Raw genomic sequence first — 72,089 nt, forward strand, 5'->3', positions numbered from 1 at the left:
AAATAAACATTTATAGCTTTAACCCCTTTTATATTGTCTCTATGTTGCAAACTAAAAATAAAATATTTATATTACAATCAATAATGTAATGGTAACACATCAACATCTGTGTTAAAACTGTCCAAAATGTCAATCTTTTAAAAGAAACAGAAAAGTAAACATCTTACTTAAATAACTGTAAAAAATGATGAATGCCATTTACTTCATTTCGGAGTACAAGAACACTGTCCTGGCTACTAAATTAATTGGCCAACAATAGTCTACAAGTTTTATTTCTCTAAAGAGAGAATATTGTCACCATCTCATATCAAAAATTTTTATGTGATACAATAGCGATGGTTGAATGGTGCTAGTCCTGGGTTAAAATCAGTTGTCCTCAGACTGGATTCAGCTGCCAAATGCAATATTTTTCAATTAATATTGTTTGTAAGACTCGTGAGGGATAGATAGTTTTAGTAAGGCTTTTTCTTTTTTTTTTCTAATTTAGCACAATTAAGATAGAAGCATATTTGGCCATGAATCTCTGAAGCTTTTTTTAAGAAAAAAAAAAAAAAATTGTCATCTGTAATAAAAAAGTACAAATAAAGTGTACTTATTTGGGAATAGTCTTGGTTTTAAGTTCTTTTTTTAAATAAAAGTGTTTGACTTTATTCAGAAAATATTCTTTATAAGGTGAAAAAAGAAATGGAAAAATGCACAAAATAAAAGGCCTGTTTTAATTTTTTTTTTTTTTTTTTTTTTTTTTTTTTTTTTGGTAGGATTGAATATCTGAAAGCTCTCAGAAGGTTTTGTAGTTTTTCAGGTCTCTGAACTTGTTTTGGGCTGACCACTCTCTCAAAACAATGTAAACAAAACTTGAGTCTATGTAGTGTTTTTTTTCTCTAAGTTTTATGTAACTCTTTTTATTTGCAAAGAAGTGTCCCTGATAAGAACAGCAATTACAGCAGAGACTAATTTGAAATGGTTTTTATAGTCCTTTAACTAAGGTTTGCTTCATGAACCAAAATAACTGATGAGGATTGAAAAAGAATTGGGATAGGGCATTTGGGAGATTGGTGGCTTTTTGCCCAGCCTAGTGGTTTATGACTTGTTCTTTTTCATTACATATGCTGTAGTTATGACTCAGTCACTGAGCAGAATTCACAGTAGAGAGGATAATAGAAATCAATACCATGGAAAAGAATAAACAATGAAAGCTGTTTATTAATGACAGCTTTCTTCTACACAGATGAAAATTGAGCCCTTTAGTCAGATCACAAGAACTTCTACTTCTTGCCCAATTTTAAACTTAGCACAGTGACAAACCAGAAAATTCAAACAAACAACCATAACTCCAACCTGCTCAAAAAACAAGCCATTCCATTAAGTTAGAAAGTCCTATAAGTTATGATAGTAATGTCTTAAACTTTAAACCTGACTGCTCTGCACAAGACTTCATGATATCACAGAATCACATAATAAGTTGAACTGGAAGGAACCCACAAGGATCCCTGAGTCCAGCTCCTGGCTCTGCACAGCACCATCCCCAAGAGTCACACCATGTGCTGGGGGCAGTGTCCAAATGCTTCTTGAACTCTGTCGGTCTTGGTGCTGTGACCACTTCCCTGGAGAGCCTGTTCCAGTGCCCAAACACCCTCTGGGTGAAGAACTTTTATCTATTATCCAACGCAAACCTCTCTGACACAACTTCAGGCCATTTTCTTGGGCCCAGTTACTGGACACCACAGAGAAGAGATTAGCATCTGCCCCTCCTGTTTCCCAACGAGGAAGTTGTAACTGTGACAAGGTCTCCCCTATGTTTTGTCTTCTCTAGGCTGAACAAACCAAATGACCTCAGCCCCTCCTCATAAGGCTTCCCATCTGGGCCCTTCACCATCTTTGTTGCCCTTCTTTGGATGGTCTACAATAGTTTAATGTCTTTCTTACATTGTGGTGCCCAAAACTGCCCCCAGAACTGGAGGTGAGGCTGCCCCAGTGCAGAGCAGAGTGGGACAATCCCCTCCCTTGCCTGGCTGGTGATGCTGTGCCTGACTCCCTCCAGGGCAGGGTTGGCCCTTCTGGCTGCCAGGGCACTGCTGACTCATGTTCAACTCGCCAAGACCCTCAGGTCCCTTTCCACGGTTTTCCTTTCCAGTTTGTCATTCCCCAGTCTGTCCATACGTCCTGCCCCAACCCAGGTGCAGAAACCGGCACTTTCCCTTGTTGAACATCATATGGTTGGTGATTGCCCAGCCCTCTGATTTGTTGAGGTCTCTGCAGGGACTCCCTGCCTTCAAGGGAGTCAACAGCTCCTCCCCTGTGACATACAGCAGACATGACAATTCTTCTGAAAGCAGGAGAATAGGCCTTAAACTGTTGACACAAACTGTTATGCAGACAGTGGATTAGCCTACACTTCAGTAAAAGACTGATTTCAGATATGTGCCTGCATCACACTTGTTTGGGTCTTCACCAGAAAGCTTGCAAGCTACCTGAAAAAGACTTCTGGACGTGATTTCTAGGTATGGCTTTTAGCCACAGAACAAAAGGTGAAATTCAGTTTGAGAGTAAATGTTGCATTCCATTTTCTAAACATATGTGCCTAATGCTATTTTGTTGCTCTTTATTGGGCTAGGAAATATAACAAGGGCTATACAGATTATCTGCATCTCTTGGGATCTGCAGCTAGACTAGAATATCACCACACATCTAAAATGGCAGTAGGTAATTATTCTTAGGTTGCTGAAATTAGCCAAGACACCAGTTTGTTTCCAGAAAGTTTTCTGGGTTTGGATTGTTTGGTTGTTTGTTTTTATGGTAGCTAAAAGTGAAAGCTCTCTTTACAGTTGTTGAACAGTAAGTGAAGGCTTTCATTGGAGCTTAGAGTGAGTAGGCTGACAACTATGATGGATGGGATATTTTGCCTATATGTGGACATTTGAGATATGCATGATACCTTACTCCGGGTCCAAAGGCTGCTTCAGAAAACCATGGGAACTGTGTTGAACCTGTGCTGTATCTCTGCTGAAGATGATGTCTTAGACACGTGAAGAAATCTCAAATAGTTTTTTAGGTATAAATACTGATATAAGTAATAAGGATTATTTGATGGGTATTTTTTATCATCTGAAATGCTGTCTATGCTCCTGAGCCTTTTTTGGATGGTCTACAATAGTTTATTGTCTTTCTTATATTGTGGTGCCCAAAACTGTCCCCAGAACTGGAGGTGAGGCTGCCCCAGTGCAGAGCAGAGCGGGACAATCCCCTCTGTTGCCCAGCTGGTGATGTTGTGCCGGACTCCCTCCAGGACAGGGTTGGCCCTCCTGGCTGCCAGGGCACTGCTGACTCATGTTCAACTCGCCAAGACCCCCAAGTCCCTTTCCAAGGAAAGGCTGAGATGCTATCAGATACCATAGAGCAGGCACTTAAAATTGTAGTTGATGCCTGTGTTTAGACATCTGAATTCCACCCTTTCCTCGCATACTGGCATTTAGATTAGAGTATCATGATCACTAATGGAAATCAAGTTTTATAGTGGCCTTTGGGAGCATTCGTCCCTGAATAGTAGAGGCATATCCTGTCAGAGTTTTTTTTGGTTAGTAGAACTATGGGGATACTCCTTAGATTTTTGTAGCATTATTTTTATAAATCTCTTCATTTATAGGATAAACACCTAATTTCCCCAGTATCATAATATTACTTTCATATTTCTCATGTTGCTTATTATTTATTTTTTCTACTGACGGAGCACTAAGTTACCTGAAAAAGGATAGAAATCCTATGCCAGCCACTTGAGTCAGCGTTTAGACACCATAGAATCTGCACAACAGCCAATGTTACATGGCAAGTTTAGGATATCTTGCTAATAACTTAAAGCACCTAAACTGAATCATCATTAAAGCTCTTGTTTGTTCTATTATCAACACAATATTAAAGAAAAATCGTCTAGTATTGAGCAGTCTCGCTACCTCTAATATGCCTTCCTCCACATACACATTTTCTACACACAGAACTGCACCAGTAGTTAGGACATTGTAATTAGGGCTAGCTACAGTAGTGTTATGTGCACTGAAGCTCATATACAAGCAGAAGACATTGCTTACATCCTTAGAGCAATACCTGTTTTTGGGTTGTCTGCTCCTCTAATTTATAAATTATATATATAACAACATATATAATATATATAATATAATACATATAATATATATTATATATAATAAATGGGGTGATATTCAAGTCTAGAAACAGACATGTAACTTCATGTAACTACAATATAGAAATTCGCACATCTGTCAAGCGTTTCATGTAACAGGGCATCTAATGAAAATAAGAGGGGTGATTCAGTGGTTGCCTGCAAACATTAAATGCAGTGTGAAACCTCTGGGTTATTTCTCCCAGCCTCCAGCTGACCCTCCAGAAGGTGACAAATATTCTTTGCCATGTGTATAACCTATCAGATGCCTCCAGATACCTTAGAAACTCTCCAGGTTGCAGCATGTACATGGAAAACTTTTCCAGGTTACAACATTGGTCTCCAGAATATCAGGATAAGCTGATGAGAGACAAAAACTATTACATTCAGTCTTACAGGCTTCACCTTCAGGTTCTGATGGTATAGATCCAAGACTGTAGGAATCTGCTCTTTGCCAATTTTTATATAAGCACACGGAACTTCACAAAGTTTGTGGTTTATGAGATATGCCTCTTCTGTTATACTTCTGCCACGCAATGAAAGGCAGAAAGAAGAACTTCCTTCAGAATGCATTTTTTCCCTTTCCAACCTGTTCTGACAAGATGTTTTATTTTTCCTTGGATTTAGAAGGACTGTTTTCTTTCAGAAGGCCATAAGTTTGGGGATTTTTTTGTTCCAATAGTTATCTTGCTGTCCTTGCCTGAATGTCCAGATGCTCAATCTGACCAAGTTCTCTGGAAAAGAACAAGGGCTGCTCCTGTTTCTCTATTTCTATAGAGACACAAACCTTCCATTCAGTCAGAACCTTCCAATCAATGAGAACCCAGGATTTTTCTTGATTTGATTCTTTCCTTTTGTGACTCTATGTAGTGCTGCTCAAATGAGAGCATGTTAAAAGGAGAAATGATTGTTCATATTTTCAGGGGACAATGTAGAATAGAGCTTTTTTGCTACCCAACTTACTTTAAAAGAAGTTTTCTCGGACCACTGTATATAGTGCTCAGTTCTCTTTTCAATTAATTCTCCCTCCCAACACCTCATATATCTCAACCCCTCATGTGGCCTTCCAGCTATCCTTGAAGATACACCTCACAAGACACTCTCACTCTGTATAAAAAGGTTCAAGAAGAGATGGGGACATGGAGCTCTAAAACTAACATTTTCATTCATTTCAGCAGTTCTTAAAGCTCCCATGGCGACACTAAGTTTTAATTTTACACCATTTTCTAGTGCACTGTTTCCAAATTTGTTTTTATGCAAGCCCTAATGAACACAATCAAACTTGTAATGCAAAGTGACTTTGTGGGACAAGATCCAATCAGTTTATGAGTTCAGAGGACTTTTTTGCAGTCTATTTGCCAGATTTCATCAGCATAGAGAAAAGTTAGCAGCTGTTTTTATCCTGGGATGTGGATTTGTTCTCTTTTGTAGAGGCTTATTTCCATCACTTACACTGAAGCTGTTGTTGCATGTGAGGGTTTATCGGTTTAAAGCCAATACTGCTTTAGTTGATGAAAACAAAAAAAAAAAAAGGAAAGGAATGTATATTCACTTGCAGCTATGCATATCTATTCCTAATGAGGTCCTGCGTATTACACCTCTAGTATAATAATTTACTCCTGTATAAGTAATGAGAACATTGTTTTTAACTCAGAAATATTATGTTTAAAAACAGAATTAAATTTAGAATTCTGAGTCTCTTGCATAATCAATGTGGAGAGGGAGAGTTCATAGGAAAGCTGGTTATTCTGGACTTGTTCTCTAGACATAGTATTCCTCTTAGTGTTCAAACCTGACATGTTCTTAAATAAGGGTTGGAAACTGTACAATGTGTTCTTTGATACTTCTCCTCTCTCTCCTCCATATGGAAGTGCAGACACAATGCTGCAGTCAGCTAATGATCAACTTATTCTCAGCCAGTTTTGCATATAAGTGATATCAAATTATTTTGTCCAAAACCTGATATGGCCAGTGCCAGCACACTTATAAATTGGGGAAAATACAGAGATTTTACTCCTAATACTTACTGGTGCAGACATACATAATATTTTTCTTCTTATTTAAATGTAGTTGCCAGTCAAGTATTTAGTTATGAAGCTAAATCATAAGTTTATTGAACTTCTTTCTTTTTTTTTTCTTTCTTTCTTTGTTGTTTCATTCTTTCACTCTTTCTCTCTTTCTTATGTTTGTATGCATGGATTTATTTTTCCCAGATACCAACTTGTGATAATAATAATTCTGATGAAATAAGCAATATGAAATAAAGTTATGTTTTTTATGATTAGGGCAATCTGCAGGTGGAGAAGAGTACAACCTCATAAAGCTGATTGAATACAGTCCATTATTGATCAGTGTACTGTAAAACAGTGAAGAATAAAAGTTAGCAGACTGTGATGGTTATTTATTATGATAAATTTGGAGGTGGATACTACAAAGAAGATAATTTTTTTTCTTCACTACCATAAAAATCATAATGTCATTAACTAGTTTTAAATGAAATGTGATTCTGTACTGGTGAAATGAAAAACCAAACCAAACAAGCACACTAAAATATGCTCTGGTTATAAGTTCTAATTTTATTTCATTTTCTCCATGCTGGTCTCAGTTAAAGAGAGCATTCACACAATAAATAAATGCCATTAAGTAAGAAGACAAAGAAATTTCGTATCAGTTTGATATCATATCTTGTGCAAAGAATTCTGCATACTACAGGGTTTCATTCACTGTTTCTCACAGTACATCCAGAAATAGATTCGTATACAGTGAAGACAGCTGAGCAAACCCAGTTCAGAGTCAATCTGTAACTAAATTCAGTGATAAAAGTGATGAAAGTCTCTGGGGCCTAGAAAGAGGGAGTAGACAGAGACTATTTTTGCAAATGAATGCACATCATCTATACCCATGAGAAGTGGGGTATGTCAGTAACACGAAGAAATAAGTCTGTAAAGTGTAGAACAGTACAAAAACAGATCTAAGATCAGATTATGTAAAAAAGCTTAATAAGACTAATCAGTTTTTAATTTAAACCTATTAAAAAAATATGTAAAATTTGCCTTTGCTTCTCCTTAAAAGACACAAGACATGTGAGGCCAAAAATTAGGCAAGTATTCATTTAGCAACTGATTTCTGCAACAGGACTTTCATATACTGGTCTAAGCCACTCTGCAGCATAGTCTCCTAATACACCATATTTTCTTGTCCTACATTTTTTTTCTGTTGTTAGCACTTGCACATGGCAAATGAGTTCTTGACCATATGAGTTTCCTTATAATTAGGTAGATGTCTATGTTGAATTAAAGGCTGATTTTTTCTATGAGGTGATGTTGCTAGTGATACAATCACTTTTTTCACATCGAAATTTGTTCTTTGCATCTCCATAAACTCCAAATGCGTTACCTTACATAAAGATTTTTTTCCCTTTTGACTTTAATTAAGCTCCATCATCACGTACTAGTAGAATACTTACCACTTTATTTTTCTGCTTTAAAAAGCCTTGCTGCCATGCCAGTTTTTCCAAACTTTCACAGCTCTTCAGCTCTTTGTCTTAAATTTTATTGCTTCCAAAATTGCTCACAGGAAATAAAATGTCTTTCGGCATAAGACTATCAATTAGGTCTTGGTGTGATGTCTTTTTCAATGAAAAATATTTCCCTGCATGAAATCCAGAACAGCAACAACAAAATAACTTATATGCTCTGTACAGAGGGCTGTGTAAGAAAATCTTTTGTGTGCACAGGGAATATCAAGCCCAATGTCAAAACACAAACTGGTACACTGAATAAAAGACATGCCTCGACTATAGGAGATCTTCAGGGACATAGAAACCCTGTGTTTTCATTAATAAATAAGACGATCTGTGAAAGAGGATGTCTGTACAATCCTTCTGGGACTAACAGCAACAAGCCAAATCAGTTTTTAAAATAGAAAGATCACACAACAATAGATTTGCTCATAAAGGCTGCAGAGCTGCCAGGCATTTGGGAGATCATTTCCAAATGCTCCTCTAATCACAGCTGGAAAAAAAGCATTTTGTGTGTTCATAGAATAGAAAATAAAATTAGCTCCAAACCTTGCCTAAGGACTGACTACAACACAGAAACTTCTGTGATGTGGCTATGAAATATGCACTGAATGGATCTTCCAGGTGACCCCCTGCGCAGTTTGGCACACAGATCCACTCATGGCAAATCCACGGTACCTGCACAAGCAGGCTGTGTGGCACAGCTGCCTCCCCATCTCTGCAGATCTCTGGGTCTCTCTGTTCTGTCTCCTGAGGCAGAGCAGCCAGAGAAACTGTGTCAGGCCTACGGCATGTAACAGAGCTCAGACAGGAAACTCCAGTGGGAGAGGGAGAGATAGTGAGGCAATATTTCTTCTAGCCTATGCTTCAATAATTAATAACAGATAATAGGATTCTGGTCCCTTGCTGTATTCTGATGATGACACTTTCTAGTATGAGCGGAGAAGCCAGAGAGGAAGAAAGGGATTTTGCTTTTAGACCAAGTCTAATGAGTGCACCCTGGCTTGTACTGGGAAATTATTTTATCTGTGTGAAACAGAAAGCTGATGTTTCCTGCTACAGAGACCTGTTGTGGGATGTCAGAGAGATCTGGCATGCAGTGAACTGAATAATACAGTACCAAAACCTCACAAAAACCTGTGAAAACAGGTGATGGAGGTAGAGACTCTGAGTTTCAAACAGGCAGACGCAAGAGTAAGAGATGCTTCCAGGATATGTGTGTAAGAGCTATATCCAATGTAGAATATATGGCTTGCACACTTACCTTTTCACCTAACTCATTCCTGCCTATGCATGGTTTAAGTGCATGAGCCTTGCTCATAAAACTGTTGTTTAAATATGGTTTTAGGAAGGCAGACCTACAGAAGAAGGTTAGTCTTTCCCACACAGAAGCACAGCACTTCACCAGACCTACTAATCTCTACATCCAGCAGCAGCATACTGTGAAGACTGAAACCATCTCTCAACTCCTGAGCTGTCCTGGGGATGAGAAGTAGCACATCAGGGGTAATCGTTTGTTCCATGCTGATGAAGGAAAGGAATTATGTATTTGTAAAACAGAAGGAAAGGCCTTAAATACTTTAGATCTGCAGTGGCAGAAATTTTCTAGAATTGATCATACTGCAGGGATGGGGAATCTGTGGCAGGGATCATGATTGCTAATGGCATGCAAGTAGGGCTTGAGAAACCTGCTATTTTCTGGCTGCTATGGAACTTTTGCTACTCACACTGTCTGGCAAGCAGTGACTGGTTACAGGAAGCATTCAAAACATCAGCTAAAAGATAAGGATATTACTTAGAAGTTGTAGGGAGCAGAAGGAGATAAAAGATTAAAGAGCAAATGGGGGGAGAAATAATGGCACAAAGTGTGAAAAAGGTTCATGAACACATCTTAGTCTCTCTAGCACTTTCCACACAAATGTATAGAATTTAAATGTAATATCTAATGATGACAGATGTAGCCAAAACAGTATCATTATGGTCCAAATGATTTATTATCTTAAAGGATGTCAGCTTTTCTCCATTTCTTTTAGTCCTCTTAGACATCAAATTTCCAGATATGACAAAAATTCAGAAATTATTTATAATAAAACTCTAATATCAGAATAATTAAATAGTGTATTACATTAATTTATAATAGTTTATTTAACATGTCAGCAACTGCACTGATTTATAGCTACATCTATGCATTTTACATATATATAATGCCAGTGCTTTATATAGAATGGTTAAAATGTGACGTCTTTCAAAATCACATTAAAATTACTATTGGCAGCTATCCAACCTGCACATGATGAGATAAATATACCTTCAACGAGTTGTGAAATTTAAGTGAAGTGCAGTGATCAGTTCCTTACTGGTAAAAGAAGGAACATTTCTCGTGAACTGAAAGGTCTTCTCCCTGAACTGTTAAGCCTTGAGACCTGTGGAGCATTTTTTTCTCCCCATGGGTCTTTTGTCTGTGAAGTTAGTGGTAATGTAGAATGACAGAATAATTACCGTTAAAATATCTTTTTCCAAATGGAATGTGATTATGTAATGAATCATCTGTACAGAGAATAAAATATATTAAAGCACCTCACTTCAGTCATTTGGAATCCAATTGAGAGTTTAAAGCACCACAAAGTTTACTGTTTTCTCTTTCTTTCTTTCTTCCTTTTTTTTTCCATTTTTTTCCTCATCTTTCTGGGGAAATAGTAACCCTGATTTTTTTTCCTTTTTAGCTCTAAAGGAGCTTATGTGTCAAATAATCTCATTGCGGAGATAAAAGCAGAAGCTCTCCAAAAGCCTGCATTAGAAGGAAGAAAAGTTTCTTCAGTTGCTGAGACCCTACAAGGTAGGTTCATTTCCTCTGATCGTCAGCTATTCTAATTTCTGTTTCATAGCTGTGACCTGGGTTCATGACTTCTGGGTTTTCTGTCAGCTTCACATCATCACCTGCAATTTGCATAATGTAAGACCATAGGAAAACATGGAGTAGGACAAGCTTAAATTAACCTTGTATAGACTGAGTTTTACGCTGGTTCATTAATTTCAAAGCACATGTTGTTCTGATACCAAATGAATAGAGAATGTTTTCAGCTGTACAAATTAACTGTAATAAAAATATGAAAGATTGGAACTTCAGTACTAAATCTGATAATAATGAGAATGAGATTTGGTTTTTTGTGTTTAGTTCCTGTTTCTTATATGAGAAACTTAAATGCTGTAATGTAATCAGTTTTCTATGTTAAGGCATTATACAAGCAGTGAAAAACTCTTTGGATCTTAAAGCTAAGCTGAGGAGACAATATGTCTTTGTTTTCTAAAATCCTGTCTCTACTATCCAACTTTGATAGTGTGCTTGGTGTTATGTTTTTAATGAAATCACATTAACCACTTTATTTTATCAGATAAGAATTCTTCTGTGTTCTTTAAGCTTGCTGTGCTCTAGTAATTAATATAAATATATTTCACTGCTTCTGAGATATAGCATATGTACATAATCCATGGAAAATTATCCTGGAACAGTGCCTTGGTAAATTAACAGCATAATTCACTATTGCTTTCACCTTTACTGAATTTAAATATTGTCAGGGCTGCTTCAGAGATGTTTTAAGGAACAGTAAATTCCAGCATGCTAGCACTTACTGTGGTAATGTTAACACAGTAACATACAACATGTTTAGCTACATCAATCTGCCATATAAACCAGCTTCAGGTCACTGCCTATGACAATCATTGGCATTTCATGTTCGGCTGTTCTGGGTTAAGGATTTTTATTGATTTAGGTAGAAAAAATATTAACTTTTTTCTCACTCGTGTGTCCTGCTGACAAAGCAAAATATTTTAATTACTTAAAATAACCAATCTATTCTCTCAAACAATTTCATACTCCTGTAATTACCTGTCTTAATACATTTTCAGAAAACTCATTAAAAAGGAAACAATCAAACAAAAAGAACAAATACAGCAAGAAAGCAAGCAAACAAGCCCTAAGACATTATATACATGGAAAAACATACTTAAAAAAATCAGAAACTCCCAAGTATCCCAGAAATGCTAACCCAATACTGATGTAGCTGTCCCATCTACTCCTTCTGAGCTGTTTTTCCTCCTCTGCTCTTCTTTACTTTAGTTTCTGGGCTGAGGGCTTCTCAATGAAATGGTGAGAAGAGATTTTTGAAACAGTATGTTTCCCCCTCTTTCTCTGGTTCCTCCTGGTATAAATGCTTCAAAATAATATTCCAGCCTAAGGCAAATACATGGCATGGAAAATTTCAGTACAAAGAAGAAAGATTAGCAAAATTAAAAATAACTGAAAATGGATGTGTTGGATAACTTTAATAATGATGAAAAGTACTGCCTTATCCATGTATTTATAATTACAATGGTTAGAAAAAAAAAATCTCCCATTTAAAAAGACAAGTCCTCTGAAGTAGAAGCATTCACTATGAATAGTAAAATGTTATCTTTTAAACTGAAATATAAACCAAGAAAACACAAACATATCTTGTAATAATGAAATGTCTGCTTTAAAAATAGTGAAAAAATAGGATAAAATATTCAAAATGCCCTCATACTGTAATGAACAAAGTTTACTAGATTCAACCTAAGGGCACTGTCGTGGATACAACTTCCACAGAATCACAGAATGGGTCAGATTGGAAGAGACCACAGCAGTTCATCTGGTCGAACCTCCCTGCTCAGGCAGGGTCATCATAGAGCACGTCGCATAGGATTGTGTCCAGACAGTTCTTGAATTCTCTAGTGAGGGAGAGTCCACAGCCTCTCTGGACAACCTGTTCCAGTGCTCAGTCAGCCAGAGAGTGAAGAAATTCTTCCTCATATTCAGGTGGAACTTCCTGTGCATCAGTTTCTGCCCATTGCCTCTTGTCCTATTGCTTGACACCATTGAGCACAGCCTGGCTTCATCCTCTGGACACCCTCCAACCCTACCTATAGACACTGGTGAGGTCCTCTCTCAGTCATCTCTTTTCAAGACTGAACAGGCTCTTGTAAAAGAAATGCTCATCCCTTAATCATTTTTTCCCTCTGCTGGATCTTCTCCAGAAGCTCCAAGTCTCTCTCATACTGAGGAGCGTGCTGTTCCTGAAGGACTGCACCCCTTGGAAGGGACTCACACTGGAGAAGTTAATGAAAGACTGTAGCCTGTAGGAAGGGCTCATGTTGGAGAAGTTCATGAAGGATTTTCTCCCATGGGAGGGACCCCACACTGGGGCAGGGGAAAGACTCCTCTCCTTGAGGAGAAAGCAGTGGCAGAAACATCGTCTGCTGTGATGAACTGACCACAGCCTCCATTCGATGTCTCCCCACACCCCTAGCAGGAGAGAAGGTAGAGCCCAGGAAAAATGAAGGGGTGGGCAGAAGGTGTTTTTAAGATTTTTTTTTTTTTTACTTCTCATTATCCTGCTCCAATTTTGATTCATAACAAATTCAATTAATTTCCCCAAGTCATGTCTGTTTTGTCTGAGACAGTAATGAGCAATCTCTCCCTTCCCTTAACTCATGAGCCTTTCATTATATTTTCTCCCCTTGTCCAGTTGTGAAGGAAGTGAGAGAGTGGCATTTATGGGTACCTGACGTCCAGCCTGGATCAAACCACTATACATGATTGCAACCTTACTTGTTGCCTGCTTCCTTCTTACCAGGTACTGAACTCCGCAGTCTCATGGGCTCTACAGACAAGGCTTCCATGACCCCGCTACAACTGCCCCCAACCTTCATGTTTCCAACAAGGCCTTCCTATTTTGTTAGTATAAGGTCAGGCAGCCCACCATCCCTTGTGGGATCCTCCTTCCTCTGACATGAAGTTGTCATTAATGCTTTCCAGGAACCTCCTGAATTCTTTGTGCTTTGCTCTGCTGCTTCTCTAGTAGATGTCAGGATAGTTAAAGTCGCCCACAAGAGCCAGTGCCCCTGGTTTTGAGGCTGCTTAGAGCTGCCTATAGAATGTTTCATCGACTTCCTCCTCCTGATCAGGGAGTCTGTAGCACATATGTGTTATGTGTACAACTGTGTCCCTTACTGGTCTACCCTTTTATCCTCAGGTAATTCTCTGCTGAGGGTCAGGAGTGATCTTGACCTGTAGACGTTGGTCATAGGCAATTCATTACTCAATTGTCATTTCTATTCCTGGTTCTATCAGTCTGACATTTCTACTGTCTTCTCTACTTCTGCTATAACCTGTTCATGCATCAACTTGCAAGTGTCTCAAATGGGCTTTTGACTGACACTGGTTAAAAGCCTAGGGTGAGACATTTCTGCAATGTTTCATATTTGCCTTGAGCAGAATGAGTCATAAAAGCAATTTTCAGTTCAAAAGAATAATGCTGCAGAGAGATGCTAAAGCTCAATCTAACTTTAAGGGAATTGCTCACACTGTAAGTTCTTTGTCTTAGGACTTCCTTTCCTGATAATTACCAAAGGCTAGATGCCCTGAGAAATTTGGCTAGTTTAAGGAAAGACTTGAATAAAACAGACAGAAGTGTCAGACTGTTGAAGATAGTGTACAGTGTAGAGGTTTTGGGTTTTTTTCAACTTCCATCATGTTGAGTTTAGGAATGTCTACAGTAAATGTGTTGCAAACATACTGATTTGGAACTCTACTACAAGGTGTTTAGAAATTAAAACAAGCATTTTGGAAAGTACTTGTGGCTTATTTTGCTGCAGAGTAAAAGGAACATTGAATAACCAATGTATATTTTCCCTTTTCTATTCTAGTGTCCATTTCAATGGGAATAACACTTCTAGAGGATGACTAGTCCTCTCCTGGTATCAGAAATTTACTCTTATTGGTTTATGGACTGTGTGGCCTCCCATTTATCCAGGGTGAGACACATTCCTGATGTCACTGCCATTTCAAAGTATTGGAAAGAGAGTGACAGACACACACCATATTCCTTCCAAACCTTCACAAAACAAAGAAAAATTGCATCTTCTGTAAGATGCTGATATGTGAAACTGTCCTCTTGATAGTAACAATGCCGAAGAATACTTGCAGCAAAGAACCTTTGCAGTTGATTAAATGTCTCAGTTCCACAAAGGCCATTTATTGTTTTGTCTATTTCAGCACCATAGAAATTCTCCTTTAAATAGAGGAAATGTCAGCTCTGGAAAATGTGACACTCAAACCTTCAGTCATAAAGCAGAAAACCTTGACAGGAGATGCTTTTTTTTTTTCCTTCTTTTTTTTTTTCCTTCTGGATAGCATTTTGTCTGAATATTTCAAATTACCTTTCCTTTCAAAACTGAGAAAACAACTGGACAGAAAAAGTTGAGAGGTATAGATACAATGAATTTTAATCTATTCACTTTTCCAATCCATTTGGATTTTTGGAACCTTGGGGACAGCCTATGCTTTTGTTGTGCAGGAACGGATTTAAATATTAGTGAAAACCCATTAGTAACAGTTAAAAAGTCTTTTCAGAGCTGTAAAAATTTGGATGGATATATGTGGAGTAAATTTTCAGTGCAGTGTGTGTGGACTAAGATCCAAATTGGGTGATTTTAATAACTAATATTAATAGCAACTGTTGCTGAATGTAGGCATATGGTGCATAGACTGTTGTTATCAGAAAAAAAAAAATTAGTCATAAAACTGTATATAATCTTAGAAAAATACAGGGAAAGCATAGCTGGTTTTATTTTCTTATACCAATTTCAAATACTTTTTCTCAAGATTATTATGTTTATGAATGGTATTTTTCCTAAAATGTGGAGTATAAACATCCTAGTGTAGATACCTGACAGTATATATGACATAGACATGTCTTTTTGTGCTAATGTAGCTATAGCAAAAGTTCTGGTTTGAATCTCAATTACAGTGGCAGATGTTTTATAGCTACCTTAATGTACCTGTTTTCTATAAGTGATCTGAGTATATGTACATCTGAGTTAAGAATGTACCAGTGGAACACTAGGCTCCCTAATTTGGGAAAAAGCTCTGTGTCTCAAGGAACAGTTTATGGCTTTTCATTATTCCTTTGTTCCTCAAAGACTTCCATGCAACTACTTCACATGGTGTAGAGAAGTCAATGTAATAGATATATTTGCTTTTTAGTGAAGACATATTTCAATACTGATGCAACTGGACACAAGTAAAAATAAACCTAATATCTTTAGTGACAGAAGGCACAAAAAGCTGAAGCTCAACATCTAGCAGCACTAAATATTTTATCTTGCTTACTCAGTGCTGGAAGTGGCTCAAGCTTAAAATGTGTGATATTTAGACACATGAAAGCAGGTTGTGAAATGAACACAATCTTTGTTTTCAGCTTTACAGTTATGAATTGTGGTCTACCGTGGCAGTCAGAATTTTGTTTTAATTTGCGTAGCAGGAAAGATTGAAGAAGAAAAAGAAAACTGCCCCAAAACCTGCAGCTGTCATCTTTTGTTCCATGTCTAACAGAATAAATGGTCTGGTTAGTTTCCAGAATAGTTCAGGAGAAATGTTTGGTTCAAATATCTGTTATACATTTCAAGGTGCCACAGTGGACATGACTATTTAGGCATAGCTGGAATTAAAAAAAAAAAATTAAAGCTGCCACAAACACTACAGAAAATGCACACAATTAGTCTTAGTGAAAAAAATTGCAAAATTATACCAGGGGAAAAGTCACATTTGTCCTTCCACTATGTATCCTCTTTCTGGTAGACGTTCATCTACTACATCAAAATACTCCATTAATCTCTTTATATGTATTAAAGTATTTAGAAATCTATCATGGTCACTGCAAGGTAGACAGTGTTATAAAAAAAGTTTCTAGGCATGGGGTGTTGACTGGCTTAGAACCCTTCATCTTGGATATACACAAACCCATGGTAGGCATATTAATTCAGCAAAGTCCACTGCAATATGCATATGATCTAAAAAGGGGGATTTCATACCACAGAAGTGAATGAGATAAGCAAATATTTCACATTAAAAGGGCAAGTTTTAGAGAAATTTAACCTACATTCACACTGTAAGATACAGAGAAGTAGCTTATGTGACTTTTTATAGTTACAATTTATTTATTTAGTACCATCCTTTAAAGTTGCTATATGTATCTTCAGGATGAAAGGCAAAAGCACAAGACTGAAGAATCCCCTCTACTCCTTTTTGCTTTACAAGGAGAAAGTTATTCAGGTTAGAAGTGTGTGGCTGTTCCTTGCGCATGAAGGTTTTAAACACACCACATGAAGAAGAGAAAATATGATGCAAGTCTGTTTTCCAAGAGTGGCCTGGCTATTAAGAGAAGCAGTTGGACTGTAACAGATGACTGAATGTTCCTCAAGTGACTTTAAGTCAGACTTTAGGTGTCAGATGGTAGTTTCCTAGGTTTTTTTTTTTCACCAATTCCTACATTTATACCAAGTTCTGTAAATCCAAACAAGACAAAAGTAAAGAAATGGCTTAATCATATGTTCGTACACTATTTAGGGAGATCCCACATACTCATATGGCCTGCTAAATCATATTCCAGGCACCCAGGTGAGACTACATCAGGGCAAAGGATGGGCAGGTAATGGTTACTAAACATGAGACTTTCTGATAAAATATCAAATGTTAGGTTATACCTTCTAAGCAGTAATATACAAACTTCAAGGAAACCATCACCAGTGCAGTCATTTTACCTGCCAGACAAAGCATAGATCTTCCCTTAATAATTAAGTAAGCAAAGTGTCACATTTTTCACTTGAATTAAAGAAAAAATGGGCTCAGAATCTTTCTTTTGTGGCATATACAAAAGCTTTCAAATGCGTGCTGCTGCATGTGTGAATTTATCATCCTTGCTGGAATAGTTTCACTTTGTGTAACTAATTAAATATTTATAGGAACAGAGAGTGCAAAAATAACTCTGTGTGACAGAGGTTGTGATGTTTATGTGGGAGAAGAAAACCACAAGAAAAGTTCTCTTACTTAAGCAAAGTAGATTTGGATCAGGGCACCCACAGAAGGGGCAAGTACTCTCTACTTGAGGTATAGGACATACTGCTTTGGGGCTGTCTCATCATAAATTACTCTAAATTGATGTTTTTTTCTCAGTCTAGAAAGAAAAAAATAAGGCATTTTTTAAACTTTTACATGAAGTGAGACAATTCTTCTCATTTGAATTTTATGCAATGTGTTAAATTTCTACTAGACTATTTCACTGCAGTAAAAAAAGAAATGCAGAGGTGTTATGAATGTTATGAATGACCTGTCTAGTCATATCTCTATTAGCATTTCTATTCCGTTATTAAATAACAAAGAATTGCAAAAGTATAAAATTAAGCAGTAAAATTTCAGCTAATATACAACAGGCAGAACTGTGTATAATGCTAATGCTGAAGATGAGCCTGAAAAAGGACACTGACAGACTGTATAATTACAGTGTTTGAAAGAATACTTTTTTCAGTTTCTGAATCTGAATATAATGACACTTTTCAGTTCTCAGAACTAGAAGACTGAGGATGAGTCAGAAGAGCAAGCAGTAGCTTCCATTAAATGTCCCAAAGGAAAAAAATAAAAGGAAATGGAATTTAGAAAGAGGAGACTCAACACCAGAAACAACAGAGTCACTATAACACCCTCAATAAGGATGAAAAACTTTAAAAGTTTCTATATTGAGGTTCATTTGTTAACTGTCAAACCCCACTGGAAACCTTGTGCAAACAGATTTTGTTTTGATATTTCAAAATTTCCATTCCTTGTCTTATTTGCAGAGATGCATGAAGAAAGGGAAAAATATGTTGGAAAATCAGCTATATAATTTTTGGACTTTATATAAATCCCTTGAATCAGGTTTGACTTTAAATATGGAGTGGTTTCTTTTTATTTTTATTATTTTTATTTTTTTAAGTGGTCTTATAGTTTTTTTTTCCCATTTTATCTAAAACAGTGCAGTAGTAGCAGTAACACATATTCAGCAGCATAGAGGTTAACTTAACTTTATCAAGATTCTTTACAGCACCATAGGAGGAGTGTTTCCAGTATCTGAGACAACATATTGATACTTTCATATATCTCTGCATAGACTTCAAAACAGTATTACAGGATTACAACAGGTTTGACAATGTCTAGTTCAGTATTCGGTATGTATGTCAGTGGTGCCTTTTCTAGATCAGCCTGTCTACCCTAGAGAACAAGTTGTTGTAAAATGGAATAAGGTCCCATCAAAAAAGAGGAGGATTTTTTCATCAGGTAGCCAAGGGAGGTCTCTGACTGCAAGTCAGAGCTTAGAAGGAAGCAACCTGCAGGTACAAGATACACATGAACACAGCATTCAACTCCAGTCTGTTGGGCTGACTAGCATACTATTTTGTTCTGCAGACTGATGTTGGTTTTATCACAAGCTTTCTAAACCAATGTAGCACTGTATTACAAAGTGTCAGAATTTCTAGGTGAGAGTTTTCTGAGAAAAGAGAAAATAGTTAACGAATTCTCTAAGTGCTATTACTTGTAGCATGTTCAACAGCCCTAGCTGAGACTGAGGTACTAAAGTGAAAAAACTATTTGTAAAAAGGTGGTGGAATCTGCTTGAAAGAAGTTATATTTTCATTTCAAACAAAAAGTGGGAAGAAGTCCAAAGAAATGGACTGATTTTCTAATTCTCACTACCAAGATTTTGGAGAAAGAATTTTGGAGATCATGCATGGTACTCCAGCTCCTGGTGACAATACATGACCGTAAGTAGAAGACTTATCTACAAATGTATATAGATGCACATTAGAGACTATCATTCAGAACAGTTTTTGCTCAGTGGGATTATGAAAAAAAATGTCCAAGCACCCTAAAAAGTCCGTCATTTGAAGGTGAGGCTGCAACATGTTGTTTGCTCAGCTTATTTTTGCAGTCACAGATTCTTTGACCAATGTGTGAACTCTTCAATCATATCTTTGTGTTTTCTTCTGAGCTGTAGTCTTACACATCTGTTACTAAATGGAGGGGAGAGTCCTAAGGATTTACTTCCTCAGAAGGGGAATTTCTATTTAAGGCTTAAAGAGTGACTGTAAATTTTAGTGTATTTCTGTTGGATACCGTAATTGCACTTCAGACTTTGGGAACATTCTAAATCAGAGGAGTATGAGTAAGGAAATGGTATTGCCGCAAAGCTGTGGCCATGTATAGAGGACTGACATGCTTAGCATTGCAGAAGAAGCATTTTGGAAATGTTAGCTCACTAAGAATGTGTGGAATGTGGCCCAATCTGATTCATTTAGCTACCTGGCTAAGGACTACTTACCATAGAAAATATAAAAAGGAACAAGAAATGTGACAAATTAAACACATAGATATACAGACCTGAGAAGTTGTTAGAGCTGTATTTATTGTTTCCCTGGGTAATTTAATCCTGTGTGCAGGTTTGTGTATGCTAAATTCAGAAGCAAATTTCAAGTCAGACTATCTGGTGAATAGGAGAAAACTCCATATGTGAAGTCCGTGATGGTATGGAGCCCAAGGTCTGATTATGGATGTTAGCCAGGCTGAGAAACCCATGTTAATATTTAAGGGATCTGTGGGAGTGGGGGAGATTGTGAAGCAGGTGGGTGATTCCATGCACCAAAGATTCCATGCACCAAACACGTTTGACTGTAAATATGAAGCTGGAAAAACTAGTGAACAGGAGACTCATTTGGAGGGGAAAGGGGCCTGGCTTCCAGACAGGGATATAAGGTGAATGTTCAAGAGACCTAAGGATATGGGTGTGCTTGTGAATGTGGAGACTGAGGACGTGCATGATTTCAGCAGTGAACTTCAATCACAGTCAGAGAGAAGTAACAGAGTTTAGCCATCTGTACCTATATCTTATGAGAATTCTGTTTTATGTATTATGGTTTATGTATCTGGATGCTGTTAAAGGCAGTGCCCTGAATGTGCAAACTGGAAAACAGCAACTGCATCCATCAGCCTGGGATGGAGACCCCTGAGATGCCTTACTCTGTGCTATATAACTATGTGTACTACTAAAGAAATTGAAAAAAACCCCTATTAATTGTATTTTCAGTTGAATTTCTGGTTTTAATGCATAGAATTCAGTCATAATGTACCATTGTTTCTAAAATATTCTAATTTTTAGGAAGGTTTTTGTACTAATTTCCATTTGTGGGTGTTTTTTCTAAAAATTCCTGTTTGCTTGCCCTCTGCTAAAAATTGTGCATTTTTAGGGTAATCATTCTTTTTCCTGTACAATTTAATATATTCTTTAGATGTTTCTGATATTATGTTAGAAGTTAGATAAATAAGTGTTGAGTTTAGGCTGGCATAACATGTAATAACTTTCCTAGCTTGCTTTCCTATTCTAAGACCATATTCAGGCAATCTGAAAAGAATTCCTTTATCTGTTTTTCTTCTTTGGAAGGACCCATTGGTTTTATTTATTTTTGTTTCTACTTTGATAGTACTTTAAATGTAGTATCTTTTGTAGGATCTTAAATAAGAAGAATAAATCTGAGTCTTGTTTATGTTTTCATGTAACCTCTTGTCTTGGAGTGATTTTATGATAACACTGTATTTCCCTATCGTCTGCTTATTGCCCAGAAATGGGTCCCGCAGCTTTAAGCCAGATCTGAGAGAGAGTGGGGGGAAGGCGGTGGAGTTCCTTCATTGCTGTGTTCAAAAACACAGATAACTTGCTCGCTCTCTTCCCAGCTCTCGGCTCTGCAACAGCAAAGAGAGTTGCATTCTTTTGCTTTTTAGGGAGCTTCTCATTCATTAGCTGAGGCAGGAAGTTTTCTTGGGACTGCAGCTTCTTCTTCTTCTCCAGGAACTGTTCAGTCTTGCTCTGGTTCGGAACACCATCACTGGGAGGCTCTACACAATGGCCTGGAGGGGCCCACGCTGCACCTCAGCTCCAGAGAGAGCAGAGCCACATCTACAAAAAGGATTTTGAACCTTCCAGGTTTTCTCCACAGTGAGAGGTTTTATTATTTAGCATTATTCTTTTTTTTTTCCCTCTTGTGCCTGCGTGCACCTTGCTTGTTAAATAAACAGTGTTTTTTCGCTTTCCTCCAAGAAATTCCTTTCAAACCTGTGGGGGAGGGGCTGCCGAAATCGACCTTCCATTTAGAGGATACGCTCATCTCAGGACATCTTCTCCTAATTTGTCTCAACTGAGACACCTTTCAGGTATAATTCAACTTACAAACAAATTAACAAGAAAGGAAAATAAAAAAAAAAAAAAATCAGAAAAACCTTGACCTATCCACAGAAATTTTTGGGGTTGTCTTTCTGAATTTTGAGTAGTATTTTATCACAATTTCTTGAGAGGATAACTTACTAAAATTATTACAATTTATAAATTATTATAACTAATGATAAGTATTAACACTTTATCACTCCTAGGAGTATTTGCTATTTTTTTGTGATAAATAAAACATGTCTTTTTTTTTTTTTTTTTTTGACTGAGAAAATCTAAAATAAAATGAAAGATAGATGAATGCAAAAATCCACATCTTTTAACCATTCCAAGCATATCAGCTGTAAAGTGAGAAAAAAGCAGAAAGATATATTAAAGGGACAGTTTAAATTATATCAAGCATAGAGACTGGTAAAAACCTGATGATATGCAGATACATATAAACTGCTTTGATTAACTAACCTATAAAAATAATTTTATGCAACCTGCAAACAAGAAATGTAACTCATAGCACATGAAATTCAAGGAAGAATTAAATATTGTATTTTATGTGCTTTTCACCTAGATTTTGGAGAGCCATTTGCCACGCTGCTTTGTGAATTACTAGCATCTATATAGCCACTGAGTGAGTTTACATCATAGCCTGCACTGGAATGAAGACACCTGAACCAGCACACGTGCCAGATGCAGTGAAGTCCCAACAGTACTGAGTTCAGCATGAGCTTATTCCTTCCACTCATGTCATCACAATACAGGCAGCCGTCTGTTACCAATGCTAATTGGAGCCTCACAGAGTTTTGAAAACAGAATTAGTGCTATGGTTTCCACACTGAGCTAACTCAGTCAGGATCAGCCTCATGAACAGTCTTTTTTGCTTTATGAAAGATACTATGCCATCCAATTGCACGGAGCCACTTCAGGTCCGAAGGTGTGTCCAGCATCTAAACCAATAAGCCCTCCAGATATGAGAGAGTGCATGGTGTGAAGACAGATGGAACAGCTCTTGGTCACTGGCAAGGGCTCAGCACAGCGTGGAAGCAGTTAAAATCTTCTGAGCCAAGGATAGATGCCATTGCACTCATGTGGCTCTATACTTGGGCAGCAATCTGTGCAGGATTTGTACTGGCCTGCTTAGATCAGCTGGGAAACTTTTGCACCTCTGGTATGATTTAGCTACAGTATGGATAGCTACTTCTCAGATGATGCAAAATTTACTGAATCTGAGTTATGTCTGACCAGATGTAGATGTTAATAATGTATGCATCTGAGCTACTCAGCCCAATTCCTTGTGTGGTCAACTGAGAAAAACAACAGCTTTCAGGTTGTGATCTGTTTCTTCCTGATGAAAATTGCTCTTCAGTTTGCCTAATTCTCTACACTGAATAAAAGAAGCCACAAGTGCCTATCTCAAATATGGACATATAACATGATGTCTAGAGCTAGCTGCCATCATCATCTTTATCATCTACCATGGGTCCAGTGCCTTACTATTTTAAAATGCCTTATCAAACATCTCTTGTAGAAAGAACAAAAAAACCTGATATTTCATTTATAAATTGACATAGGAGGGACATGTTTCGCATGTTTGGAGTTCACAGAAGCTGTAGAGAACTGAAATTATTTGACCCTGTGAGACATCTGTTTGCTTTGTCATTTTGGGAATAAGCAGAACATTTTGTATGGCACTGATACAAAATACAACAGTGGCTTCAGGACAATGATCCTGCCTATAATTAGGTTCATAACATCAAAACAAAACAACTCATTTTGTAAGTTTCTAAGGCTCTTGTGACACTGGTCTAAAATGCTAGATCATACTGCTATTCAGATAATTATTGATGCAGAAAGAAATACATAAACTCTCAGTTAATCGAGTGGATAAAAAGTTAGTACCTACATCCAAAGGACAGCTTTGGATGAATGAGCCTCAGCTAAAGGGACCAACCATATGGTAGGTTTGTAAGTGCACATATTGTATTAATCTTGAGAGTTGCTAAGTACTCAGCCCTGAAGTTGAAGAATGGGCCAAGAGGAATGTTGCATAGAACACTTCACATATTTTTGAAACAACTTTGTTTTGTTGAGAATAAAATTAACAATGAGTTTGGAGGCAAGAAAAAAAAGGGTGGAAAGAAAAAGACCAACTTCATCTATTTTGAAGGACAAAATATCAGACTGTTGAAATGTGCTGTTTTGACACCTTCAAACTACTAAATTAGTAACAGCTAATCTTTTTAAGAACAGAAAATAATTTCTTGCCCACATCTAAATCTACTACTGTTGTAAGTATCACGTGTAAGTATGATATCAGACTGTTGGAAACAGTCTGAGGGCAACGCTCATTTAAACACACAATTTATGACTGAAGCATTTGGAGTTTTCAGACACCTACAAAACACGTGTTCAGCTGGCTATCACTTGTTAATACCACAACTACAGAATGGTTTTTTTTGCAAAATATTAAATGAATTTTTGAAGAAGACAGCACTAAATTTGTTAACTACTAATTTACATGGTAAGCAATATTGATCATATGACTTAATATGTTTTTTGGTTACATGTCTACCTATTTATAAAACTTAATGAGCTGCTGTAATACAGTATTTTTGAAATAAAAGCCAGGTCAGAGCTAGGAAACTGTTTGTATAAGGTCTTGATACAATGAAAGGACAGTATGTTCTGATCACTATACTTGTCGTCAGACAGAGGTATATCACTGAAACAGTGTGCTTCAACACCTGTCTTCTGCGGCTAAGAAAAATTATGCAGATTGTACAAGGTAACTTTGGCCGTGTGACTCCAGCTAGCAACTAAGCTGACCTAGTCACTCTGTCACTCCCCTCTAGCAGGATGGGTCAGAAGACCAAGAACGAAGAGCAAAAAGAAGAGCAGAAGAATCAGAAGAGCGAAAATGAAAAAAATCATTGGTCAAGATAAAGACAGTTGAAAATGTGAAGCAAAACTGCATGCACAAGCAAAGTAAAATCAGGAACTCATTCAGTACTTACCACCCATGATCATTTTTCAACCATCTCCTGTAAAGCAGGGCCTCAGCACACACGATAACTACTTGGGAAGACAAACATCATCACTCTGGATATCCCTCATTCCTCCTCCTTTCCTCCAGTTTTTATTGCTGAACGTGACATGATGTGGTATATAATATCCCTTTGGCTAGTTGGGTCACCTGTCCTGTCTGTGTCTCCTCCCAGCTTCACGTGCACTCCAACCTACTCATTGCAGGGTCAGAGTGGGAAAAAAGAAAATCTCAATATGGTGTTGCACTGCTAGCCAGAGCCAAAACGCTGGTGTATTATCAACACTGGTTTAATCACAAATTAAAGAGACAGCATGCTGCTGCTATGAAGAAAATTCCCTCCATCATTTCCAGTTTCAGTACAGTAACTGAGGAGTCTTTTGTCAAATAAAACCAACAAATTAGAAAAAAACATTTTAGGGCTGTACTTTGGCAGATTTTACTTGTGTTACTCTATATAAATAGTAGAACTTATGTCAGTACAGTTGTATAAGTTGTGCATGCTTAGGAGTTTTTTTGTCGGTTTAGCAGGAGAAAAGCCATACAACTGTTTTCCTTTTGACCTTCTGTGGCAGGGCATATCACCCCTCTCCCCACTATAGGCGGCCAGTGCAGATAGGAGAGATAACCCAGGCAGGCAAGGCCCAGTGGGTAGCATCTGCTGGTGCCAAAAAGTCTGCCAGCTTAACAGGTGTGGGAAGAGATTAAAAAACATAGGTGCCCAAAAGGCCTGTTTTTACACTACAAAAGTATTACAGTTTATCACAGAGGCAGAAGTCTCTTACACACTCCTTGGGAATGTGTGAGATGATATCTTCTTGAAGTCTGAATGCAAATTTTGCAGTTACTTTTCTGAAATTGAGAGAAAGGAATTCAATGTCTGCCCCTTCAAGAATTGGTGGTAAGAAACATTGAATCCTAAGTTATACTATTTCTTAGCTAGCTGTAAATTTAATGGTACCCTTAACTCCACATATGTACTAGTATCCCCTTTTTGTCTTATCCCTGTGTAGTAATAGTCTGTTTTAGGTCTTATGTACGTTAGTTTTGTGTCTATTAATAAATAATTCATTCTATAATAGACTGAATCAGCCTTTATTAAAGAACTTGTGAATGAGAGTGGGTCTTGGGGTGCTGGCCACCTCAATACAGCTACTGCCTGCTGCCAGAGGCCTGGGCAAAAGGGAGGGACTGATTTAAACCTACATCATCCATTCATAACAGCTTCTAACAGGTGATTGCAAACAAGAGGTTTAAAAGGTGTGTGTAAAAGTAGTAAGTTCATTAAAATTAATGCATACTGGCTGTTTGCAATTCTGTGAATGGCTGCCTAGAAAATAGCCCTCAGGGAGTTTGAATGAAGTCTAAAGAAAACAAACAACCAGATTTACAGCCAAAAGAGTAAGTCCACAGTCTGTCCTAACTCACCTTATTGACACTGCAGAACAGTCTTTTGCATCTCTAACAGCAGTCAGGAGGGAGTTCCACTCTAGAAAGCAGGTTAAAAGCAAAGTTGATGTAGACTCTGGAATCTCTAAAAAAATCACATTTCTGTAAGACTTTCTATTCAAAGAAAAAAGAGATTTTTATTTCCTTGTATTTTAGGCTTAGATATATATCTATGAGTGAAGTATGTATTAATGCCTTAGAAATGGACTGAAAACTCAAAAACCCTGTCTCTAAAACTAGGTGTCATACTGTTAGCCAAGTTTATTCTCTATGTGTCATGCTCAATTTAAACTGATTTGGAGCTTAATACCTTTTGAACCTTCACTTTTTTGTGCTGTTATTGCCTCTGTTCTGATGTGTGTGCTGAGATGTTATGATCTGGTTATGAAAATTATAAGAGAGATGGGTCTGCCTGAATTAAGATGCAAACAAGACCATATTCCAAAGTCAACAGCATGGATTTTATTTAGCAGTAACAGTGAGGTAGAGAGATAGAAAGAAATAGAAAATGGAAGGGTGGGAGAGAAAGAGAGTGACAGCAAGACAGATTAAGTAGAAAATATTACCACTCTGTGGATCCCAATGGCATCCCATTGATCCTCTCCCCCTGATCTTCTTAGTAGTGATGGTCCCCCAAAACATAGAGTTCAATGGATTATTAGATGTTTGGGCCACCTGGGAACGCTCAAACTGCTCAGGGAGAGGTAGTTTGACACCATCTCTTGCAGCAGACTCTGGATCTGTTGCATCACTTTGTATCATGTGCAGTGCTCTGCTGGAAGGCCTCAGCAATGAGTCTGGGGAATGCTTTGGGGCTCTTTGATGGATGATGAAACTTCCATAGCTGCCCCTCATGTGAATGTCCTGTGGATGAAGCCTTCCTGGGGTTGGGGGCTTGCAACTGAGCCAGTTTGTGTGAGGGAGGATAGATGATCACTCCCTCTGACCAGAGGTTATACCACACCCCCAAAACTCTTCTCTTCCCCACTCAGTGTGTTCAAAACTGGCTGCAGCAGATAAGTCTGTGGGCTGTGGCCTTCCCCACCCCAAACCCCACCAGAGCTGACTTTCAGGACAGTTGCTGGGTTTGGTTTTCTTGCGGATACATTCTTCTGTCTCAGCCTTGTTTGCTTCTCCCTAGACCTGAGATAATTGGACAACAGTGCCACCTTAATCTTATCTCAAGTTCCCTTAGGCAGCTTAACAGTCTAAAGTTCCAGTCAGGAAGCTTATTCAGGGAGGGGTGGCCTTCAGTGGCCACGGCTTTTGCCTATAGCCTCTTGTCCTATTTCCTGGCACCACCAGGAAGAGGCTGGCTCCATCCTCTTCACTCCCTCCCTTCTCAGTCGTCTGAATTACAATTTAGATAATCTGACAGAATCTTCATCAAAAGATGATTTTTTTATCTAAAGCCTACCAGTTATATTTAATCTTTATAGTTCTAGGACATTGAACTCAAAGGTGTAAACCACACAAGACAAAGACAAGGAGTGCATAACTAGATCTCTGTGAACTAACTTACTTTAAATTAACAAAATATTCCTACTAAAGAACATTTTTCCTTTACTCCTAAGGTTTTAGATTCTGGCATGTGGGACTAAACTTCTTTCATCTGTTAAACTGAATTACTGTGTGAAGTAATTGCAATGCTTAATAGCTACCCCTCCCCTCAAATCAATATTTTATTTCCCTGGTGTTACAAAAGAAAGGAAAGGAAAAAAATCTACATAGACACACACATTGAGCACTAGCTCAGTGTTAATTACATCATACAAGAAGCAAATTTTATCAACTTGCTTTATTCTCTGTTGAGTAAAAGAAGACTTACAGTTGATAAGCAGGAATAGCTTGGCGAATTTCTTATGTGAATCTTCAAGATAAAAATTTGTTTCTGTAAGTAAAAACACAAACAAAATGTTTGTGATTCTGTGATGTAACTACAGTGTTACAATGCTGACTCCCTATAGATCTGAGTGATATTGAGTTATCTCCACAGAGCTCCTCCATGCGTATCAAGGAATAATACCCACCAAAAGTCATGCAGACCCTTGCCAAAGCTAACACATTTGCTGCTTGCAGCCATGTGTCTGTCTCCTTCCCTCCATCACTTTGTAACAACAGCAGCTTATGCACTTCTTGAGCAGGCTTTAGGCTTTCCATGAGAAGGCTGCCTACTGTCTAGGCATTATTAATCATGACACCCATTTTCTGTGGTATTTTCTGAAGCAGCTACACAAGTACTTTGCCTCTTAACTATTGGACATTTATCAGAGTTGGTATATAGCAGTGGTAACATTAAAAGATAGTGTGGGCTGGATCTAGTGTTCATCTTCAAAGAGGCAGCTCTGAGCTTATCCTTGAATTTTCAAATGAGATCAGCTTTCTTCAATGAGGGGATAATTTCCCAGTTTGGTCCTGATGTTAAATATCAGCCTTGAGCCTTTTTTAAGAAAAGACTTGTTTGTGAAAAACAAGAATTGGTGATAGGCTGATAATTATAGCAGTGTTTGAATGTACTGTTGTGACTTGCCTTTGTAGCGAAGCCAGTGAAGCATCCCCTAGAGTAAATTGCATTTTTCATAAATACCAAACTTTCGGGAATAATTACTGCAAAGCATTTGGATGCCTGAAGGCTCACTCCTTTGTGAATGGAACTAACAGTGAGAAAAAGACATGGAACAGCCACAGATGTCTTATGACTGTCTGTCTTTCCCAAATGCACTCATTCTATCCTGTTCTTCAAATCCATTTTAAAAGGCTTTTTTGCCCTTTATGAATTCAAAACATCATTAAACAATCACTGCTTTTCTTGTTTGAACAACATGCTTCTCTCAGTTCTAGATTTAATAATAAAGTCTAAAATTTCTGGGATGAGACATTTTCTAAATGACCCATCTACCTCATCTAAGAAGATTTTGTAGTGTGGTTTTCATCTTCTTTTTGTTTTTCTGTGGGCAGATGAGTCAAGCAAAGATTATCAAGTACCAGAGGGTTGACTTTGCACATTTCTGTTAATATAGCTGAATACATTTTTTTTCATGATTTATTTTTCGAAAGTATAATTGAACAAACTTTGTAGAAACTGACAGTTTATATACAAACCTTCCCCACACAAGTACTCCCTCTTTCAGGTATTTACTATTTTCAGCCCATGATTTTTGTACTTTCTCACTTCCTAAAGTATTTTTTTGTCTTCCTTTATATTTTAATTACATCAGGTAATCTCTCTAATGATATTGTCATATATTAAATGTCTTTTTTAGTCTTTTTCTACCTGTTTATGCTACCTGTTTATTCACTGAAAATGTCCCTGTGAAAGATGATTCTTTCAATAGGGACCAGAGATCAGCATTTTTTTTTAATCTGCCTATTGCTTCTGTTAACTGGTGAAAATGTGTGCTGCCTTGGACATAATCTCTTGTAGGAATGATGGATTATTCCGACAAAGACGGCTTATTTTTCTAGGAATTTTCCGTTACTGGACATACGGTCTTCCAAAATTGCTACTCCCAAATAAGATGCCAGTGTGGAAAGAATGATGCCTAATTTATCCTGGGTAGGTACTAATTTCAGGATTTCTTTAGTTTCAATTTTGCAGTTAGCTTACTTTCATTCTCTGGTTCTATTGATTTGTTTCAGAATAATTCCCAAAAATACTGGCGGTGAGAAACAGAACTGCATGAGGGAATAATTTATATTTTGTGATTGATGTAGGATTCAAGTTCAAGTCCAGATATCTATGTACCTAGTTGTCTGCACACAAAATTGTCATCTATACTGTCCCTCCAGTCAGTGGAACTGATTGTATTTCCAGGTTAGCAGTTACAGAATGACTAAAAGGGCAATGCACAACAAATTTCAAATTTCATCTATGGAGGATAGAACCTTTTTTTTATAATTTCATCACTTAAAATACTGATGCCCAGAAATACAGAAGGTCGAGGACAGGCAACATTCAAATAATAAAGCAAGTGATTTATTAACATTGGTCATTCTGTATTGAAGGACTGAAAATTATTTGAAGGTTAAGTATTTTAAAAAGTTGGCTAAAGAGAGTAAACCACATGACATAAATGTTTTGAACAACAAAATGTGACAAGGTTGTTATGACATGCAATGTGAAACCTAGAGCAGTTCTTGGGTGTCTGGGATCTGTAAAACCAGAAGGAATTAGGTAACACAACAAGATACAGGATGAATCAGCACATTGAAACTACAACATGAAAGAAGTCGTAACACACTGGCCCATACAGAAAAGTTGGATAAAGATAGGGACCAAAAAATCTCATATTGGATATGCAACAAGGCTTAGAGAAAACATTGAAATTTGAAGGTGCACAAACCTGAACCATTATCAATTTCATTGTTTCTTTCAGAGACTTGAAAAAGTCTACTTTTTCAAAATATATATAAAAGATGACCTTTATTTTAGTAAAGTTGTCCGGTGATTACTACACACTCTTTTCATTTTCAGTTTACACAGAGGTGTGAATTCAATGTCCTTCCTTGCATGAAAGAACTCAAATATATTACTCCAAGTTCCAGTGGCATGTAGTGGAGAAAGAAGTAAAGGCATGGGATAGGGAAAAGGGAGGCACATTTTTTCATGCGTTGAAGTGCTAAGAAGTGTCAAGAAAAATTTTACTGGAAGGACAATCTTGAAGCTCATTAAGTCGATATTTCACATTGTCCAGGCAGACATCGAAAGGAAAATAATAATTTTAAAAAAATATTGTGAATATAATGAATTTTATCTTCCTTAGTGTTCTGAACACTCAAAGTTTCTTGGGCTTAAGGCATTCCACCTTAATGAATTTAACATCATTATTATTTGCACTGTGTAGCATACTGAAATATCTTACTCATGGTATATTGTCAAAGAACTAAAGGAACAAAACACAAACTAAAAACACAGATAGAGACTGGAGCATGAGGTACCTATTGCAATTGGGCAGAAATACTGCTACCATTCTGATTCTATTATTATTTCTCAATGGCAAGTTGTTGCTAGTTTACTGATTTATTTATAATTTTGTTTTCTAAAATACCACCAAAGTGCTCTTTACAGACATGGTCTAACCAGAAAATAAAAATAGTGTCAGAGAATGTAATATCTATGAAGATCATAGTCAGTTGAAACTATATGTTTTACAAGTGACTGCTCATGTTGTTGTAAAAAAAGAAAATTCTCATAAAAAAAAGAAAATTCAAGTTTAAATTATAACATATTTATTTTAAATCAGTTGTATACTTTTCATGTCTAAATATTGAGTCTTCCATTAAGCAACAAGAAAATGATCAATAGAGAGGTACTATTCTAAGGTGAGATTACAGACTGCAATAATCTTTGTTTCATGTTAAGATTCCATCAAAGCTACTGTCAGTCCTTGCAGTCACCACATACATAGTAAATATTAATAATTATTACTCTACACTTTATTGGCTATTGAAATTGTGTGCAATCAGATTGAGCTCTTAGATTTGTCATGTTATGCTGTCATGCTAAATTAATCTGAAATCAATGCAATACTCCCACTGACTAAAATAACTTTAAATCAAGACTTGTCACTGTAGTGATGCATCTCAGGTTATCTTATATTTGTGATGCAAAAGGACATACGTTCGTTACGTATGTAACCATGATGTTAACATGGACAGAAAAAGCGTATGGTGGCACAACTTCTGCTCATAACATAAACTGTGCACCATACCATAAAACCAACATTAAGGATGGGAAAGGGGAGGGTATCAGTGGGAATGTTTACTGTCTGTGGTTTAAAAGAAAAGGTGATGAAGGACACATTTTTGTTTCTTATGATCTGTAATGTTTCAACTATGTCTGAAGTGTGGAATTGATCCACAACTGTTTATAGTAGCTGACTATTTAGCTGGTAACACCTAATTCCAATCTTCAATTGCGCCAGTAACTACATGGCTGTGAAAGTAGACTGATTTATGAGCATGTGAGCAACCTTAGAATTAGAGCAATAGATTTTACAACTACACTATCAAAGCAGAGAATAAAACAAACGCTGATTCTCCTAAGCTATTATTATGGCTCCCAACTCTGTACATTCTGAGCTTTTATATATATTAATAAATTTATCCTCACAAAGTTAATTTGAGAAAAGGGAATATTTTTTTAGGTTCTTTGAACAATTGCTGCTGCAGAAAAGAATCAGAGGTATTAAATGTCAAGCATCAATAATTTTATTCCCAATATTACTAAAAATTCACAGTCCAGAGAGATGAGAAATGAAAGGCTAAATTCAATAATGGTGTCTCAATATCATCGCAGTGCTGTGTGAGCCAATGTCCCACAGAAAGTTATTTGCAGATTTTTTAGAGCAGTTGTTCTTACCTTTTTTTGAGTTACCCTCAATATAATGGTCGTCTTACCATCCACATGCCCCATCTCTCTGCCACTTTAGCAAGGGTTCTATCACTGTTCCTTTCTCATTTATCAGGGTGCAGTCCTTTGGCAGGAAATCAGTGGAATATATAGAACTATGTTAGTGAATCCATTGAGACAGTTCAGCCAATCCTATTTTTATCAGTTCCCTGGACTCAAAAAAATGCTATGGAGTGCATTGCCCTATGTCTTGAGCTGTGCCACTTGCTTCTGTGCTCTGACATAACAGAATCAATACCACAAGTTATAGGCAGCATGGAGAGGCAATGAAGATTTCATATGCTATGCAAGTTGTGCAGGCTGGAATAGCCACTCTGGAGAGAAATGTGCCTCATATTTCAGATGTATTGAGAATCCACATGTAGTAGAAGGGCAAGGAATGAGATAACCAGAGTTGCAAGGAAATCGAAAAGGGCAGTCTGATGGCAGATTCCAATCATATCCAATCAATCCCTACTGCTGCCTATGACATTACCTTGAAGATATATGGTGAAATTGAAAACATGCACTGTGCTCACTTTCAGAGTCACCATGAACTTTCCCAAGACCTTGGACAGAGCCCGGTGCAAGTTACAGTCAGGCCATAAGCTGGGTTGATCAATCAGACAAAAAAATCACAGCCAACCTCCTTTCTAATACTTACGCATAATACGTGTAGAGCTGGTAAAGTGTTTTCCTTGTGTGTCGACGATGCCTGTGACAGTATGAATGCACGTGCTGGAAGTCTAGAAATGAGCAGAGGAAATGCATCACAGGAAAAGGCATAGGGTGTTGTGACTCTACACGAGAGACACCAGGCTGAGTTTCTGTGTCCAGACCCCTGGGTATAGCCACCCAGCAGCTGTGAGTTTCATGTGTTTCATGTCAGGATGGCAGCCAGATGCTTAAAAAGGAATGAAAAAACAGAGTAAAGAAAAATCATAAATGAGAACTCAGACATCTAGACTTTGACTTTTAATCTGAATAATCACACTGTGTTACACCTTAGTAGATTTTCAAGGTAAATTTTTGGCTTTAAGAAGTCTTTGGAAAGATGGCATATCTTTTCATGCAAATGTAGAAAACTTTGCCGTTTCCAATAATTCATAGTAGTCTTTTTAAATGAAAATTAATGTTAAATTTTCTTGGTCATTGAATAGTCCTTGTTTCTTTGTAGTTAATCTTGAAAAAGTGTTATCTTCTGGCTTTATCTAATATTCTGAGACCCACAAATACTTAATCAATTTCTCAGTCATTCAAAAAACATCCAAATAGCTGTTTATTTTACTAACCAATAAATATCTTTCTATTCCATATTGGTACCTAAAACCATCCAGTTTATAAGAAGACCCCACAAATACCTGTGCCATTAGAAAGAAGAATACCAAGCTATGAGATAGCAATGGAGATAGATAAATTCATTTGTAAAGAGATTTAGATTTTATCTGTGCTTCATCATCTCCCAGAGTACCTATCCATTTTTACTAACTAGGAAGCCAAGAGCAACCTAGGTATCTCAATAAAACATTTAAAGGCAATGATGCGAATCAATCCGTAAGCTTTTTAGACTCACTAAACCAACACAATATTTCTCCGTAAGACTCAAGAATAATTATTTATACACACTGTATTGTGGAATATATTCCTAAAGGTTGATTACTTTCCTAACAAACTGGTTTGAAGTTTATGGTAGCTACATACAACTCATGACAAAAACTGCTATGAAAAAAATTACAGAGGTTTCATGCACTTTCAGAAACCTTAAGATCAATATAAATACTATAAGCACTGCAAATATTAAAAGAACTGATGTTCTGTCATAGTTTTTAAACTGAGCCTAAAATAAAATTGTTGAACAGAAGAAGGTCTCAAGAGCTATGATATCTATGGATTAAGTGATGGATGTGTTTACTACAGATTTATGGATGAAAGAGAGACATTACTTCTGAAGGATTTCAGGCTCGTCACTTATGAGAAACCAAAGGTTTCTTCAGCATTTCTTTAACTAACGTGGACTTCTCATAAAAAAAGCAACCAAATACAACTGCACCCAATTATCAATGTTTAAGTATTTTTTGAGTGAATGTTTATCACTGAGTATTTTAAAGAGGAATAAAAGTGAGAATGAAATTGTAAGTTACTAAAATTACAACTTATATTTAATAACGCTTCTGTATCAAAATACATGGATCTATGATTTAAAAACAAAGCAAAACAACATTTTTATATATTATTCACCTTCTGAACTGCTCTTATGCCATGAGCTCATGTTTATGTTCCAAGATAAGAGATGAACAACAGCTTTGGATCTCAAGATTTCTAGATGTCAAAACAAAGTCTAAAAAAAAGGGTCTGTCTACCTCTATTCTCATTTTCAAGAATAATTTGTATTTTTTTTTTTTTTTTTTTAAGATCTAGCTTAATCTGTGCAACTGCTAGTGTCTTTAATTGCTTTCTTTCTACAGGTAACTGTCAGATATGACCAGAAGGTTTAACCTGGCCATCGCAGACCATCATGTCTCATTATCTACAAGAAGATACTTGGACTAAGAATTTAGTCAGATTGTAGTTCCTGCTTTCTGACTGTCTTTTTACAAATTTAATCATTGTATAACTACCTTTAAAAAGAACTGCTGGAATGACCCATTTTTTAATAATTTTAATGTTTTAGAGAACAATATGATAATGAATTTCCTGACATTAACTTCTACAGACATTCAAGCAATTTCTAAACTTTTTAAAAAGTCAATCCAGGGTTTATGAACTATGTTTTCTATGTATTCTAATATAAAATACAAGACAATAGCAGCTATGTTAAGGTTTTGTTTGTAAACTGCATTTGTGTTGAGAAAGATCACTCTGTGCTCTTTTATCATATTTCACTCCTTAGTTTGTCCTTACTTTTGCATATAAGCAAATTTTTTTTCTCTGTCTATAAGCTGGACATGAAAAACTCGTTATTAAAGTTTTCACTTTATTATTAAAGTTATCTGGCTTCTAGTTGCTATATATATTGATTCTTTTTTTGAAAACTTGTAATATTTTTGACTTTTGACAAAACTCTAAGACAAAAGAAAAGCAACACTTGCTTGTTTTTACATAGAAAATGGATTTACAAATATAAATAGGAGTTTGCAATAGGCAAAATTTTAAAAGGTGGACTTTAAAAGGACTTTGATTTAAATTTACATGCATACATAGTGTTCATAATGTCAAGGTTGTGGTTTTGATCCCTGCATGAGCCATTCACTTAAGAGTTGGACTCAAGTGATCCTTTTGGGCCCCTTCCAACTCAGAATATTCTGTGATTCTGTGACTAAGCCGAGCTATCTGAGCTTCTAAATCCCTGAGGTCCACAAAAATTGAGTCTTGAAAACTTGAGAGAACAGACTTTTCTTCTGGTGCCAGCTGGTTTAAGAAGCAGTGAAAATAGCTTTTCTTATCTTATTTTAGCACTAGTTCTCTTGGACAGATTAAAAAGTATAGAGGAAAGCAAAATGAATAATAATAGCAACAACAAACCACAATTTATGGAGCTTGTAAAAAGATTTAGTTTGAGTCTAAAACTTTTGTTATCTTTCAATACTTGATATACCCAGCCACAACTGCATACATCCCGTCCAGGTCTATCTACCTTATTTAAAACATATGGGATCATCCAGTAACTCGCTAATCTGATGTCTGTGAAAACTTCTTCATTGACTTATAGGCAGACAGTCTGAATTGTCAGAAAGTAATGTCATTTCATATACATAATTTCAGGTTTGTGACAGTTCAAGAATGATCTCATTCTATGAAGCAATCAAGACTTCAATGCACAGATATTACTGCAAATAAAAAGCATACTCCATGATGTATTCTGTGTCAAAACACATATGGGAGGTAGCTGCCCCATTTCAGTCACTCCACTGATTCCCAGTGTAAATAGGGAGAAACACAGAGTACCAGATTTATTTCATTTAATGTTATGTACCTTATCCTTGGTATCTGCTTAGTCATTGGTAAGGTACCTGTATCTCCAAAGTTAATTCTCTTCTTCAGATAACTAAAACATGAGGACAAAACTCACCATTTGGATAGTCATAATTGACAAAGTCAGGCTTTGGTTGAAACGAATCCTGATTTTAATATGTCCATGTCTCAATGCCCTTTTCTTTAGGTACAGACTGTACTCTCTTCTTCAGAAGTTCCTTCTGGAAATTTTAAAGCTCTTTAGAATTGTAGTTTTACCATGACAGTTATCATCTACTAGTTCCCATTATTACTGATGATTAATTCTTGCTTTTGAATTATATACCTTTCCTAAATATTTAAAAACTATAAATATTTTATACAGTAACACAGAAAAGTCTAAGAAGCTGTTGCATGTCATAGTACCAGGAGACAGATAAACCTAGAGGATAACAGGTGAGATCTGCTACTGTATTTCTCTGTGTGCTCAACTCAGCAAACTTATATATCTTATTAAGGCCATCTACTTTGGAATCAAAGAGCATCCACATCGTTTTTGGTCAGTTTGACAGGTTGTCACTACTAACTTACCCCCTGTCAGATACCACTTTATTTTCCCAAAAAGAAATACTTCAGTTTCCTTGTCATTCTTTCCTTTCTCTGTTTTTTTTTTTTTGAACATGTTCCAATTTTGACTTCATGCTCAACTGCTTTAAGTAGCTTTAACAGTCAATGTCAGTACCAGTAAATTAACTTTTTCTAAAGTCAGTTACTTCCTCGTCTCAGTCTTGTTTGTGATACTGTCAGTAAATGTAGTCCAGACAACAAAGATACCTTTTCTCTGAAAAAAAAAACCCTCCTCATAATCTCCCTGGTCTAACTAACCTTCCCCACAAATAATAGGTCAGAGGACATTTTTTTTATGCACTCTTTGTAGAAAAGACTTATTGAATTCTTGTTGAAGCAGTTCACAGTACAAGTCTGCAAACAGACATTTTTTTCTCCAAAGGAGTCACTTGACTTTATTTTGTTTAAATATTGTCAAACATATTAGCTTCATACTGAAGAAAATTTTATTTTGTTCAAAAAACTTTTTCAGAAGGCTTAAGGGGAAAAAGTTGAGATTATGGTTACAATTATGAAAATTACAGATAAGGAAAAGTACACATCTGGCTAAAAAAACCCCTACTTTAACATTTAACTCTCAGTTACTGACTTTTAAGTCTCCCTTGATCAGTTAAAACTGATCATATACTCAATTCTCTGAATTTTAAGAAATATTTTAAGAGCACATTACCTTTTTTCTATAAAAAATATACTGTGCTTATCTAGGACTTTGGAGTTTAGTCTTAAAACCAGGCAGAGAGGAGAAAGATTAAATGATACATTTACCTTATATTTTATTTAGAATTTCCTGGATACTTTCTTCTATGGAGATCATAGGGTACAATTGCAATTGTTTATCAACCTAAAATCACTTTCTATAGGTTTTATCAAATTTATTAAGCATGGAAATAGTCAGATCTCTTTTAACATTTTTTTTGCTATGTAATAAGGGGATTCATAACCACTTTTTGCTTGGCTGGTGAAGACTAATGATTCTTTTGACTTTCTCAGCTAGTTCATGGGTCTTCTGCCTTCAAAGTCCATCATAATTGAAGTAGTTTCAAACAAATATCAAACTTGCCACCATGATGCATTAGCATTTTTAAGCTGATGTTAGGGCTGTGAGTGCATTAATAAGACTTAACAGGCCTGATCAGCCTTACCAAAGGCTCCAGTTCAGGTCCTCAATGGGCTCATCAGGCCCCTCCAGAGCTATGCCAGAGTGTTGAACCTCTGCTCACACACAGGCATTCCCTTGCCTGTCCATGGAGCCCCATTATTAAAACTCTGTTGCCACCATGCGGGACCTGTGCTGAACCAGAGCCTTGCTGTGTGCTGCTGGGTAGATGCTGGCTGACACTGAACCCTCATGCCCCCACCTCCCCCTCCCTGCTTAAGCCAGAACCACCAGTGGGGGCTGTGATGGCTCCATCCAGTTCACTCTGAACTTTGGTGGACAGATGGCAATAGGGTAGCCAAGGGCTGTCAGGAATGGTGACCCAGATGTCTTGCTAGTATGCGAATATGACTACAAATCAATCATCCTACTCCATAAATAGCAGACAGGCCAGAGCCCTTGAGCTCTCCTGCATGGCAGCGGGCTGCATGCCAGGATCTTCCCTTGAGTAAGGACATCTTTGAAGGTTACTCCTTGCGGTTGAGATGTTCCTTGCTGCAACAGATCCTTGGTAATGATTAATAGTGTGCTAAACTTTGAAATATTAGCTGAGTGATATAACGATTGATTGTGCACATATAACCATTTAGAAGTAAACCACTGACCAACTGTAGGATTAGGATTGGATCCAGGTGCACCTAAACTCCTCTCTGAGATGGAGTTAAGAACACAAGGAAGTCCTTTCTGAACCTCATGACTTAACAGATAAACTTCCTGCTTTATCCAACCCCGTCCTCTGTGCAGAAAACTGTTGAGCTTTGATGGGATACCTTTCCTTCTCGGACCAGGGTAGAAGAGCAGAGGAGGCTGCTGTTCTGCTAAGTTCTTTATTTCATAGTCTCACAGCTTTCTTGAAGGCAGAGTTTGAAGGGGGTTACATGATAAAGCCAAGCAGCAACAGCAACCAGCAGGCAGAAAACAGCTTCTTCTTCTAATTTTAGTTTCTTCTATATTCTAATTCTTTTCTTACAGAAGTGTGGATTGTATTTGTTAATTGACCAATAAGATTAACACACGATTCTTTTTTTTTTTTCTTAACCTATCCTGGTCTAATTCTAACAGTCGTAAGTCTTACACAAGTATTACATAGGTATTACACAGATTTGCGTGTACAGTTTCTATCAGCTCTTATTGTTTATTTGAACACTCTATCTAAAAAATGTGAACAGTATAGTTCTATCTATATTTTGTCTAAAGTAAAGAATTCTGTGAAAAGGTAACACTGCTGCACTAAGAACTGTGTTTAAGGTCTCTGCTGCAGCTTTTCAATGTTTAAGGCACTCAGGATATACTTCTACTAAAAGTTAAAAATCTATATTTCTATTTCACTTTGGTGTGACCATGTATCTCAGCTTATCCAAAGGTTTTAATTCAACCCCTGTGCTTTGGCTTCCCTCTGGGCCTGAGTCCAAAGAAGCTTTCACTCTAACATCTCCCCCTCCTGTTTGAACTATGTAGACTCTCTTAATAGCTTTCTTAATCATTTGCTGAATACATTGAAGCAAACAAGGTACTATTATTAAAACAACTATGATGATAACTAATATGTAGAAACCTATTTTTAAAAGCTCTTTTACCTATGCTGTTAAATTCTATCTATCAAGAAGGTTATCTAAGTTCTATCATCAACTCTAATATTTGACACAGCTTGTTTAAGTTGTTGAATACTCTTATGAATGGATTTTGAATGATCAGATAAATTTATACAACACATTATTTCAAAATCTTTACACTCATGTCTATGTGCTAACAAAAGGAAATCAATTGCAGCTTTGTTCTGCAAAGTTGCATGTCTGACATCATTGGTATCTGTTAGCATATCACTTAATGCAAGGGAAGTAGCATTGAATTCTTTACTCAGCTAACACCTTAGTCAGTTTAATCGTTTCAGTGCTACTCGTCAAGCAAGTTGTGGTAAAAGAAGAGCTTTGAAGCTCTTTTGAAGAAGTTGAGGTAAAAGAAGTGAGAGTTACATGCTAAAGCCAAGGAGCAACAGCAGACACCAGGCAGAAAAACAACTTATTGTTTCTTATTCCAGTGCTAATCAAAACAGGATACACTGAATGCTGATTAGATTCAGTCATAATCTTTTGAATCAAATATTTTTCCCCTAGGAAATATCCATTTGTCAAAATTTAACACTTCATCAGAAATGTTAAATTATTTTGTTTCAACAAACAAATAAACAAAAAAAGAAGAGAAAGCAAAAAAACAGATCCTTCACCCTTAAATGTTGCTATTTTACAGTGATTAAGCATATTCTGAGATGGAGCCAGCTTCTGGGACTCCTCCTCATATAATACTGCAGTGGTAGCCAGAGCATGGGAAATACTGATAAGATATTTAAGAAAGAAAAACCACCATAATGAGGCTTAAATATTGGAACAGGTTACTCAGAGAGATTGCAGGATGTCTATCCTTAGAGGTGTTCAAGATTCAAATACCACAGGCCAGAGTATCTTGATTTAATTAGATATATTTTGAGCAGAGAGAGGGCTGAGTACCTCCAAAATTTTTTCTAACCTAAATTATTCTGTGATTTTGCAGTTCTAAGAGTGATGTAATTTCTGGCCAAAACTGGTGTTGCTTGTAAATTACAGTAGAAATATCAGCCCTTTGTTTAGGACTACTGCCTGAAGTACCTACATCAAAGACTCTTCTGTGACTACCAAAGATTTGGGACTTTTGGAAAACTTGATCTACAGTTTTTTACAACTTAATGCTGAAGAGTAAAATAATCTAGTGTTTGTCAGATATAATTTTATTCTATGAAGAATGAAAACTTTTTTCTAAACCTAAACATGAGTGGCATGAAAAAGCCATCTCTTGCTTCCATTTTCCTTTACTTTGGGAAATGTTGGCAAAAGTGAAAACCAAAACATCCTGCAGGGACTGACATATTCTTCAGGTTCCAGGAAACAGGAGGCTATTTTTGTAAATCTACTTGCAATAAACTGGTTTTGTATAGTATTTTTAAATATTCATATTTTACAGTTTCTTCCCCTTTTTATCTGGTTGGCTTACATTTATTGTCCTAGTGTTTGTTTTATATGTTTTAGCTTTATTAAATTTATTTTTGTTCTTTCTTTAAGTATTACTTTGTCTTGGTTTCAACCCTCTTTTTTCTAATATCCTTCCTCCTTTTTTAATACACAGTCTAGACTTCTGTCTTTATCAACCTTCTGATCTTTTAGCTAGCTTTAAATTGAACTCCTTTTTTAAATTTTCCTAATGTATGTGATGATTCTCCTAAACTATTGATATTTCTAGATATCACAGGATGTTTCTCAAAGACCAGATGTTTGTTATAATATGTTCACTGGGAAGAACTTCTCTTTTATATCTAGGATAAATATTATCAACAGTCTGAAACAAAACTTTTAGGAAATAGGAAATACAGCTCAGCTAGATTTCTTGATTTTCAGGTACTCAGATGTCATGGTTTAGGAATGGTGTTCCCCAATTTAGTGTTCCTACAGAAACACTCCAAAGCATGTGCATCCTTTCAGTGGGATGGAGAGGAGAATTGGAGGCTCAAAAGGTGAAGATTATATGTTAAAGTAATAACAATTTACTGGAAGCAGCAATGAAATTAGAAATGAACTGTGACAGCAACAATATTAATAAAAGGTGTACAGGAAAGGTGACTGATTCACATGCGTAGAAAAGCTTGCCCTGAGGGAACCTGCAATATGCAAACCACCGCTGTGCTACCCCTGACTGGAAGAGACTCAATGGATGCAAAATGGGTTATCAATTACCCATGAGTTCACTTTAAAAATCAGATGAGTTTTAAAAGAGAAAAAAATACATTTACCTGCATAATAGAATACAAAGTTCACTTATTGTTTGTAACCTTTGAAATAAGGTCAAAAAGAAATCAGAAAATACAGTCTTAACCCAGTAAAATTAGAAAATGGCACTGACACTTGAAACTAATCACTATTCATCACTTTTAATACCCTGAGACAGCCCATCTTCAAAAGTTACTCAGCTGCATCTTGTCCTGACTGTACTGTTATCCAGTGAGAACAACTCTCACTCCTATTTTGGTTATACTGAAATCTGAGCTGTATTTTCAGAAGACTATAATTTTCAGCATATCTCCTAGGACCTTCAGTTTTTGTTTCTCCTCAAGATGTGCTTGTATTTTTGATTTTTCATGGTCTTTTCTGAAAATACAAATAAAGGACTGATGAAACTTGTCTGGAGCTAAAAAGCATACATAGCAATATATTATGACAATGATTTTTATTTCTAGGTTTTCCTTCCTGAATATGAAATGAGTTGTACTGTATGTATTGTGAGCTCTCAGGTCTTACTACAGACAGAAGGATTTTTCATTGAAAATTTTTCCTTTCTTCAAGAAAGTTCATAGTTTGTTTGGGGTTTGGGTTATTTTTTTCTTGTTTGTTTGGGGGTAATTGTTTGTTTGTTCATTTTGATAAGGAAGTATAATTTATCTAACTTCATGTTTTCAAAAGCTGAATTACTATGTTGCATTTCCATACACGTGGTCTGTTAGCAGATTTTCTTCTGGAGTGACTATCCAGTAATCCTGAGGCCACTGCTCATAACTGGCTTGGTGATTCAATCTGCACGCATCTTGCAGATTCCTCTGATTCTCACAGCCTCTTCAATTCTAGTAAAATGATAACTTTAAAGATAATGGGTCCATAGGAAAATGCTACAAGTAGAGAGCTGAAGGCTCTATCAGCCATGTGTTAGAGGGCAGAAAATCAATGCCAGTCAGAAGAGAAGTTATTGGGGAGATTAATTTTTCTTACCATATTAAGTTAAAATTTGTCTTTATTATTTAAGATCTTGAGTCTTGGTTCATCTTTACTCAATGAAAAGTGAATTCTTAGAGGACAATACATTTTATCATAAAATATGCCCTCAAGGACATATGAATTTGGATTTTGATACACTTCTATTTCAAATATTAAAATTAAATTTATATATCTAATTTTTCAGATCTTTAAATTTAAGTGATTCCCACTTACCCATTCAAGTTTATGCTTTCTCTCTGTCATACAAAATAAAAGAACATAGAAATAAGTCACTGGTCTGTCTGTAGATAAAGTCTTAGAGAAGGATAGGGATAAAAAGTCTCTTGGATTAGCTCCTTCTTCCTCTTTCACTTTTTCTCCAGAGATAAAGAACTACAGATGCTGCAGGATTCAAATCGCTGCAAGATGATAACTGTGGCACCAGGGGAGGTTTCATAGTGAAATCATCACCATTTAAAGGATATTGCTATGGCACTTTTGGCTTTTGGAGTCTAAGACCTTACTAAACCACTGAAAGAAAAAATATAAAATATTTCAAAACCTGTTTAATTTAATCTGTAGACATAACCTGTGGCATACCATCATTTGTGGTATACAGGTTGCCAGAGAGAGTCTTGTCTACTGAACTGAAATTTCAGAAGTTTATTTATGAAAAACAAACAAAGGGATACCTCCACTCACATACATACTCACAAAGACTCGGACGAAAGACTGAAAATAGGAATTATTTTTTCTTACAAAGCAAGATTGGATAAACTGTCATACACTTTGATCCATAGTCTATTTGAGACTTATATGAAGTGAAATGAATTGCCTACTGTTACACCAAGAAGCAAATTTTATGTATTCAGCCAAACATATCCCAGCAAACATATTTTCAATCCAGAATGCCTCTCCAAGTGGCCACTCTGTTTACACAAGTATCACATCACAGTTAACATGGTCTCTTTTCTATAAAGCACACTTTTATCAGCTGGCATTCCAACAGTCCTCTACAGTTCCATGTTCACATGCCCAGCCATCAGCTGGCATGTGAACAAAATATTAACTACAAAATATATGTACCAGTTTGGCCAAATTTAGAAATATATCCTGAGAGAAGGCAGGTCACCACCTCTCCCCCACCAGGTTTGGGAAAAAATAATTTTCCTCGAAGGAAAGTGAAAGAGATAAAAGCTATTTATTTAACAAACACACAGGAAAGGAAAATAATGCTAAATGACAAAATCTTTCGCTGTAGAGAAAAAACCTGGGAAAGTGTTAGAGTCCTCCCTTTGGTGTCCTTGGAGCTGGGGCTTGGCCCAGGGCCAGGCCCTCTGTGCCCGGTGAAAAGTCCTCTTGATGTGCTCTGATATTGAAGCAGTCCAGTGGAAAAGGGAGAAAATCCAAAATTCCAGGGAAGGAAAAACGAAGTTCAACTCTCAGTCTGTCTCCGGAGAAAAAGAAACTGAACAACTGGCCAGAAACTGTCCCGGGAGCAGCAAGCCAGGTACTTCCTCCCTCCCCTGCCACAGCTGGGGAAAAAAAAGTCGCTAAAAAAAAAGTTTTGCTCAGTTTTTCCTTCCCCCTCTCAGGCTCAGTTTAAAGGCATAAAAAGGCACAAAAATTAATTCCTGGGCATAGGGCAGCGATATGGGATACACATCATAAAGTGACCCCAAGACAATATAGACTTAAAGGTTTTGTTTTTTAAAGTTGATGTTTTTCGAAGTAACAAAAATACTCCAAGGATTCCAAGATAAGCTTCAAACAAACAACTGAAATGCTTTCCTCCCTTTGACAATCCACAAGTCTCCTTTATCTTTTCTGTTCCTGAGGGTAAATTGAGTCACTTTCATGGAAAATGTATTTTCAGGCCCTTAGCTGAAATATCTAAGAACCTAATCAGCCTAAGGTCATTCTAAAAATGAATCAAGAAAAAGGAAAAGTCCTTAATCCCTATGCTTCCACCGAATATACAGAAAGGTGTATGAGTGTTTGTTATAGTTAAATAGATTTTATCTCAATGTGTTTTAAACAGATTTTAAATTCCTGGGATAAAATCAAGGTACACTTGAAACCAATTGAAAACACACACTAATTCCACTGCAGCACAATTTTTGGTCCTTGAGTTGCTTACAGAGAAAATATTTGCTAAGAACCATATTTACCAGTGATTTAACAACTTGTCCAGCTCCTCTCAGAAAAATCTACAACCAACCAAATAGGAAAAAAAAAAGAAATAAACAACCCCAAAAGCCCAATATTATATTTCTCCATGACTGTGAATATTTTGTTGCTTGAGCACACTTTGTATATTACTTTGAAGTAACTGTTGAACTATTACAGTTTACATAAAACATACAAACAAGAAAATCCACACTTTCACTCCATCTCAACATCAGCAGGCTCTGAAAACGAAACATGAAGATGAAACAATGTGCAAAAGATCTTAAAACTCATTTGTCATGCTCCTGCACTTTTCTGTTTTCCAGTGCTATCGTAAGTATGTAAGACATCTCCACCTTAAAAATTAAGATATTTTGCAATTCCAGCTCTAAGGTATCAATCAAACCCCCAGTTTTTCAGACCATTTAATGTATGAGTATTATAAAATGTCTTTAGAACTGGCTACATTATGGGTTCCTGACTGGGATTTTTTCATTGTAACCCTTGACTAAGACTAAAACTGTAAAAACAAAATTATAAATCTGTGACAAATCATTGACTGCAACTGCAAAAATCTGGGTCAGCTGCACTCATGAGTTTAATTAAAGCTATCTGGAAACTACCAAGTCCATACATATTTCAAATTTTGCATGTCCCAGCTTTTACACCTGTGTGCTTTAGAATGCACAACAAGCACTCCTTTCATGATGGTCTTCATTTGGAACAATGGGAATGGTCTTTTGCTTGTGCTCTGATATCTTTTGGGTTTGTCTGGTCACAGATGACAGGTCATAATTTCCTGCTCTCAGGAGTGCTGTTTGGCAATGATCATTCAAATAAAATCAGTATCACTTAGGGACTGGAGGCTATATCATACAGCTAGGAGGCAATCCATACACTGCTACCAGCTTACTTTGTGGTTTCAGGCAAGTTTTTCATTTTTCCATCTGTAAAATGAAAATAGCAGTGGTTCATCTCCTTTGCCGGGGTTGCCAGAAAAAAATAGATCTGTTCTAGTTGAAGAATCAGAGGTAAGGCAAATATTTATTATAAAGACAAACTAAAGAATAGAAGAAAAATTACATACAAAACACAAGACAGAACAGAACTGTTAAACTTGAAAGTGGTGAAGTCAAGGTAATCATTTCCATCAATATGAATTTCATGAGACACAGATATATTGATCAGGTTCTCACTGGTAAGATTTTAGGCTTTGATTTGGCTAAAAAATTCAATAAACTTATGATATGTCATGAAAGAAGGTGATGATGGAGAAAAAAGATAATTTTTTGATCATAACTCCATCCAAATCAAGAGGACAGTATAAATATGTAAACTACTTAGGTGTATTTTTCCTGAATTGGATTCAATGTGGTTCATGTTGTAATTCTGACTCATGAAAGTTGGTGTTAAAGCTATGAAATTTCTTCGATCACTTTTTGGTATTATGCTGAAGATCCAGAATATCTTAGTTCAATATAAATTTCCTTTCTAAACAGGCAGAAATCATTCTTTTTCTTCCAGGGGCTAATATGTACAAATAATCACTAAGTATATTCATATTCTACAAGTAGAATGAAACAACAAATGTTTCATGGAGGAAAAAAGGTCAGCTTGACCAAATAACTCTTCATTTTGTTATATTTCAATGGATGTAAAAGTGGAGAATGCTTTTAAAGGAAAGTGTTTTGCAATGTTGTGCTTCTAGGTCACAAGTATACAGCTTGATTATTTTCCACCTGTTTTGTGTCTGGATAATACAATTGAACCACAGTGCAGATTTCTGAGAAAAGGAATTGATTATTAGTCCAAGAAAATATATTTATTCTTTATTATAAATGTTTTAAAGGCTCAACTGTTTGCTTAAAAGTTGGTACATCTGATAATTGCAGCTGTTCCTAAAGGATATGGTAGGAATGATGGCTTAAACATAGACAAATCCTATCCGTATTTGTGACAAAATAGAAATATTTAAATTGTGTACAGTGTTCCTGTGAATGCATAGGTATCCATCTGAAAAATACATATGTCTGCGTATCTCTGTGTCATGTCAAATGCAAAAGACTGTATAAAGTGTGTGGATTGCTTTAAAACAGAAAGAGATCACAAAGAAAGGCTAATTGTCTTCTGCAGGTCTTTAAATAACCCTGTGTTTCCTAGTAGACAGAAAGGCTAAACTGCCTGCTCTGGCACTCTCTGTCCTCTATACCTGCTCTGATGGGTCAGCACCCATTAAAAAAGAGGACCTGCACATTCCCTGATACCAAATCCTAGAGTGCAAATTAAGTGCCAGAGGTTTTATGCTATTAAACCCCTGAAATTCTGGACTTCTTTACAGTCTTTGCATTACTTCAGACACTCTGACTTGAGAAGGAAAGAGGAAAATAACACCTCTTAAAATAATGATGATGTTTTAGAGACTCAGGGGCATCAAGGCATGATGCCAGAGGAGACCAGGGAAAGGTACATTGCATGGTAAAATAGACTGGTTTAGAAGGCAGCACCTCTAGGAAGGGTGGATGAAAAGCCCAGTACCTGTCTTAGGTACATTGATGATTTCTTCTTGAAAGCAGATGAATAATTTCTCAAAAAATGTTTCAGTCTTCAGGATACAGGCCACATGTAGAAAGTATAAAGCTGTTGAAAATGTGGTGATTAACATGAGGTACAGTACAATTCTAACAGTGGCTTTTTATTGATATTAATTCTCTCCACAAAGAAGAGGCAATGACTATGACCTGTACAGACTTTGCTGCTGTTAAATGATTTCTTTATTGAAAATTACTCAAAAACAATCAAATTAGCTGGTGACAGAAATCTCAGGTAGCTAGTGTGCTATATATATATGGTTTAAAGATAAGCAATATTACATGAGTTTTTCAATCAAGATTTTTTTTTCCTATTATCATACCTTTGCTCTTACTTTTTCACTACATTTAAAATACTTTTCTGAGTGCTTGAAACTCTGTATTCTTTCTCTTGGGCAAATTAAAAGTACAGGGGGTTTGCTGTAGTGCCTGCATCATGATTCAAAGGTAACTGCCTGATGATTTGCCTTGTAGAGCAATTACATTTCAAATACAAGTTTGTCAGAAATTAGGTCAAGCCAGTTGTGTAATGTAAATGCAGTGAAATATGACAAAAACTTCATGTAATCTATCCAGTATATTCCAGTTTCTAAGCCTCATACAAATATATGAATTGTGTTTTTTTTCTTAGATGACATTAACTATGGGAATAATGTTTAGCATACCTACTTATAATCCAAAAGATTTTATTTGAAGGTGTTTTCTCATTCAAGACATCAAGACTGAGTTTTATATGTTGCCAGGTATTTTAATTTAACAAATTTGATAACTGAGCTTCAGATGCCCCTCAGAGACAGTAAATATATTTTTTTGCTTTGTATGCTGTTTTAATAAGAATTTAAACTATAAATTTTGCAGTAGTTGGTATACACTACATATCACTGCATTGTTACATACCAAACAGTATGCTATGCTATACAGTTATAATTTCTATTCTAGATAAGAAAAGTTATCTAATATTTGTTAATATAATTTCTACATTTGGAAAGTTGTATTAAATCCTAGTTTTCTTTTAAAATACAGTGTTTCAATCCACTTCTACAAAAAAACCAGCACAAACTTTAACGTGTAATTCAGGTACCTGATTTTATGCTTTTCTCTTGAACCTTTGATCCTTGGATTCTGTTCTGTACATAGGACCAACTTCAATGGAAGCAGTAGAAGTACTCCAGAGTTAAATTAGCTGGTAGTCTTACAGTAGATGTAGCTGGTGAGATAGACAATGTTGAAAGGTTGGATCTGGAGCTGGTTTCTTTCTTCATGATTGAACACTTAGTTTTCATGCAATTCATTCAAATGCCATTATCTCCAGTAGTTACAAGGGGTGTGTATGGCTAGATTGCTTGCAAAAGGTCCGTTGGAGAATGTAGGTACCACTCTTCTAATTTCTGGAAATAGATGCTGAGTTCTTTTGGCTAGACTGGCTCTGGGCATGCTTAGAAGACCCATGCGTATGTTGTAAACACTCACATTGAAGTAGTAAGCTTCTGCTACTCACATGCTGAGCTGATGTTTTACATTTTAATTTGAGGTTTTGTTACAGTTCAAATAACATTTAGTTTATGGAACTTTCAAGTCTTCTGTTCACTATAACTATGATTTAATAGGAAATCTTTTCTGATTCTTCTATCCCTAAATTTTCATCATTAGAACAAATATTTTTAAAATAGTTTTTGTTTAAAAATAAACATCAGCTAAAAATCCAGCTTTTTTTTTCTCCAGGAATACATGACTGTACAAATGAAATTTTGGCTTTTTACTATGCAGGTTTATTTTATTACTTGCCATGTGTCATTGCCATAAATAGTGTAGCTACCAAAACTGACCACATACAAATCTCAACAAGAGTCTCTGTAAAAAGTGAACTGATGAGAGGCACATGAGCCTGAAAAATGATAGCAGTGTACAAATTTCTTTAGCTCTTAAGTGTGAAATAATATACAACAATTTCAGGTAACAAAATATATTAATTGATGAAAAAAAATAGATATTTCCTTCTTGACCACATTCCAGTTCTTTACCATAAAATGATAACCAAGAGGCAGAAACTCTAGTTTATTTTCAGTTCTACAGTGCAAGTGTGAAGTATGGCTAATTGCAGAACTTCCTGTCAGAATGCATAATGTTTACCATCTAAATAGATTTCAGGCCTAGCTAAAAAACTGTGTTTCCACTAGGCAATTAGAATAAAATGTTAAAAAACCCCAAACAAACCAAAACAAAAATAAAACTTCATGATTAAGGAAAACAGTTTAAGGTTTCTGAATTGACTACAAGAAAATTTATTACAATCAAAATCTTGGCATTATATGTCTGAGGTGAAACCATCTATTAAACTTGTGATTATCTGCTAAGGGTTAAATTCTCATTTCCATACCCTTATGCTCCACACCATGCTCCTTAGTAGAGCCTGGAGTGAAGCCTTGCAGTAGGTTAAATAAAAATTCCCTGGGGGCAAAAGGAGAAAACAGCCAGAGATCTAGCACTTGCTAAATCTCCTGTCTTCAAACCTTGACCCAGAGGTGAAGATCTGGCATATAGTTTGACAGAGAAACTGATTGCCATGATAGACTATATAGAAACTCAAAGAAACAGCTATGTTTAACAGAAATCCTCTGTCCCCTTGTTGTGGGTTGGGTTTGTTCCCGGGCAGGAACACCAATTTAGTGTAGTGGTTTGGTCCAAAATACTCATTACTGTTTATCTTCTGTGAGATAAGAATTAGGAGAAATGCAAAGCAGGCACCAAACTTAAAAGAATATAAAGAAGTTTATTAACAGACCTAAAAGAAGGGGAAAAAAAATTATACCACCTTCAGAACTGTCCTCCTCCCCCCACCTTCCTCCCTTCTCCCACTGACAATGTAAAAAGACAACCCTTAAGATGTTCAGTCTGTTTACCACTTCCATAATAACCTTGTTCAGTCCATGAAGAAAGAGAAGTTTCTTCTTGCTCATGCTATGAGAACATTATCACAACGAGACAGCCGCCCACTTCCAAATATCGTTCAGTCTATTTAGGAAGAGGAGTCTCTCTGCCTGCGTGTGAGTCCTTTCCCCCGACTTGCAGCTTTTCCCGCAACTGCTTTCGAGGGTCCACTCTTGAAGTTTTTTGGGGTACAATTTTAAGGTTGAGCCGTTCAGAAACAAAAACAGAGGCCCTTCTCCTTCCCTGGGAGCAAAGGGTCTTCATCATCTTCATCTTTAGGACTATCTCTGGGAGCATCTCTAGGAACTGAGGTTTTCTCCTTTCCCATTTGGAGCAAAAGTCCTCATCTGGTCCATCTCTCCCTGTCCAAACTTCTCATGAAATTACAGCTGCGTCAGCATCTGCCTATCTCAGCGCAGGTGCTTTTGCTTACGAGCTGAACACTCCACCCCCCATATCTTCATGGAATTACAACGGGATACTCTGATATATCATAGCTTCACAACAGAATTTCAGCTTTAAGCATCTCCTCTCTCTCTTCCCTCAGGTTTTCAGCTCTTCACAGCAGTAAAAGGGTTAATCTCACCTCGGCCTTGCAGCTTTGCAGCTGGAATGTTGAATTTTTCTTATCACAGTGGAGAGGGGGGAGAGCCGAGCCGCTCCGGCTGCCCACGGCAAGGCAGTGGGGGGGGTTCCATGGCTGGAACAGGTCCATGGCTCCAGGATGGCCGTGGCCCGGCCCAGCCTGGCCCAAGCAGGGCCTGGCTGTGCCTGCTGGTCCCCACACGGGGCCCGCAGCCACCTGTCCCAGCTCCGGAAACGAGAGAGAGCTTGGAGGGGGAGTTTGCCTATTCTTAAGTGTGGATCACAGAGGCGGTCACAACTTTAAGTGGCTTAGAGAATTGTCCATGTTCAAACTGGCCAGCTGATAGGTTCTATCAGGTCCCAGAGGAAACTGTAAGCACCCCATAGCAAGGACATCCCTTCCGGGACTATGCTTGCTAACTAACCTATGACACCCCTCTATCCAAAATATATGACAGAAGTGAGATTTAAAAAGAAACACTTGCTTTAATTCACTGGTCTTGAAATGATTTTTGTGCTGCACTGCTCTGTCTCCACAGGATCTCTGCAGGAAGATGGACGAGGTTTACATGTTGAATTCAGAATATGTTTGAATATATGATAGGTTTTTTTATTTTTCTTCAAATGGTTGATCTGGGATATGAGAAATCAAAGTTGAATCCTTGTACCTTTACCTAAGTCTAGATAGCCTACAAGTGATGGAGAGAAGGGGAGTAAGTAGCAGCAGTGGTCACATACAGTGTTCACACGGTCAGGGTCTCACTCTTGGAGGAAGGCAAGCATCTTCTGACCAAAGCATGTAGAAATTTTCTGTGCAAACCCAATGTCATGGCCAAATTTTTGGTAATACATATTTGTAAGGAGTTGTTCCTTAATTGAAAAACTCTTATTAGTTATGATTGTATTACACAGACAATATATTTTTGTTTCTGAAGTGTTAGAGAGAATAGTTTTCTCTTTCTTGAGGGAAGAAAGGAAAAGAGAAAATATTTTAAAGCAGTCACACTAATTTATTTGTCATTTTTTAAAATGTTTTCTCCTCATACAAGCTAATCTGAGCTTGACTATGAAATACAAATTTGAATTGGCAGGCCTGAAGCCTGATTGAACTTCTGAATAACAAATACAGCCATTTATACCAAAAATAATGCAAGAAAGTTGGTTTAGTGTTTCTGCAGTAGACTGGCATTAGGAATTATCTAATTAAAATAGGTTCCTGGATCCATTATTTCTTGACAAAGCCATCACTGGACTCAGAAGACACTGAAATTTTGTTCTCCTGTTTTGTGTATTACACCACCAAATTACTCGTATGCTCTCATTTTCATATCTTGCAATATAATAGATGAGAAAAAGAAAGCGAGTCATTGCAACGGCGCTGTTATTTGTTCTGAAGTTGAGACAAGGCATACTATTACTCCCTTCAGGATACAGACATGAACTTCCAAGGATTTTGACAGGTGATTCATGACTTTTAAAAGGCTTGTCCCCATTGTATTTCAGAGATTAAGTATGAACAAACTTGAGCAAACTGTATAAACGTTTAAATCTCAAAGGAAATCTGAGGGATCTGTAGTACTGTGCTCAGAACTGAAGAAAACTCTAAACATTTTCTCAGTAAATCTTTACATGTGAACATAAGGAAACAAATTGTCCTGATGCTTAAGGAAACTGCATACAACACAGCAAACTATTTTTCCCCCGGGTAATGCAAGATAAACCTTGTTTCAGTCAAGAAAGTAGAGCAGATGGTAACCTTAAGTTAAGCAACATAAATACAAGAACAGATTCATAAAAATAATTGTAGAATAAGATTTGGATGGCTAAATCAATCTAGTATTTCTTTCTTTATAAAGTGTTAGCAAATATTTGAAGTTTTACTTACACAAATAGGTAACACTTTTGTAACTTTTATGAAGTAACAGACTAGTAAGATTTAACTACTCTGTGTAACTTTCTTTTTGTTATTGGTAGAAGAAAAACATTGGGATTTGCATCTCACCTAGTTTTTCAGAGTATTCAATTAACCCATATAATTAACCCCACCTACTGGGCTAAAATTAGCCCAGGAGTTCAGGTAGCCAAGGAGCAATGCAAACCATTCTAGGCATGAAGGTAATAAGCTGTCAAGTAGACTGAAAGCTATGTAAAGGAGGAATGTCTTGCACATGATGAAATCCATGTCCGTCATACGATTGTCATGCTACAGTTCAAAATCTGTCTGCACTGAAAATATGCAGAGGATTAGCATTTCATTATGACTCTTCATGGAGTACAAAGTAACATCAGAGGAAGGAATTTGATGTGGAATTTATCTAGGCAAGCATTAACTCTGTCCCCGTGGGATTCAACCATTGAAGGTTATGCACATCTGTGGCACGTATCCCAGTAATGGCATGTATCAGGAGAGATGGAGACTCTTTCAGTGAAGAGCAAGGAAATGTCTAAAGTTATGCTTATCTCTCTGATGTGATGTCAGCTTGGATTTGAATCCAAACTTGAGTTCAAACCTCTTTGTTATTCATGTGTTTTTTTCTGTGGTCTGATGCTGAACAAAGCATCTGGTTCCCGGTCGGGGAAACTCAGCTCTAAGGCAAGGGGAGGAGCTGGGTTTTGTGTGAGTTTCATTTTGCTAAACAGAATGGATGTAATTTCACATCTTATATTCAGATCTTGGCATTAGTTTTCCAGACTCTTAGATTTACTGAGCATAGTAAATTTTAGGTAAGATCCTGAATACTGTCCCAAAGTTCATTCCGTGTGATACATGATACTGTGATCCTTCTGTAGTTGAGTTAATTTCATCTATACTTTCTTGCCTTATTTGTTTTTTAGGATGTCTCTGACTTTTTATTTTTGCCTTTTTTTAATCATCAGGAACATTTCTTAATAATCATGGGCATTTGAATATAAAGAATAGTCTTGTAATTATACTGTTTAGCTCCCTCAGTATATTCAGATGCTCTTATTTCTTCACACTGACTTTTGTCAAAATTATTTTGGTGGTTTCTAAGTCAGTTTCTCTCTGCTGGGGGTAATGATTTAATTCCAACAGTTGGCTGCCACATTTGGGGACCTGCTGAGCCTCAGAGCAGACCTTGTCAGTAAAACTCAGGCAGAAGTGGCTGTAAGTCTTTTCTGCATCATTTATCACTAAATCCCTTGCCCACTGAAAAGTGAGATTACATTTTTCTCTGTCTTCCTTTTTCTGCATGTGTACCTACAGAAATCTCACTTGTTGCCTTTTGCATTATTTTCTATTTCCAACTCCAGTTTCAACCTCTGGCTTTCATTTCAAACCTGTATGCTTGAGCAACATCTTTGTAGTTCTCCCAGGCTGCTGCTTCCACCTTCTGCCTTCTGTGTATTTCATTTTTGCATTTAAGCTCAGTCATGTGTTCCCTGTTCATCTATGCTGGCCATCTCCCATGATTACTAGACAGTCAGCACATTGGAAGGGACTGTTGTCCTCGAAGACAAGCTAGCTTTCCTAGGCTGTATGGGGCAGCTTTTTTCATGTGCCCCCACCAATCAGATTCCAGAAGAAGCTAAAATCTGATATGTTTGAAGTCCAGATCTGTAGTTCTGCTATCCATCTGATTTTTTAGTTTTTAGAAGAAGGCTTTGTGAGGCTTTAGAAGGTTTGTTGGTCAGGTGGTCTCTAGAAGATGTTCACCATGACGTCACCCATGTTGGTCTGTCCTTAAGCAGCCTGCTCTTTGCTCCAAGGTAAAGTTCCATGCATGTTTACTGCTCCATTGCACCAAAGTCAATCCCTCCTGCTTGCCTTCCTGTCCCATCCATGCTAAAGGGCCTGTATCCATCTGTGGTTGTACTCCATTCATGACTCATACACCATTACTTATCCATGATCCTAATGACACCACAGCTCTGGAACTGTTCTTTGGCAGTCCCTAATTTCTCCAGCTTGTTTCCAATGCAGTGTGCAGACACTTGCAATGAGTGTAACGAGAGTTACACTGAGTAACACAGTAACGAGAGTGCCTCCATCTATATGGATTTTTTTGTGTGTGTCTTCATTTCCCCCAGGCCTCCACTTCTCTTCAGGTATTTTCAGTGCCCCCTACCAGCCTTGTTAAAAGCCCACCTCAGTGAAGTATCAAACCACTTTGCAAAGAGGTGCTTCCCTGGCTTTGTCAAATGGCTTGTGTTAATCCTCATGCAGTTTAGGGTAGCAGCAGTGTGAAGGTGGGGCAACACCAGCCTCTGAGCAAGAGGTAAAGCTGTGCCTTGGATTGTAAGTACCCATTAGCTATGAAAACTATGCTGACATGCATTCCACCGCAATTTCATTTGTCTACACTGACTTCTAGACTTGCTCTAGTCAAGCTAATTCAGGGTAACAAAGGAATTATCTTTGTTTTTCCCAAATGGATACTCAAGGTACCCTATTTTGATGTTACAAAAAGCGAAGGAAAGATTTTGTGCATTTATGAAATTGGATGTTGGGGGTCTGAACTCTGCATAGGCTGCTGGTTTCTGTCTTGCAGAAGTGAGATGCCATCTTAGTACCCCTGCAAAGGAGCTCCTCTGTGTAAGAAAACTCAGCTGTACTGTGTGCCAGAAAACCCCTTCTTTGCTAGGGAAACTGAGTACCAAGTACTGTTGTCTCCTAAAGAATTTAGAATTCAGTAAATGCCATAGAAACCCTCTGTGGTTCTATAAAAGTCATCAGCTAACAAGCCATGCTGCTGCCTTGTGTCTTCTCTGTAGTGTTCAGTGCCAGATCAAGAAGCAAGAGGTGCAATTTGAAACACAGGAAATTCTACTGGAACATTGGAAAACAGGTTTTTACTGTGAGGATGGTTAGATACTGGAACAGCTTACCCAGAGAGGTTGCAAAGTTTCTGTCCTTGGTGACTTTCAAAACCCAACTGTACATGGCCTTGAGGAACCTGTTGTAGCCAACTTTGCTTTGAGCAGGTAGCTTGGACTAAACAATGCCCAGAGGTCCCTCCCAGTTTTGATGACTCTGTGATAGTCATTACTATCAGCTAAAAAAAATTGTATTTGTTCAAGATGGTGAATCTTTCTGAGTTCTTGCAAGCATTCCAGACTTTTGACTTAAGAAGCTTTGTGATGATAATTTTGGAAAGGAAAGATAAGTGAAATATAGTGACACATCCCACTCCACTTGGAGCACTGACTGTTAAGGTGATCTGTCCTGTCTTTCCATAAATCCGTTGAAGAAACCACCAATCTGAATTTATTTAAATACTCTTATCTGTTGGTTGCAGTTGAGTTTGTATTTATTTATTTATTTATTTATTTCCTCTATCTGTGCTCTGGATTTAGGTCAAAAGAAGAAATGATTACTAGGCAGAATCATACAAGAGTGAGCCATCAATGATTTTATGATGTTGATTCTATTCTTCATATTTTAGACATAAGCATAATTGTCAATGTTCAAAATTACCTGGTTTTGACATAGTCAGTTTTTGTGGTAAACATTTCTTTTATGACATTTCCATCATGAAAATTCTATGGATTGTTTAAAAAAATCAACATCATTTTGCATATATTTTTCTTGACCCATATTTTCTTAAACACTGCTTTGTCTAATGACTTTTGTTACTCTTTTCCAGCAGGATGAAAGAATAATCTTACTTTGAAGTATTCCTCCACTTCCTTTTTTCATCAGCTGTATGTACATTTCAAATACACACTTCATGGAAAATAATAACTGAACAAATTGATTCTATTTTTTTAATTCTCGCTTCTTTTTTTAATATTGACTACAATACTAAAATATTGCTTTTCTGCCTGAAGTCAATCCTTTCGGAGTCTTTGCATTACACAAGACTAGGACTTTTGTCACATCTCTTTACAATTACCTTTAGTCATCTTAGAATATTTGCTTTCTTTTTTATCATCAATATCTTTATACTTCAATTCAACTTATAGTCATGAATTATTACTATTTTTCTTCACCTCCTCCTTCCTGTTTTCAATGTAAGGTATGTAGAAATAAAGATGACACTATAAAGCCAAATTGAATAGACAAAATAAAGAGCATGTCACAGAAAGGGATATATTATACAACTGAGTAAGTATATAGGTAGTCTATGTTAGAGTTGTGGTAGCACCCTAATTTTCCTTCTCGATCCCCACTGAGAGTGTGTGGATGTGGTTACTCAGTTTCTATTGCCTGTAAGAAAATCAAAAACCCAACATACATTCTTCTGGATAGGGAATTATTTTGTATTGGTGCCTTTGATAATGGAATTAAGGAGAAGTAAGGAGATAAACCTGATAACATCTGAAAAGTGGCTCAAGTGAAAATTACAAAAAAGTCATATGACAGAGCTGAAGGTCAGTGACAAAAGGAGGAGAAAAAATGTTCAGAATTGTACTGCAGAAAGCAGCCTGACATGATCAATTGCTGATATTTCTGACTGAAGTGACTTCTTGTTTTTGTTTTCGTAAGTCTAAGTTTCTTTTTGTCATTGATCCAGTACAAATAAAGTCAACAATAAGTCTGTTGAAACCTCAGTCTGTTTTTGTGAATTTTTTTCTGTCCACTTTGAGTGTTTTTCATCTCCTTTTCTATCTCTGTTGAAATGTGTTTCCTTCTGGTTTGCCAGTGCAGTTAGTTTATCACTGTATATTGTCTGTTGGCTTAGTGGGAAAGTAAATCTTGGCAAGTTAACATGGGAGTTCTGTTAAAAAACTCAGGAGTCATTGAGTCATCTCACCAAAATCCACTGGCTCTGTTACAACATTGAATAACTATGTAACTTTATCTAAACATAAGCAAATGCTTATAAAAATGTTATCACTTCAGTGAATTAGAGGTGCCATCAAGTACATCAGACTGCCTTTCCAATGATATTTAAAACCAAAGAATATCTGCAGAAAGTTCGCTCAGCTGCCTTTACAATGAAACAAGTGATCTGATACTGGAAAAGTCTCCTATGAAGCTGAATCACAATCCCCTGAAGAAATTCAGTGCTATTTGTTAGATATATGTCTAGAAGGCTTTATTCTATATTGTTAGATTATTGGATTCTGAAACAAGTCACAAAGTCCACCAGGTCAGATCAAGCTCATAGTATGTTCCTTAAAAACATGTTATCCAAGAAATAAGCAGCCAACTTTAAATATTTATTTTGATCAACATTCTGCTTAATAAAATCACAAGAAGTTCTTTATATACATTATTAATATCTACACTGAGGTTATTTTTGTGGAAAGAACCCAAAGGTATCAGTACAAGATGTTTCTTTATCACACAGTTCCCCAAGAACCAATCTAGCTGGAATAAATACATGGCATTATGAAATCAGTGTTTATTCACGGGGATAAAAACCCAAGGTGAATTAGACATTTACATTGCACAGAATGGAGAAATTCCCTTAAAGGACCTGAAATTCTCTGGGAAAAATCAAGGCCCAACACAGAGCACATGCCTGCAGAAGAGGATCTTGTCTCCACAATACTCATTTAAACTTAGGTGAGTAAAACCTGGTGGCGTTAAGTGCCCCATCCCTCCACTCTTATACAGAAAATATAGCAAGTTGGTGCATTTTCCCTGAGTGCCTGATACTGATGCTCAAGCTAGTTGACTAGAGCACAGCCATAATGAAATCTGTGAGCTGCAGCAGCTGATTGGAACTCAGCACAAAACCTCTGCTAAATTGCCAGCAGGGTGCTGCTCTGTGCCACGCTTAATGAAACACTATGGTTGTTCTGCAAAGGAGGTATTTTTTTTAACTTGTATTTATTGTTTATGAACAGTGTTTTCTGGCAGTCTTGTAAAAGCCTCCAAGATTTTTATAATGACCTGCTTTTCTATTCCTTCCTGTAATGAATAAACTGGCAAGGATATAAGCATCAGCAAAGGCATGTTGCTAAATGAGGATCAGTAGACATGGTCCTCAGCATATTATCTCCGTACTTTGTGAATATAATTCATCCTTATAATAAAATATTATCTCACAGCAAGCCATAGTGGGGCTGGAACACCACAGACTAATCAGTCTGCAGTGATTGCTTGTATCAGCCTGAGCCTGCTTGCTCCACAGCAGAAACAACAAATCTTATATCATCTCTGGCAATTCTGGTTTATGAGTGCAGTTATAAGTACTAGGGCCTAATGGTATTAATATAAATAAAAGTAGTAAGTTTAAACAAAGCCATGCAATGGGAACTTTAATTACTCAGCTGTACTAAAATTTGTTAACCTGTTAATAGTACTGTGAGCTAAGAGATACCTAAATTGCTCTCGGTATTTCCCCCCCCCCCCTTGACTTCTTAAGAATTAGCAAAATGTTTAAGTAATGTTACACACATGGCAACTTGTTACACACAATTTATTTTGACAGAATATTTACAGACTTACTTGTGCAAATTAGAGGTAACTTTCACAACAAAATCCTCAGCTATGCAGAGTTCTCTAATAATGATGTTGAGGACTATATCTTAATTAGCTATCTTTTGGTATTATGAGTATTTAATTTTAAATTAGCCATTTTGTGAGGCACACTCATGTTATCCTGTGGTAGACTGATCCTGTCTGGCTGCCAAACACCCATATGCCACTCTCATTCCACCTCCTCAGCATGACAGAGGAAAGTATAAGAGGAAAAAATTGGTGAATCAAGATAAGGACAGGAAGATCACTCACCAGTTACTTTCAGAGGCAAACAACCTTGTCTTGGGGAAGATTAATTTATTGCCAACTAAAAAAATAGAATAGGATAGAAACAAAGACAGAACTAAAACTAAATCTGCCCTGTTTCTTCCCAAGCATAGCTTTAATTTTTCATTCATGACTCCTCTGCTTTCTCCCTTGCCCAGGCAACGCAGAGAGATGGGGAACAGGAGTTGCAGTCAGTTCATAATACTTCATCTCTGCAACTCTTTGTTACTTACACACTACCTCTGCTCCCCCTTCCACAAGCTGCATTTTTTCATGGACTGGTCCAGCAAAGTTTCCTTCCATGGGGTGCAGTCCTTCAGGAACAGACTGCGCCAGTGTGGGTTCTCCACAGGGTCACAGGTTCTACCAGAAAACCTACTCCAGCATGGGATCTGCTTCCCACAGGTCCACAGGTGCTGCTTCAGTGCTCTCTGTGGCATGCAGCTTCTTTCAGGGCATGTCCACCTGCTCCACTGTGGGGCTCTCCATAAGCTGTAGGTGGATACCTGCTTCGTTGTCATCCTCTATGGGCTGCAAGGGAACAGCCTGCCTCACTGAGGTCTTCCCTCCATGGGCTGCAGAGGAATCTATTCTAGTGCCTGGAGCACCTCCTCCCCCTCCTTCTTCACTGACCGTGGTGTCTGCAGAGTTGTCACGCACTGACTCTGCTTTGGGCAGCAGTGGGCCCATCTTGGAATGGGCCCATCCATCCCAGCTGGAACTGTCTGTGTGCAGTGTAGGGGCATTCCTTGGCCTCTTTGCAAAGAAAACACCGCTGCAGTCTCCACTGCCCCCCATCAAAATCTTGCCACATAAATCCAATACATATCCTTAAGAAATTTTTTTAAGGATTGAAATATTTGTAGGTTACAATATGTGCAATGCTTGAAACAGCAGGTTACAAAGACGTACAATGTGAACATGTGAATCCTGTGTCAAACACATGGAATAATAGTAACGATGAGAACTTGCATAAGGCATAGAGCAGATGTGGCGTTTTTCTCTAGTGCAATTCAGTGAGGATAAAGTGGAAAAAAGTCATTGACACTGGCATGCCTATGGAGCATAGAGATCCTTGAGCTAATCTTCACTGAGCTGAAAAATCCGTGTAGAAAAGCGAAGGGCCATGTGGCTGCACCAGCTGGTGTCCACAAATGTCTTATCCACACACACATGCCCCACTTCGAAACAACCAGGATTTGCCAGATCTTCTGGCTTGTGCTGGGCCAGTTTGCTGGCAGCATCACAGGAGGCCTAACAGGCTGAGCACATCCAGTAGTGACTGAGAGCTGATGGTGCAGCTGGGCAAGTGTGACATGTTTCATACCCTGCCTTTTGGAGGGAAAATCACACTGCTCATAGGAAAATAGAATAATTTCATTTGGAAAAGACCTTTAATGCCAAGTCCAACTGCAAACCTAACACTTCCAAGTCAAGCACTTAAACCTGTCCCAAAGTGCCACACCTACAAATCTTTTATATATCTCCAGAGTTGGTGACTCAATCACATTCCTGGACACCCTGTTTCAGTACTTGACAATCCTTTTGGTGCAGAAAATATTCCCTAATATCCAATCTAAACCTCCCCAGCTGCAACATGCGGAAACCTCCTCTCACCCTTATTACTTCTGGTATTGACTTTTGAATGTGCAGTGTGCTGGACTTACCTGACAAGGTGATTTTTAAAGTTGCATCTACTTCCACATATTACTGGAATTGTGCAGCATATTCAGATACATTTTGGAATGAAAATCTTTTATTGAATTTCATGATAAAAAGTCAGCACTGTACCCTTGTTAAATTAATTTGATGAGTACCAAGTTCGTTCAATGTTGTGAACTTCCCATAGTTTCAGTTCTCAGAGCAAGTTTTCACATCCAGTAATGCACTTGCCTACATTACATTGTCCCTGTTTCATTGATGAACTTTTTTGTCAGAGGAACAGCATGCTCTGGCAGATATGCACATATCCTGTCTACTGTGTTTCTTGTTTGCACCAGGATTTCAGATTTATCTCCACATGCCTCAAACTATAATTTTAATGTGAGCATCTTGGAGCAGAGCTCTGTGACAAGAGGCAAATTTAAAAGCAAATTCTCATACAGTAACTAAATTCTGTAACAGCAAACTCACAAAATCTCCCTGCAGAGCTCTGTGTAGAACACAGCAGAGATTTTATCTTTTCTTTTTTTTTTGTAAGGTCACATCTTTAGAAAGGCTCCTCATGCCTTTGACTGTACTTCACACAGCATTAAAAACAGTGCTACTTCAGCCTTTTCAGTCAGATGCTTTTGGGAATATGTGGAGGTAAAGATCTCAAAAAAGATCATCTGCAGCAACATATTAACTTTGTATTGGATATTGGATGTTCACAAGGAAGATGTCCAAAACAGATTAATTAGGCATGACATCTTTTCTTTTCTTCATTATGATTTGGAATATTTCTACTTCCTTTAATAATCAGCTTTGGGGAGGATGAAAGCCTGCTTTAATGCAGCAGATGGGAGAACATCAGGGATGGTTTTCGTACACCTCCTGCCTTTGTAAACATAACTCTTTGATCTAATTTTAAGTCAAATCACATCCACAGAAAGTCCAATCTCAGTGTTTCCTTCTCTTTTCTTTACATTAAATTACATTGTTGCTACACAGATAAATCTATATGATTCACAGGATGTGAACAGATTGACAGAAGAAACCCACATTCTTTGTCTGCTGCCTGCCTATCCTTAAATGTAGCTCAGAAACATGAGTTATAGACTATAAAATAGTTGTAGCTTCTTGCAGAAAAGGAAGATTGTGCCAGTACGAACTCTGGAAAATCGCGGAAAAGAGAGTGTTTCTAGTTCCTCCTGGACACGAGTGACACAATTTAGTTTAACTTAATCTTCAGACACTGGAATCATTTAAAAAAGAAAATAGAACAATATACAGAAGATTTTTTGTTTCGAAGACTCATTCACTTTCACCTGCAGTTAGATCACATCTTATTTGATATTACCACCCCTTCGAAGACAAGGCTGAGGAAGACATGGTGGTCATTTCAGGAAAATTATCAATATTTTGTACTATTAAAATAATTCAAGATATAAGTTTCCTTTCAAGCCCTCCATTGGAAATCTGTAAACTTTAGATTTCAATTGTTTAGTCAAAGCACCATTCAGCTTGTTGGTGCATGTCAGTTTTGAATCGAATTTAAGAGAAGACACTCTGCAATGATTAGTCTCCTCTGAAGGGTTTCAGTAATCCCCCTCCACCAACAGAAAAATGAATGCTAATAGAGGAAAGTGAAAAGAAACCCAAACCCACCATTTATTAACAACAGACTGCCCATAAGGCTCACCTCCTGCCCCATGCAAACACACACACAGGAACAAAGACCCAAAAATGCCCTAAGAATGGGGGAAATGTTGAAGAGATACCCCTTCTTATGAGGGGTGCAAGATGGCGCTGGCTTTCACACTGAGGGAAGTGGAATTTCCACGACGGAGTTCCAACAGGAGGCAAAAACTGGTGGTTCTCTGGTGCCTACCTCCACTCTTGCTGCAGATGAAGCAGCTGGGCTGGGGCGTCTTGTGTGCTTTCTCTCCCTGGCTCGGCTCCTCAAGGCTTGTGGCTGCAACAGGGTGACCTGCTCCTGTCGGTCCTGCCTCTCCAGCGTCGCACCAGCAGCTGTTCAGTTCACCTCAAGGCAGCCCAAAGATTGCTACTGCAGCTCCTTCAAGCCAGAGAAGGGAAAAGCTTTTTTGTCTGGGCCAAAAAACTAAGCTAAGCCAAGCAAAGCCAAACTGCACAGTGCCATGGAATGCCTGGGCAGGGAGGCTTCAAAAAATGCCCCCCAAAAGCCCAAAGCTCCCCCTCCCCAGCCCCCCGCCCCCAGTCCTTGGCCTTAAAGATACAGCAGGCATTTTTGGGCATAAAGTGGAGGATCATGGAATAGACTGTCACATCACTCCAAGACATGGTGTCACTTCTGCAGGTGTTCATGTGCTGAGACAGTCAACAGATGAAGCTATTTGAGCAGCAGTTAATGTGGAGGGTGTCTTGGTTTGAGACAAATTAGGAGGAAACCTGTGGCGACCTGCTTTTCCTATTTCACACTGCTCTCCCACTGTTCCCTGCCCTAGTCCTGGCCACTCCCTTGGGCTCTCCCCATTGGTTCCTGTACCCCAACCCCACCCAGGGACCGCCCCATGGTCCCTGACAAAACCCCCTCGCGCCCAGACCACAAGGTCTCTCTGCCTCTGGGGATCGCGGGGACAAGATGGGAATGAAGTCCTCTCAAGCCCTCATGGGAGACTCTTCTCGCCTCCTTTGCCATCACTGATTGTAATGCTGATAGCTGCTGGAGCAAGATCCTGGGAACATCCGAAATGGACTATGGGATGCGACCCGGTCACATTGCCCTAAGCTGCCCCATGGTGCTCTCAGGAAGCTACAGCCTGCTAAGCTAAATTTAGCGATTACAACAGAAACCTCCTGAGATGAACATATTCTCTAATAGAAGGCAGCTTTCAGCAGCCCCTCCCCCACAGGTTTGAAAGGAATTTCTTGGAAGAAAGTGAAAAAAGGACTGTTTATTTAACAAGCAGAGTCCCAGAAAAGGGAACAGGAAAAAATGTGTAGTGTTAGATAATAAATCTTCTCATTGTGGAGAAAGATGGTGGATTTTTTTAGAGTCCTGCTTGGCTTCTCATGAGGTGTTCCAGAGCTGGGGTGTGGCATCACAGGGCTTCCTCTCTGGGCTGTGGCTTGGGGCTCCTGGTGATGTTTTGGTGTTTCAGACTGAAGCAAAGCTGAACAGTTCCAGAAGACGGAAGAAGACGAAGAAGATGGAGAAAAGAAGAAGAAGAAGAAGAAGAAGAAGAAGAAGAAGAAGAAGAAGAAGAAGAAGAAGAAGAAGATGATGAAGATGATGAAGAAGAAGAAGACGAAGACAAAGGTGAAGAAGAAGACGAAGAAAAAGAAGAAGAAGAAAACGAAGAAGAAGAAAGAAGAAGATGAAGAGGAGGAGGAAGAAGAAGAAGAAGAAGAAGAAGAAGAAGATGGAGAAGATGAAGAAGACGAAGAAGACGAAGACGAAGAAGATGAAGATGATGAAGAAGAAGACGAAGAAGACGAAGACAAAGGTGAAGAAGAAGACGAAGAAAAAGAAGAAGAAGAAAACGAAGAAGAAGAAGAAGAAGATGAAGAGGAGGAGGAAGAAGAAGAAGAAGAAGAAGAAGAAGAAGATGGAGAAGATGAAGAAGACGAAGAAGACGAAGATGAAGAAGATGAAGAAGACGAAGAACACGAAGATGAAGAAGATGAAGATGATGAAGAAGAAGACGAAGAAGAAGAAGAAGAAGATGAAGACGAAGATGACGAAGAAGATGAGGAAGAAAAAGATGAAGAAGAAGAAGAAGGAGAAGAAGAAGAAGAAGAAGGAGAAAGAGGAGAAGGAGAAGAAGGAGAAGGAGAAGAAGGAGAAGGAGAAGGAGAAGAAGGAGGAGAGAAGAAGAAGAAGAAGAAGAAGAAGAAGAAGGAGGAGAAGGAGCAGGAGAAGAAGAAGGAGAAGAAAGACGAGCTGCCATCACAGTCCTGGGAAAAATTTCTTGCCCCCGGGAACAATTTCTTGCCTCAGCTAACAGCCTGGCTAGAAGCCAGAAGGTGCTCCCTCGGCTCTGCAGCGGTGAGAACTCAGGGGAGCGTGTGAGAGTCCTTGAACACAAACCGTGCTGAGGAATTTGCCCGGCTTCCCCCCTCCTTTCCCTCGGACCCAGCTTAAAGCTGCGGGACCCATTTCTGGGCAATAAGCAGGTGATAGGGGAATAGAGTATTATCATAAAATCACCCCAAGACAGAGGGCTACAAAGATGAGGACAACACCCCTTGTAAGAACACCTGTGGTGGGTTGACCTTGGCTGGATGCCACGTGCATGCCAAGCCGCTATATTATTGTTATCACTTCCCTCCACAGCTGGACGGGGGAGGGAAATAAGATGGATAACACCAAAACAAAACAAGGAAGCAAAAAATCGTTACAGGTTGGGATGTAGGCAGTTCACTAAAGCAAAAGCAAAGGTTGTGCACATGAAAGCAAAGGATGAAAAAAATCCCCAACAATGAATATTTTATTCTCCACTTCCCATCAACAGGTGATGTCCAGCCACTTCCTGGGAAGCAGGGCTTTGGCACACACAGCAATTTCTTGAGAAGGCAAACATGATAAATAACAAATGCCTCCCTTCCTCCTCCTTTCCCTTAGCTTTTATACCTGAGCAGATGTTACACTGTATGGAGTATCCCTTGGTCAGTTTGGGTCAGTTGTCCCAGCTATGTCCCCTCCCAAGATTTTGCACACCCCCAGCCTGCTGGTGAGAATGGAATGTTGGAGAGGCAGTGCTGAGGCTGTGCCAGCCCTGCTCCGCAGTAGCCAAACACTGGCGTGTTACCAACACCTTTCCAACTACCAATGCAGAGCACAGCACTGTGAAGGCTGCTGTGGGGAAAATCAACTCAGCCAGACCAAATATAGCCCTGTACACATCCTCAGCTGTGGTGGTGACATAAGACATGATCCCCAGCAGCCAGTGGAGCAACAGTTCCTGAGATGTTCAAGGCTTTGGCACAGTTGAAGCTTCAGAAGGAAGATGCAGCCCTGCAAGGCTCAAGCTGCAGGAAGCTGTGGAGTCTCACTCTGAGGCTAGGGAAGATTCATTTGCCTCCAGGTCTGCAGCTGTTGAGGAGTTATGCTGCCTAGAGAAGGAGCTCCAGGTGGAGATCAACAGACAGTGTCTCATCAGGGAAGATGAGAAAGAGGTCACATAGCTCTTCTTTCAGACCCTGCTGTTTCAAGAACCTGAACTGCCCACTGTGACAGAAGAGTCTGTGTGTGTCAGGTTGGAAACAAGAAAGTCTGATGGCAAAGACTGAAAGCTGGTGACTTCAGACACCAGGAGGACGACTTCTGCTACAGCCTAAAATTTGCAGTTACACAGTAGATTGACTGCTCTCTGAGCTGATGAGGAGCAGGGAGCATTGGCCAATGAAGCATTCATGCTAGCTGGCCCTGGGCCATGCAGCAGAATCAAGAGAAAATGGTGAATGACAGCAGTGGGAGACTCCCCAGGGGGAACAGCAGAGGTCCCCATCTGCTGACCTGATCTGTTATCTAGGAAAATTTACTGCTTTCCATATCTCTCTTTCAGACAGATTTGTGCACGTGCTGCCGAGGTTTGTCTGTCACTCAGACCTGCTGCCCTTTTGTGTGGGCACTGACAGGACTGTCAGGGGAAGCCTGGATATTGTAGAGCATGACTACATGGCTCCGGAGAGCGTGAGCAAAGACATTAGGGACCAGGTCGCCTTCATCCTCTTAGCAGGGGGAAAGGAACCCTCTCTCTGAGGACTGACGACAGAGGAAACCAAGATACCAAGATCTTCACCTGGGAAGGAATAACCCTATGTCCCAGTATAGGCCAGGGCCAGACCACATGGGAAATAGCTTTCCCAAGACATCGGACATCTATGGTTTGGTGACCAACAAGCTGACCACATGATGTCAATGCACCCTCGCAGCAAGGAAGGTCAATGGCATTCTGGGAATACATCTGGAAGAGTGACAGTATGTCAAGGGACATGATCCTTCACCTCTACTCAGCATTGGTGAAACCACATCTGGAGTGTTGTGCCCAGTTCTGGGCTCCCTGTTATAAAAAAGAAACAGAGCTACTGGAGCAAGTCAAGTGAAAGGCAACAAGGACTATTAAAGAGCTGGAACATCTGTCATATTGGGAGAGGAAGAGAGATCTTGACTGTTAAGCCTGGAAAATAGTAGAGTCAGAGTGATTTTGGCAATGTGTATAAACCCCTGATGGAAGAAACTATTTTTTTAAAAAAAGAAGAGATGGAATCTTCTCACTAGTTCTCAAGAAAAGGATATGATACAATGGACACAACTTAAATGTGGGAAATTACATCTAAACACAAGAAAATATATTTCCTGTGAAAAAATGTTTAAAATTATGAATTTGTTAGAGATGAGTGAATAATACAACTTGTGCTGAAATCTGATTCTAGTATAGAATGGGCCTATCAAGAGGCAATTTAATAAAAAATCTTACACCAGAAAAATTCCCCCTTTCAACACCTCAATGTTGGTACTTTTCTCTTCCCAGTGAGCCCAGTGTAAATCTGGAGCGAGCATACTGCAGATAAAGACATTATTTCATATTGATACATGCATAAGGGGAAATGCAATGCTGCCAGTACTCAGTGTTTGATTCTGACTTCCTTACTTGGTTGCAGAGTACAGTGTGGATCTGAAGGGTCTTTGCCCCTGCTTGGATTGTCTGGCTCCTCTAAGCAGAACTTTTTTCCTTTCATCCTTTTACACTATAACTCTTTGTGAAAAGAATGAGTTGACAATGTCAGGGGTGTAAATGGCAACTCAGAAAGAAGTGTAAACATTGATCTGATCCTTGGCATATGAATGTGGCTCAGAGATGCAGAATTTCTTTTTATGCTTTCTCACACAGTTCTTGTTCGCACTGGCCAGGTCTGCAAGCAATCCAGTGGGATTGTAGCCTCAGAAGGGCTACAGGATATAGCCTGTCATATCTCATGAAATTTCCTTCAAATTTGGATTATTAGGGCTTTAAACAGTTCATTAAAATTTTTGAAATATTTGTCAATACTGCTAGATGGGATCAATAGTGACACTTGCAACTTAGCCAGCCCTGGCTGATTTTAATAACTCTAAATAAAAAGAAGTATGGTATGTTTTCCCTGCCTATGCATATTGGACTCTGGCAGCATTCACAGCCAGGTATAAAAGACAATGGTGTATAATAATAGGAAAATAACAGATGTTGAGTCATTGACTCATCATTCAGTCACCGTATGTGTCCCTTATAGAAAACTAAATTTCTTTGGCTCAATTTCTCATTGTGCTACCCTCATATCCCTAGATCAACTGCAGTGTTTTATCCTGGGAGATTGTTCCACTGGACATCTACATAGATTTACATTCACATTCTATGATGAACTATATGGCAACAGTGGAGAAAATTCATTCCATCAGTGTTCAAAAAATGGAGTTCTGATGGTAAAAGCTGTAGGACCCATGATTGTTGCAGGCAAGCTGACTGTTAATGTAGTCTTTTTGGTTCCTTGAAGGCTCCCAAAATTCCAACACCAACTGCATCCAACCTTAAAGCAAATAATCATTTGATTTGCTCACACACATACGTGAAATCAGCTGTTGTTTTCATTGAAGATTCATTTAGACTGTCAACCAAACAATGTGAAGTTCTAAGACTGGGAGAAAGACAAGTCAGAGAACAAGAAAATAAATAATCATTTAGGAAAGAACTGAATATGACTAAAAAAGGTTAAAATTAAAAATTAGAGCCATTGACAAATATTGCAGGGTGATAGTGAACAGGAGGAAGTGGACATCCATTTATTAGTCATGACTGGAAATATTAGCAAAACCTGGAAGTTCTAGAACAGTGTTAGAATAGCCCCTTGAAGATGTCCCTCAGCAAAGCAGAGATGCCTTAGGGAGTCTTTCCTGCTGAGGATGTCAATGAAATATCTAATAATATATTCCCTATTGTTCATCCCATTCCCACTATATTACAAACACAGAGGTATGGAAAGGTACACACACATAGGTAGGTATCGATGTACTTTTATAGATATTTACACACAGACACACAGACACACAGACACTAGCAACAACTGTCAAACAAGCAAACAAGAATTTATTACCTAATTTTAATGACAAGTAGAGGCCTAACTTCCTTAAGTTCCTTTGAATAAAATCTCATATAGCATTATCATGTTGGCAAAATATAAAATAATTGTGATGTCTCTCAGCATAAAAGTGTTTTTTTTTTTTTTTTTTCACAGAAAGCATATAAATTATTTAAGCAATAAAAAAAAAGTTTTGGCAATTCAGAGTTCCACCTAATTCACATAGTTTTTCTATAAGAAATGTGTCAAATTAAATTTAGTTTCTAAAGTCAGCAGGCTGTACGTTTCCCACAATATTCTCTTATATCATTACTTATATCTCTTATATCATTACTTTACTCATCTGTTACTTCTGAAAGATAAAACATAATGCATGCATCACAATTTAAAATATCAAGTTGGAAGTTATTGTTACACTGATGGGGGATGGTGTGCCTGAGATGGGGATATGCTTTTCACTGTTTGTGACCACCTACTGTGTGAGAACAGCTTTGTGAAGATGGCGTTTCTAATGTGTCATAACTTTGAGCAGATTCATGGGACAGCATGTGCCAGGGGCTGGGGGATAGACTTAATAATAAATCTCACAGACATTTAGACAAATATTCTTTCTGGATTAGATTGCCTGTGTAGTTCATTGGCAGAAAATTAATGAAATTTGCTATTTACAAAGTAATGTGCTCTTCCATCACTGCTCATCATCTGCTGTTTTAAGGATCCTTGAAGTCATGATGTGAAGGCTGCATTAGGTGAAAGGACATTTTCTGAATATTGCAAAGACTGTTTTTGTCAGACTGTATTGTGAACCGCTGCCTCGCAGAGTAGGCAGCTATAAATGACAGCAGTAAATGTATGGAGTAAAATTCATCACATTAATAAGTGCTTAGGACTTCTTAGAAATATGATCAGTTTGCTACTACTGAAGAAACCAAATGAGTTTTTGATACATCATTTCTTGAGAAAGAAGAATCTTGTTATATAATAACACTGTAACACAAATACATTCTGGAATATCTTAATTTTTACATTTTTTTATTGAAAGGCTGCAAGTTTGTCAGTATTTTTTTGTATACAATGAATGTGTAGTGAATATTGACTATGCAATATTGGATGAGATTCCTTAATTTTATATGCATATGTTTAAAAGTTAAGTATCTGAAGTGAGATGGAAAGATCCCTCTATTGTCAAATGAAAAGTTATGGACATGCCTATCAAAGATCCATTTAACTGGAATCCTTGCCCTCCTTCGGAAGAGTTGAACCATGCTCTGGAGGGGATTTCTCTCCATTAATGTAAGGGCAGGTCAGGATGAAAAGTTCTGACTTTCAAACATCTACAATAAAGGCAGGCAAATCCCACACATTATTTCCAAAACTAGGTGATTTAAAAGACCAATTATTATCAGTATTTTGTGTGATTCACCAAGAATCTTGGTTTATTCTGGAATTCTGAAACTTATGGACAAATAAAAAAACCTTATGTATAAGAAGATTTTAAAAGTTTTGTTTTGTTTGCTTCGGTTTTTTTTAGGTTTTGGGGGTTTGTTTAATGCTTATGTACCAAAGAAATTAATGTTGAGGGATTGGACAGAGATGGTAAATGCATACAAGATCTTGCTTTAATTTGTTGTCTTCAAATATAAATCCAGAATTTTAACTGAAAACAAAAATAACAATTTTCAAAATGCATAAGAGGTAAAGATATTTTTATCAAATACATTAAGAGACTTTGTAATTCCTTACTGCAAGACATGAGGCAAGCAGAAACATGGAATACTAATAGCCCTTTTACTCAACTAGAATGGGATCAGGCAGGCATTTTTGATAAACAGATTTCAGCTGAGAAAGTGATATATTTTCCCCAATCCATTCAAGATAAATAATTAAGATATTGGAGTCCTCCCAGGCTACAGGCTCTTCTAACATCAGTAGTGTTTCAAAAGAAGGTGTTTTGTAAATTTAAATTTACAGGCTACTTGGTTAAGAGTCAAGTAAGTGAGATTTCTACATCTGTTTTTGGAGCTATGAATACTGACATATTTGTGCATACAGATCTTAGACACTTCATAGTCTATCATTTTCCATAGAGAGGGGTTATTTTGCATAATAGGAACTGATATTTATTCACTGCAAATTGTTTTTTACAGTAGGAAATTATCTGAAAGAAGAGAGGGATTTTAGGGCTCTTCAGACAGAAGGCCATTCTTTATTTTGTCCTTAATGTCAACCTTTTTCTCCTC

The sequence above is a fragment of the Coloeus monedula genome, assembly GCF_965178545.1.
Source record: "Coloeus monedula genome assembly, chromosome: 3".
NCBI classification, from domain to species: Eukaryota; Metazoa; Chordata; class Aves; order Passeriformes; family Corvidae; genus Coloeus; species Coloeus monedula.